The following is a 72,089-nucleotide window of genomic DNA, read 5'->3' on the forward strand; positions in this document are numbered from 1 at the left end:
AGAAGGATCTGGGTGTTCTGGTAGATCATAAGCTTAATAATAGCATGCAATGCCAAGCTGTGGTTTCCAAAGCAAGCAAAGTTCTTTCTTGTATTAACAGAGGCATGGACTCCAGAGAGAGAGATATAATTTTGCCCCTGTACAAATCATTAGTAATACCTCATCTGGAATATGCAGTTCAGTTTTGGGCACCAGTTCTCAAAAAGGATATCGGGGAACTGGAGAAAGTGCTGAAAAGGGCAACCAAACTGATAGGCATGGAGGAGCTCAGCTATGAGGAAAGATTAGAGGAACTGATTTTATTCTCTCTTGAGAAGAGGAGATAAGGGGGGATATGATCAACATGTATAAATACATAAGGGGTCCGAATAGTGAACTTGGTGTTGAGTTATTCAATTTAAGGTCAACACAGAGAGCAAGGGGGCACTCTTTATATCTAGAGGAAAAAAGATTTAGTCTCCAAATATGGAAAGGTTTCTTCACAGTAAGAGCTGTGAAAATGTGGCATAGACTCCCTCCAGAGGCGGTTCTGGCCAGCTCAGTAGATTGCTTTAAAAAAAAAAAAAAGCCTGGATTCTTTCCGAGGTGTAAATAATATAACTGGGTACAAATATTTATAGGTAAAGTTGATGCAGGGAATATCCGATTGCCTCTCGGGGGATCAGGAAGGAATTTTTTCTCCTGCTGTAGCAAATTGGATCATGGTTTGCTGGGGTTTTTCGCCTTCCTCTGGAACAACCACAATATAGTTGTGTTTTCTTTACTGTTTTTTGTTTTTTGTTGGTTGAGCCAGATGGACTTATTTATTTTTTCAACCTGACTAGCTATGTAATTACTCGCAGCATCTGAGACTTAGATGTCATCTCTTTAATTGTTTCATGTTTTCTTGAGTTGTATCCAATTTACTTCCACGTGAGTATATTCAGCTATACATTTTGTTGGACCCCACTCATTTAAACTGATGTACCGCCTAAATTAATTTGTTATTATGTTCTCCATTAACTGTTGAACACAATTTCAATTTATTTACAGACTGACATGGTTTTTCCATAGATGCACAAACTAACCAACTGCGGCGCTCTCCTGATGAAGTGGGCATTGGCCCACGGAATGCATAAAGATTACAGTGTCTGCAAATTAATTATGATTCATGAATTATCCTGGCATTTTGAATGTACAGTACATTGGTGAAACAGTGATCTCACTTGTATACAATGAATGGGAACATATACCTGTAGTTTTTTATCTAAATATCTAAATATATTTTGTATTTTTACACATTTGCTGTACTATTTTACTGAGCACCACTCTTCAAAGTCCCTTGGGCAAATAGTCTTCTTTGGTTGTTATGATGTATTGCGGACTGAGTGCTGCCTTGGTCCAAGCACCGGGGGGCCTTTATTTTTTTTCTGTCAGAATACTATAGCTCCACCAGAGATATTCCCCCATCATCACTGAATGTGTGGATGGGGGAATCAAGCAATTTTCTTTCCTTCATCCCATGGTTGAAGAAATGAAAATTGGTTGTTGTATGACCTGCCTTAGTTCTTCTATGCTATGTAATGTTTATAAAGGGGCAGGGAAGTTGTGTGTATTAAAGCACTGTCTCTCAGTCATGCCCATCCAGTCTGTCCCTTATCTCCATATTGACATATTTTCAAACAATAGAAGATTCCCACAGAGTACTATGTATACTTTTTTTCCAAAGAAAGAACAAAAAAGTTGGAAACATAAAATGAAAAAATAAATAAGTATACTACAATACATGACTGGGAACACAACAAACATTTAGTGGGGACTTCTAAATTTGACTGCAAAGGTGGAAATACATTTTAAAACTAAACTTCAGAAATTAAGCAAAATTTCAGATTAAGCAAAATTGACAGATATATTTAAAAAAACAGTTTATCCGTGTCTATAACTTTATCTATTCATTGACGCAAGTCAACCTGGTGAAAGACCCCCAACAAGCTCTTCTGGGAAAACCGATTGCGGGGGCACCTAAACATAACAAACGTCTTATAGCTTTTGTGTTTACAGCCGCTAAAATTGCGATCGCACGATCATGGCGCACCCCTGTAGTACCGTTCGAGCTGCTCAAAGCCAAACTGACCTGGATCATGATAAATGAACGGATGGTAGCATTACTGAATGATAAGATGAAATTGTTTGACAAGACCTGGGACCCTTGGATCCGATATTTGGCCGACCCCTCTTAGGGGGGTTTAGGTGCCTTGGTCCCTTCGGACCGCGAGCTCTGGGGGCTCACCCCATTGGGGGGTGCTGGACCTGGATGTCGACCCTTCCCTTTCTACCCAGCCGCTATTGCTCTCTTTCCCCGCCTCCAGTCCCCTCCTTGATACTTCTCTTTGCTTTTCTATGCTTTTTGGATCCCTCTTTTCTGTCTTGTCTCTCCTCTTCTCCTTACTTTCCTTTTTTCCGTCAGTGCACTGATAGCAGGATGTCGCCTCCCCTAGTTAAGTACACTGGATTGGGGGTGGGGGTTGGGGGCTGCCTCCCCCTGGGGGCGCAGTGTGTTCCCGTAGGGGTGCCCGGGGGGGGGGGACCCGGACCGTCCGCTCCTTAGTGTTATGGAGCGGGGGCTCTGTACCTACTTTGACTTGGTCGATTTATTATTGCTTTTATTGTCATGTTCCTCTGATTCCTGCTGTTACCGATATCTGTATATGCGTTTATCATGTTTTATGTTTACTATGTTCTATACTGCCTTCAATTTGTACGGTTGAGCCGAGTTGGCTCATTTTGAACTGTTATACCTTTTCTGAAAACTCAATAAAAATCATTGAAAATTAAAAAAACAGTTTATAGCCATAATCATGGCATTCACTGTTCAGACCAAGTGGGACTGCTTCAGACACTGAGCCTCTCATCTACTATGGACATATCTGGTAGCGACAAAGGAACCCATCCTGATACTCAGAAAATAACAGACTGTAGTCTATACACTACTTCATATATGTTTTATTTAACCCCAGACATCAGCCAGTATGTCCCTGCCTGAGAACTGCCCCTACGGATGCGTTTTATCCTAATGGCCTTAATCGTAGAGATACATTTAACCACTTCTGGACCGGAAGATTTTCCCCCCTTAATGACCAGGCCATTTTTTTGCAATTCTGCACTGCTTACTTTAACTGACAATTGCGCTGTCGTACGATGCTGTACCCAAATAAAATTGATGTCCCTTTTTCCCACAAATAGAGCTTTTTTTTGGTGGTATTTGATCACCTCTGCGTTTTTTATTTTTTGTGCTATAAACAAAAAAAGAGCGACAATGTTGAAAAAAAAAAAGAAACAATATGTTTTACTTTCTGCTATATAACATTCCCAATACAAAAAAATTTTAAATTAATTTTTTTCTTCATTTTAGGCCAATTTGTATTCTGCCACATAGTTTTGGTACAAAAAAAATACCAATAAGTGTATATTATTATTTTATTATTATATAGTATTTATATAGCGCCGACAGTTTACGCAGCGCTTTACAACTTGAGGGTAGACAGTACAAATACAATACACTTTAATACAATAGGAATCAGAGGCCCTGCTCGTTAGAGCTTACAATCTAAGAGGGACGGTCAAGGGATACAAGAGGTAATAACTGTGGGGGATGGGCTGATGGAGAAAATAAAAGTACAGTTGTTAGGTGGTTGCCAGATAGGTTTCTCTGAAGAGATGTGTTTTCAAAGATCGTCTAAAAGTAGACAAAGTAGGAGATAGTCAGACAGATGGAGGTAGAGCATTCCAGAGGATGGGAGAAGCTTGGGAGAAGTCCTGGAGGCGAGCATGGGAAGTAGTTACAAGGGAGTTAGAGAGGAGGAGGTCTTGGGAGGAACAAAGAGAACGAGTTGGTTAGTATTTTGAGACCAGATTAGTGATGTAGCTGGGCGACAAGTTATAGATGGCTTTGTAAGTTATGGTTAGTAACTTGAAATAATTTGTTGGTTGAGTGGCAGCCAATGGAGGGATTGGCAAAGAGGAGTAGCAGACACAGAGCGGCAGACATGGGAGTAAGTCACACATGTGCAAGTCACAAGCAAGTCTCAAGTCTTAACCTTCAAGTCTCAAGCAAGTCCCAAGTTACTGTAGTGAAAAGCAAGCAAGGCAAGTCAAGTCAAGTCATTTATTTTGGTCAAGTCACAAATCAGGTCAAAATACTGATCTACCCCAATTTTCACCTTTAAATCCGTTAAAAGTCAGTGGTCAGGAAAGGTTTTGTTTTATTTTCAACATTAACAAAACTGCTTAGTGCTTTTTTCTTGGCATACTAAAGAACCACTTTGAATGCCCAAACAGTACAAAATCCTTCGTCCATGTTTCAACACCACAGTCACTAAAAACATGTTAGGTATTTCCATTGTTAAACAGCCAGTGTCCTAAAAATTAGAACACACTGAGGTGTTTTAGGTGACTGTGGTGTCAGAAACATAACAGGCACATTCATTTTGCTTTAACACATCTTGAGAAAATGCAAATATTTAATAACTTAAAAAAGTCATTTCGAGTCATATGTCTCAAGTCAAAGTCAAGTCTCAAGTCATGAATACCAAGTCAAAGTCAAGTCGAGTCTTTTATTAATTTTAGTCAAGCAAGTCTCAAGTCCTCAAACTGGTGACTTAAGTCTGACTTAAGTCAAGTCATGTGACTCAAGTCCCCCACCTCTGCAGAGCGGTTTGCAAGGTGGATGAGCCTGGCAGCAGCGTTCATGATGGACTGAAGGGGGGATAGTCTTTTTAAAGGTAAGCCAATGAGAATGGAGTTGCAGTAATCGAGATGAGAGATGACCAGGGAGTGGATTAGAAGCTTTGTGGCATCATTGGTTAGGAAGGGGCGTATCTTGGAGATGTTGCGGAGGTTGAGGTGGCAAGCTTTGGACAGTGACTGGATGTGTGGCTGAAAGGATAGTTCAGAGTCCAGGATTATACCTAGGACCTTGGCATGGGTGGACGGGTTGATAGTTGTGCCGTTGATGTTGGCAGAGAAATCAGGGGAAGAGGACCGTTGGGGAGGAAATATCATGAGCTCGGTTTTGGATAGGTTGAGTTTGAAGAATAAATAATCCGTGGGGGGATCAAGTATGGCCACTTGATTTTTTTTTTTTTCACTTCCTATGACCCTCCCATCTACATACCCTTGAGTGGCCATACTTGATCCCCCCACGGAACATTGGATACAGTACCATTGGGATAGGACCCTACTACCGGACCCCAAGTTAGGATACCTGGGAAATCCCGCGGACCCCACATCACATTTCCCCCAGGAAGGGAACCACCACACAGAGCAAGGACCAGCGAGACATATCCACAGTACCCGCTCTATACCCCTGTGTGGGGTGGGTACATCTGGTGAGTAGGTTTTTTAATAGGAGCCATCCCGCAGCTCACAAGTCACCCACCTTGGGGGTCACTGTAAGATACCGCTCACCTATTTCACTGGGCACATTCACCAATTCATGGACTTATCCCAGCATATGAACTGATCGATTATCACTCATTGTTGCACTTTGTATAAAAGTTTCCCGCACATTTACTTTTTGCACATTCCCCATTCACAGACTCATTTTTTATATATGAAGTGTAAATATCACCTCTTGTTGCACTTTGTATAAAACTCTCCTGCATATTTGCACATTTATTTATTTTGTATAATAGTTTCCCGCACCTTTTTATCATTGAGAGATTGGATTCACCTGGCACCATTTGTTACCTCATTTATAGTATTTATTCACTCATTCACTTATTTATCTATTTAAGGCTGTCTATTTTGTATTTATTTTGTGGATTATTTATTCCAATTGTCATTTAATATTGTACACATATACAAAGGTATTTATTTATTGTAGCACCTTTTGCACTTTACACTACGCCATCTTGTGGCCATTTTTCATATTTTTATCATTATACATTTTTATATCTTTTTCATCTCATAATACATGTTTACATATTTATTCCTTTATCACATTTCTATATTTTAGCACCTATTTGCACTTTATAGAATAAGCAGTGCCATCACCTCCATTCTCACATACTTATATAGCCTTTCGGCTATAGTTCAAGTGAGGCTGCAGCTTATCAGTGCACATTAATTTATCCTTTGATTCCTTAGCGCGGATTTAATTATTTACTTATCCCCTAGCACTAAACCCACAGTACAGGCCCCCTAGCACTAATCCCGCAGTACAGGCCCCCTAGCACTTATCCCGCAGTACAGGCCCCCTAGCACAAACCCCACAGTACAGGCCCCCTTTCAATGCAGTGACAAGCGTACATGCCCCCTTTCAATGTAGTGACCAGCATACATGACCCCTTTCAATGTAGTGACCAGCATACATGCCCCTTTCAATGTAGTGAACAGTATACATGCCCCTTTCAATGTAGTGACCAGCGTACATGCCCCCTTCAATGCAGTGACCAGCGTACATGCCCCCTTCAATGCAGTGACCAGCGTACATGCCTCCAATGCAGTGACCAGCGTGCATGCCCCCAATGCAGTGACCAGCATACCATGCCCCCAATGCAGTGACCAGCGTACATGCCCCCAATGCAGTGACCAGCGTACATGCCCCTAATGCAGTGACCAGTGTACATGCCCCTAATGCAGTGACCAGCGTACATGTCCCCAATGTAGTGACCAGCGTGCGTGCCCCCTTCAATGCATTGAACAGTGTACATGTCCCCAATGCAGAGTTTAGCGTGCGTGCCCCCTTCAATGCATTTAACAGTGTACATGTCATGATGTCCCCAATGCAGAGTTTAGCGTGCGTGCCCCCTTCAATGCATTTAACAGTGTACATGTCATGATGTCCCCAATGCTGAGTTTAGCGTGCGTGCCCCCTTCAATGCATTTAACAGTGTACATGTCATCATGTCCCCAATGCAAAGTTTAGCGTGCATGCCCCCTTCAATGCATTTAACAGTGTACATGTCATGATGTCAGATTATCAGTGCACATTAATTTATCCTTTGATTCCTTAGCGCGGATTTAATTATTTACTTATCCCCTAGCACTAAACCCACAGTACAGGCCCCCTAGCACTAATCCCGCAGTACAGGCCCCCTAGCACTAATCCCGCAGTACAGGCCCCCTAGCACAAACCCCACAGTACAGGCCCCCTTTCAATGCAGTGACAAGCGTACATGCCCCCTTTCAATGTAGTGACCAGCATACATGACCCCTTTCAATGTAGTGACCAGCATACTTGCCCCTTTCAATGTAGTGAACAGTATACATGCCCCTTTCAATGTAGTGACCAGCGTACATGCCCCCTTCAATGCAGTGACCAGCGTACATGCCCCCTTCAATGCAGTGACCAGCGTACATGCCTCCAATGCAGTGACCAGCGTACATGCCCCCAATGCAGTGACCAGCATACCATGCCCCCAATGCAGTGACCAGCGTACATGCCCCCAATGCAGTGACCAGCGTACATGCCCCTAATGCAGTGACCAGCGTACATGCCCCTAATGCAGTGACCAGCGTACATGTCCCCAATGCAGTGACCAGCGTGCATGCCCCCTTCAATGCATTGAACAGTGTACATGTCCCCAATGCAGAGTTTAGCGTGCGTGCCCCCTTCAATGCATTTAACAGTGTACATGTCATGATGTCCCCAATGCAGAGTTTAGCGTGCGTGCCCCCTTCAATGCATTTAACAGTGTACATGTCATGAATCTGTCCCCAATGCAGAGTTTAGCGTGTTTACCCGACTGAGAGCAGTGCACTTACCTGGAGGCTGGAGCCCTGTGAGTCACGGCGGCTTCTCCTCTCTCCGACTCCGTCCTCTTCGTTCTGCGGGAACCGGCGGAAAGGCATCTTGGCCTCTCCTCTTCTTCGTTTGGCGGCGGGCGGCGGGAAGGTGAGCGGCGTTTCTCCCTCTCTGCCTCTCCTCTTCTGCGGCGGGCGGCGGGAAGGTAAGCGGTGCTTCTCCCTCTCTCGGCCTCTCCTCTTCTGCGGCGGGTGGCAGGAAGGTGAGCGGCGCCGGCTTCTTCTCGATTCCTCTTCAGTGGCGGGAAGGTGACCGGGCGGTGACGGTGAGTGACTGATGCACGCACCGGCACCGCCCCCAACGAGGTCAGCAGGGATGTCCTGAATCATGATTGGTCCAGGCTGGGGTCTGGACCAATCATGATCCAAGACATCACAAAAGGGGGGTGGTGTAGCGCAGTGCTCTGTGCCACAGTTACGCCCCAGAAGGCCGCCAATCGGCGTCTCTGCCAGGTGGAAAACCCCACCCCCCCATAGCCACCAATGAGTCCGGCGCCTCTAGTGGGCAAAAAAATTGATATTTTTTTTAACTTTTTTTTTTTTTAATCTTTTTTTTTTTTTTCTTTTTGGGGGGGGGGGCGGCGCCCCTGCGCCCCCTATTGGCCGTCCGCCACTGACCTGTGGATATGGGTTGGTAAGTGGGGGAGGTTTCCGAACATTGGAGATCTACTTGTGAATTGTATCTATCTTATTTATGAAGTGATTGGCGATCTCCTGGGCACTGAGCGAGTTAGAGGGTGGAGTTGGTGGAGGACAGAGTAGAGAGTTAAAGGTAGTGTCAGAATTATTGGGGCATATTAAATAGAAGAAAAATGGAAAATATGTCATATTCTGTTTTATATAGAAATTTTGAGCAGTGGCGTCCATGTTGTAGAAGGTCACTGAAAGTTCAAACCTCCTTTTAGGAAAAGTGTCTATTCAGGAGATGTTTAAAAGGTTTACACAGACATGCTGTTAAATAAATAGTTAGCCTGTTTGACTTTCTTTAGATAAAGTCTAGCTGACGCTATACCAAGGTAATCTTATCTGTGTGTGGGACCATAAAACACAAGTCAGTATTTTCTGTGTTTAGACCCATTTAAAAATAAGATTTACAGATATATTATAATTCTATATAAAAGAATATTAACAATGAAGTATATATATATATATATATATATATATATATATATATATATATATATGGATAACATACATAGATATGTATGTAAACATTCTATATTAAAGTTGTTTCATATTCTTACTAAAGAAAAGTTTTAACTGATGTTGATGACTCATTTCTGTATGTCAAGAAAGACTTCATGTTAATCCTTTGTAAGAAGCATCATAAAACTTTTCTGTCCTTGCCAGGAGTCTAGTCCAGAAGGTCTGGATTATAAGCTCTTTGTCAATATAAGGTTCAGAGTTTATTTGTAGGTAAATAATGCTGTTATACTGAATTAAAGAGCAACACAATACTGCCATCTTTGCTGACTGCTACTAATTGAAGTCTTAGGTTTAAAAGTCATTTTCAATATATATATATAGATATATTAATAATATTAAAAATGGTGTTACCAGATTTAATCTTTACCTAGATACATGATGGAGATTAGATGGGACATGTATATTAGATGAGAGTATGGATAAATTATTATGTTGTTTTTATGATAGTCTTAAATGGAGAAATCATCATTTAATATTCAATATACTGGTCAACCAAGAGGTGTCACCCAATGACATCACCAGTTAATGGATAAGAATGTCCCAACCAATGGGGATAATGCTCCTCCCTCTGGGTTTAATTTATGGTAATTTTAATAGTCCTTTGTTCAATACCATATAAAAAGGAGAACCCAGATATAACACAGGACATTACACAACATACATTACACATACAACACACACGCTACTACAGCCATGCATAGAATCATCTATACATACTCCATTTTGCTCCATCGTGTATCTGAAACTTTGAGAAACGCCAAACGAAACTCTTCCCTAACTGGCCACCATCATGGGAAGGCAGCCATCTTAAGGACACTGGTAACGACCATTCTAAGCTAGCAGCCATTTTAAATATCGTAAATATACCTTGCTGTGTTATTTGATATTATTTAATATCGTTTATGTACTTCCTTAAATGTTTTACATTTCATATTTAAGGGTAACGAGATTACAGTCCCAGCCGTATTAACCATATGTAGATTTTTCTCTAAGAGCTGATTTTTGTTTTTATACATTTTTATTAATATCAGATTCAGCGCATATTGGCGTATTAGTGTTTCGTTTTGCATGGCCTATTCTCATTCCATCTGCAGTGAAGTGACTATCGGCTGTGCATTGCGCAGACAATTGTGGTCTGATTATATAGAATATTCATTTATGGTTTATACTATACCTGGAGAAAATGTAATCTTGCTTTATTTTTACTTTCATTATTGAGCTACACATTCATTATTGAGCTACACATCACATTGCATTCATCGTTTAAGTTTTTATTTTATGTAAAGTTATCTTTTTGTGTCATCTCAAGTCTGATCATTTATTGTGAATACATGTCTTGTGAATAAATATTCTTATATATTCCATGCTGTAGACTGTTTTCACTAATATTGGTATATGCTTTTAAAAAGAAATTAATCGATAAAAAGAATTCGCTACATATTGATTTTTGGAAATAAGTTGAGATTCTCCTACCTCACAGATCTTTGCTTTTTGACATAAATAGACACCTTGTATAGTCAGAGCAGTATAAATATTCTGACAGTAGAGAAGAGATGACGGGGACTAGAAGAGAATGTTTGTATGAGCGTAGTAAAATAGGTTTGCTTGGCAGTGAGGAGGCAGAAATAATAATTTAGAAGGGCATATTTATATTTGTTGAAGTTTTCCAGGGACTTAGTCTTATGCCACAGGTGCTCAAGAGCGCGGCTACGTTTTCTGAGACTTCAGGTGTCATCTGTTTGCCAGGGTTGTAGCAGTCGGGGCTGAATTCTGCGTGTAGTGAGAGGAGCGAGCTTGTCTAGGGAGGATGACAGTGAGCTGTTATAGATGGAAGTGGCTAGGTTGGGGCATGACAAGGGTGATATTTTGTCATATAGATGGTCAGTAGCAGAGTAGAGCATCGAAGGGTTGAGGTGGCGAAGGTTTCTACGGGTAACTTGATTGTATCAATACGGGTATATTGATTGGTTTGTGCAAAAGTTATCACATCTACAAACTAGGGAAAAGATCGGACAGCTAACTGACATTTTTGACACTTTTGGGAGGACCAGTGACATTACTACAGTAATCAGTGCTAACAATATGCACTGTTACTGTAATAATGACACTGGCAGGGAAGGGGTTAACACCAGGGGTGATCAAAGGGTTAAATGTATGCCTAGGGGGTGTTTTCTAATTCTGAGAGGGGTGGGCTTATGGAATCAACACAGGGACCTGTGTTCCTAAATAGGAGGAACAGAGGAGCCCTGTGTTGATTGCTGACAGTAACAACGGTCTGCCATGTTTATATACCGTAGATCAGCTTCCCCTCCCGCGAAACACGGCATATGGGTACAGCGATTCATGCAGCTGTGCCACCTTTCCGCAGTATATCTGCAGCAGGTGGTCAGCAAGAGGTTAAAATCATGACATGATTACCGCAAACCAGTGAAATACTAAAAAAAAGTGAACCTTTTGCTAAATAGGTGAAAAGATGAGAAAAGACAAAAAGCAATTCTAATTTCCAATATCCCACTCTGTTTACAGGGTCCTGTTGCCTTGGTCCCAGTTCTACAATGACAGCTTCTGGGGAAGAAATCCATATCAAGGTGAAAAGCAGCAATAAATGTTTACAATGGTAAATGAAGAGGGAGTGATTTACATCCTCAGCAATTACCCATGTTTGTTGTGGGATGCTAAAAGATTTGATTCGGCGATCACCTTAATTTTTCACGTTCGTGTTTGCCAACTACAGTGCCACAAATCATAACCTCTCCTGAACAAAGAGAGGGAAGAGAGGGCAATTAACACATTTCTGTCTCTCCACATGAAATACTGCAAGTGTTTATCCCAAACAATTTGGAAATGATTATTTGTTTGTCACTGTTGCTCCGGAGATGGAGGAGGCTTCACTAATTGTAGACTGTGGAAAGTGCCTGATGCCTTGGCTTGACTTATGAAGTTTCTCGGGCTACAGCTAAATTCAGAAAAATAGGCCAGCTGCAAACTAATTAGGTGGACTCATCTGATGGTTCCCTGCTGCTTTCCTCCACCTTACATGCATAGATTTAGGACACTGGCCTGTGTGTGTGTGTATATATATATATATATATATATATTTTTTTTTTTTTTTTTTTTTAATTCTTTTTATTATTTTCAGAAGGTAGAGGGTTTAACAAAACAGAGCCTCTGTGCATTCCCCCGGCTCAAACATAACATCGAGATAGAACAAATGTCTTAAGACTACCACAAACGAAGAAAAGAAAAAACAAAACAAAAACAAAAAAAAACAAAGTCCAACTGCCAAGAGACAGGACATTGTCACTGCATATAGGCACTCTCACTCCACCACCTCCCAATTAAATAAAATTAGTACCTGAATACATTCTCTGACTCAGTAAAGATATATAAGAAGGGATTTCATTTAATAACCCTTGGGGTTTAGGATTATGTGGGTATGGGAAACCACATAGTGATAAGATCTTCTAGGTTTCATTGGTATAAAGAGATTCTGTCCAGATGTTCCACACTTTACCAAACTTGGCTGGGCAGCCCAGTGAGGAGTAGGTGGTTTTATATAATGGGATGGCATTATTTATCAGAGACTTCCAAAACTTTAACGATGGTGCCTCATTCAACTTCCATTTAATCACTATGGCTTTCCATGTAGGAGTAGGCCTATAAGTGTTTTGGTTGCCTAGGGAGCCCACTAGGCTGAAAAAGCATATTTCAATGGACAATTGGATGTGGATAGTAGTTAAGGAGGAGATAAAAATCCGTAACCTCTACCCGAAACCCTCTCACTTTGGGACACGACCAAAACATATGTTTGAAGTCAGCCGTGGTTTCCGTACATCTCCAACATTGGGATAGGTACCAGGCCAGGATATATTTTGTTTAGGCAATGCAGTATTAGGTAGGCCTTGTGAACTATTTTAAATTGGATTAGGCGATCTCTGACCGACACTATTGTTGGAAGGGGTATTCCCATATATCTTCCTAGGTCTCCGTATCCATTTTAGGAATATCCGCTCACCATTTGGAGTGTAAACCCTCCAACCCAAAATGGACCGAGGGTAATAGTGTTTTATTTATATCAGATAATGGTTTCTCTAGTCCAGTTGCCTTGAAGAAGAGTTGGTCCCTGAGTACCAAATTGAGTAGAAAAGGTGTGTCTGAGTTTTAGGTAACAGAAAAGATGGTAGTTAGGGAAAATGTACCTATTCTTTAAGTCATCGAAGGTCCTTAAAGTGTCACCTACACAAATATGGTCTGATGTTCTGTACCTATATGTTTAAAGAGAACTTATATGGCTTTGCCAAATAGTAACCAATACCCAATGGGCAGGTTTTTTAATGTATTTTTTTTTTTATCAGACTACATTTACAAAATAATAGTGGATACAAGAAAAGTCAAGATGTCATTTTAAACTGGGTAGAGGACTGTCTGATTATTTTTTATATATATATTTATTGAAAAACAGAATTGTGTACAGGATAAACATGACACAATATATATTCATGTTATGAATAGTATGTATATGAAAATTATGATATACAGCACAAGAAAATGAAAACAACAACGTTATTAAACAGGACGACTATAGTTGCGTTTATATGGGTAGGTTGTCTCGCATGGTATGGGAAGAGAGAACCACCCTATGGGTCGGATGACTCTATACTGGTCTATGTGACATCAAAATAACCAATCTAAATGTATGATAGAACTATAAGTCTTTTGAAACCATTGCTTAAGCCAAAAGCGGGGGGGGGGGGGGGGAATAATAAAGCGACAGGATAACTAGATCAAATGTTATTGCTGTCCTTCCCTTCTAGGGTTGCTGGGTTATCATGCTGTACCTCTGACTTCTGTAGTTTCTCAGTCACTGATCTAGGAAAGAGTATAAAAGTTCTGATTTCTCTCTGACTTTCCTGATCTGCAAACCTATTCAGGGTCAATGGCTCAGTATATTGGAACCAGAGAGATCAGCAATTTGGGCTAATGTTTTTTTTTTTTTTTCACTTTTAAAGTCTTTGAAAGCTAGAATTGTCCTTTTTATTTACAAAGATGATGATTGCCTCTTTATCTAAAGATTGTGTCCTCTGAAATAACAGACTACTGTATATCTAAGACCTAATGTCTACTATGTAAATCAACAAACCATGCATTAGATAGAGGAAAAGGCGGCAATCGGAGCCGTCTGCCACGTGCATCAGAGTCCCCGCTGCCGAGTGGGGGTGGGAGCGTGTCGCCGGCGGCACGTGTTCGCCCCCTAGCTGCAGGCACACGACCGACGTAGAGCTACGTCGGTTTGCGCAGGAGGGGCTGCCTGCCGCAGTAAAACTGCAGGTAGGAGCGTGAGTTTAGCTGAGAAAGCCCCTTTTCCCCTCCTAGACATAAAATAAAATAATTCCCATGAAGACTCATGGAATGCATGAGTTAATTTTGGCTTAGGCCAGAAACCAGGAAGCGTCTGAAGAAATGTAAAAAACATTTTTTAAAACAAGTAAATATAATATACCATGGGTGTCCAACCTTTTGGCTGCTCTGGGCCACATTGAGTGTAGAGAAATTTTCTCGGGCCGCATATAAAATATATACTATAATTAAGGTATATAAGTAATGAAAGCCACGGCATCCTTCCCGCGCCGCCTCCCCGCACTAATTTACCACAACTAGAGGATGATCAAATGAAAAGGAATCAGTATACAGAGGTTTACTTCTTCTGAGAGATATTAAAGAAACACTCTAACCACCATGACCACTTCAGTGATTTGAAGTGGTCATGGTGGTAGAAGTCAGAAACACTGCACATGCTGGGATATTTACAGTTATGTGCTGGGAGCTAGTTGCACCCCTAGCACATATGACTTAGGCAGCCAGAAAATGTCATGTCCTTATTCATACATGTATGAACAAGGACATGACATATTATGACAAAACACAATTAGTTATTAAAAAACATATTGCAACAATTTACACAAGCTAATGCACATACCTTTTCTACTTATTTTGCAGACTGCTGGCGGATACTGCTGGTGCGGTTACTGCTGGCGGTTACTGCTGGCGGTTACTGCTGGCGGGTACTGCTGGCGGGTACTGCTGACGTTTACTGCTGGCGGGTAATGCTGTTGGGTACTGCTGATGTGGTTACTGCTGGCGGTTACTGCTGGCGGGTACTGCTGGTCATGCGGGTACTGCTGGTCATGACGTCGGCTACTGCTGGAGGAAGCAGCGGCTGCAGTAGAAAGCAGAGACACTGCTTCCTGTATGGCTCCTGTCACAGGTGTAGTGCATTTCATATCACTCCACCTGTGACAGAGCCGGAACTATACAGGAAGCAGCGGCTCTGTCACTGATTTCAGACATCCTAAGTCTCCCGCGGCAGTCAGGAGATCACACGGCACTTGCAGCCTAGTGCGTGTCCATCCAGTGCAGCCTAAACAGTGCCCATCCAATGCAGCTTTACCAGTGCATGTCCATCCAATGCAGCCTGATTGGTGCCCATCCAATGCAGCCTCACCAGTGCATACCCACTCCAATGCAGCCTGATCAGTGCCCACCCAATGCAGCCTCACCAGTGCCCATCCAATGCAGCCTCACCAGTGCGTGCCTATCTAATTCAGTCTCACTAGTGCATGCCCATCCAATGCAGCCTCACCAGTATGTGCTCATCGATGCAGCCTGATCAGTGCCCAACCAATGCAGCCTCACAAGTGCATGCGCATCCGATGCAGCCTGATCAGTGCCCATCCAATGCAGCCTCACCAGTGCATGGCCATCCAATGAAGCCTGATCAGTGCCCATCCAATGCAGCCTCACCAGTGCCCATTCACTGCAGCCTCACCAGTGCGTGCCTATCCAATGCAGCCTCACTAGTGCATGCCCATCCAAGCAGCTTCACAAGTGCGTGCCCATCCAATGCAGCCTGATCAGTGCCCATCCAATGCAGCCTCACCAGTGCATGCCCATCCAATGCAGCCTAATCAGTGTCAATCCAATGTAGCCTCACCAGTGCCCATCCAATGCAGCCTCACCAGTGCATGCCCTTCCAATGCAGCCTCACCAGTGCGTGCCCATTCAATGCAGCTTCACCAGTGCGTGCCCATCCAATGCAGCCTGATCAGTGCCCATTGAAAGCAGCCTCACATGTGCATGCCCATCCAATGCAGCCTGATTAGTGCCAATCCAATACAGCCTCACCAGTGGCCATCCAATGCAGCCTCACCAGTGCGTTCCTATCCAATGCAGCCTCACTAGTGCATGCCCATCCAAGCAGCTTCACAAGTGCGTGCCCATCCAATGCAGCCTGATCAGTGCCCATCCAATGCAGCCTCACCAGTGCATGCCCATCCAATGCAGCCTAATCAGTGTCAATCCAATGTAGCCTCACCAGTGCCCATCCAATGCAGCCTCACCAGTGCATGCCCTTCCAATGCAGCCTCACCAGTGCGTGCCCATTCAATGCAGCTTCACCAGTGCGTGCCCATCCAATGCAGCCTGATCAGTGCCCATTGAAAGCAGCCTCACATGTGCATGCCCATCCAATGCAGCCTGATTAGTGCCAATCCAATACAGCCTCACCAGTGGCCATCCAATGCAGCCTCACCAGTGCGTGCCTATTCAATGCAGCCTCACTAGTGCATGCCCATCCAATGCAGCCTGATTAGTGCCCATCCAATGCAGCCTCACAAGTGCATGCCCATCCAATGCAGCCTGATCAGTGCTGGTCCAATGCAGCCTCACCAGTGCCCATCCAATGCAGCCTCACCAGTGCGTGCCCATCCGATGCAGCCTCACCAGTGCGTGCCCATCCAATGCAGTCTGCAATTAAGAGAGAGGAGAGCCACTGAAATACACAGAGCAGGGATCTCCCGCTTACTCGGCGACTGCTGTCTTACGAAGTCCTGCCTCCTGGACTGGCTCCTATGATAGACGTTACCAATGTGCTGTCTATCATAGGAGCCGCTCCAGGAGGTGGGGCCTCTTATGACAGTGGAGGCCGGGTAAGCAGGAGATCCCCGCTCTGTTTGTAATCCGCCGGCGCTTGTCACCCCCCCCCCCCCCGCTCCCTCCCCTCCGAGGCAGCCTCTGCCTACAGTTAGTTGTAAGCCGCTGTGGCCGTGCCCCCTGATTAGACTTCCTTCCTCCCCAGCAAAAAATAAAATAAAATAATTGTCAGGTGGCAGTGGGCCGCATTACCTGCAGTTCCGGGCCGCAGGTTGGACATGCCTTTAACATACCTTTCTATCAAGTTACTAACACTAGCAGCATAAGGATTAAAAATAGTTAATGTTGATGGAAAGAGTTTCATTTGGCTTTAAAATCTAAAGGCCCCCACCTCAATACTTTTTTCCGCAACTAGATGTCCTCAGTGTTTTGGCTGGCATCATTCAACCCCTTTGTTCTTGGGTCAGGCTGTCATTGACTCTTCACATCCTGTAACTGGTCAGTGAAAGGAGAAGTAGGAAATTGATGAGCTCATGTCTCTGTCACTCTGCTCTCTCCTCCTAGTAACACGTTTCTTGTCAACATATAAACTGATTGTCTCCTCTTCCCTTCCACACTTTGTATAGGGACTGCAAGAAATACACCGTTTGCTTTAAAAAAAAAAAAAAAAAAAAAACTTTTACGATGTATTGATGATTATGAAGCCACATTAATCTATTTCCTTTATATCTGCCTGGAGTTCATCTTTGAAACCAAAATGTACAAGAAGATGTCACATCTATATGTTATTTTGAAAGTAATAAGAATCAATAAAAGTGAAATGTAAAAACTGTCCAGTAAAATTCTCAGTAGCGGTTTCTGCCTGTGCAGAAGAAGCAGCAACCTCACTGAATGATTCTTTTTATGACATGTTTATGGCTGTACTGCTTCAGGCATTGCTGTGCAGCTGTAAAGAGTCTCAACCATTTTCACATTAAAACCATGTATAAGCAATTTCAGCTGAAGATCAGCAAAAAATAAATTAAAAAAACAAAGGGCGTTATAGTACAAAAATGGAGCAGAAGTGATTTTTTTCTGTGTTGCTGGCCTATTCAAAATGCATTTAACATGTGTTGCAGCACGTTACTGCAATAAAAAAAAATAAAATCTATTTGAGGGGAGGGGGACGAAAAGCCTTCCTTCTTTACTTGATAGATTTATTGGTACCACATCCTCTAGTGTTATGCCTTGTACACACGCATCAATTATTGGCCGGGAATTTTCGGCCAGGGTCCGATCGGCCGATTTTCGGCTTGTTAGTATGATGCTTTCGACAACCGACTCCGACTTTTCGGCCGAATAAAATCTGGTGTGCAGGCTATAAAATTTTTGTTGGCCGTCAACACAACGGCCGATTTTCCGTCAGTCAGTACAGATTTCGGCAGACAAAAATCTGATGAGCAAGACTGGGCATGCTCAGAGAAGAAAAAACACACGGAAAGTAAACCAGCACATGACATCACTTCTGAAGTAGATTTTTGTTGGCCGAGAAAATTCGTGTGCAGTCTAGAGCACATTTCAACCAACAAAACACAACTCTGGACAAAAGTCGGACGATCGGTCGGCCAATAATCGTTGCGTGTGTACGAGGCATTACATTAACTAAAAAAAAATGACAGCCCTAACCAAGAAACAGCTAAGTGTGATTTTAACGGTATCACACAATATGTATATTAAAATACAATATCTTTATTAGTATAGAAGTAAAAAGAAAACATTTTTAAAAACCAAAAAGAAAGGATAAATTGCACATTAAACATACAGTAAATCCCACACAATCTGCAGTTACACCTATAGAAAATACAAGGTGACATGACCCCAAGCTAAAGCATTCACAGGGGGTCATACATATATTTTCTTATACGCGGTTTGCAGAACATAGCCCACTTCTTCAAGAGGAGCAATACTTTTATAAGCCTGGAAGTAAAAAAAAAGGCATCAACCAACTTAGATTCAACAAACACATTGCGACATTACACAGCATGTTTATTTTTGTGTTAGGTAATATAAGACAGACTTAATTTCCAATGAGTGTGTTCCTTAGGCTGGCCATACACTATACAATTTTCTTGTTCAACTTTCCTTTAGATTTACCAAAACCATGTAATATAGGGTCAAACCTAAACACTTTCAATTTGTATGCAATCAGGCAGGCCCTTGCACTACATAGTTAAAGGTAAATCTAAAGGAAATTGAATAAGAAAATTGTATAGTGTATGGCCAGCCTTAGAGGCTGATTCATACTACCTGCACAGCAAAATTTAAACATTTACCATACAGAGTGTGTTGGTGGTACTGGCAGGTGTTTTGGCAGGCTGTTGCCTTGCAGTTTGAAAATGCAGAGCTGTGTTCACTTTTCTTTAACCACTTTACCACCGGAGGATTTTGCTGTCCTGCGTCCAGGCCACTTTTTGTGATTCGGCACTGTGCAAATTTAACTGACAATTGCGCGGTCATGCAATGCCGTACCCAAACAAAATTTACGTCCTTTTTTTCCCATAAATAGAGCTTTCTTTTGGTGTTATTTGATCAACTGTGCGATTTTCATTTTTTGCAATATTAATAAAAAAATGCGACAATTTTGAAAAAATAACAATATTTTTCTACTTTGACAGTTAAAAAATATCCAATATATTCAATTTTTGTCATATATTTAGGCCAAAATGTATTTAGCTACATGTCTTTGACAAAAAATTCTCAATGAGCGTATTCTTAACCGCTTTAATACCGGAAGATTTTACCCCATTCCTGACCAGGCCATATTTTGCAATTCGGAACTGCGTTACTTTAACGGACAATTGCGCGGTCATGCAATGCTGTACCCATATTAAATGTGAGTTCTTTTTTTCCCCACAAATAGAGCTTTCTTTTGGTGGTATTTGGTCACCTGTGCGATTTTTACTTTTTGCGCTATAAACAAAAAAAGAGCGACAATTTTTAAAAAATAATATTTTTCAAATTTTTTTATATGAAATTCCCCCCCCCCCCCCAAAAAAAATGTAAAAATCAAAATTTAACATTTTAGGCCAATTTGTTTTCTGCTACATATTTTTGGTAAAAAAATTAGCAATAAGCATATTTTGATTGGTTTGCGCAAAAGTTATCGCAGCTACTAACTACGGGAAATTTATGTCATTTTTATTGTTTTTTTTTTTTTTAACTAGTAATGGCGGCGATCTGGCGGCGATCTGCAATTTTTTTGCGGGACTGCGACATTGCGGCGGACAGATCGGACCCTTGACTGACATTTTTTGACACTTTTGGGGGTACCAGTGACATTACTACAGTAATCAGTGCTATAAATATGCACTGTTACTGTAAAAATGACACTGGCAGGGAAGGGGTAAATTTTTATTGGTTGATCAAGGGGTTAATGTATGCCTGGTGCTTACTAACGTGTGTGGGGGGAGAAGACTGTGTAACACAGGCACAGATGGCAAGTTCAGTTATACTGAATCCTGCAATCTGACCCTGCCTGTCACTTAGGAGATCCGCCTGCTTTGTTTACACAAGCGGGCGGATCTCCACACTCGATCCCCGACGATCGGGGAAGAGCGGCGGTGATCACCGCCGCTCCTCCCCTGGCCCGGCTCCCGCTGTAACTGAATACAGCGGGAGCGAGGCTCCGGCGGCGCGCGCGCGGCGCCCACAAGGGGAGGAGTAGGCCTACGTCGCTGGACGGTATCGAGCCACTTTGCCGCAGTACGGTCAACGTGACCGGTCGGCAAGTTAACTTTATTGAAATGCCCCAGTGTGGCATTTCATTCATTCATTTTTATGCATTAAGGCTCTGTTCACACTATGGCATTCCGGATCACGGGGCGGAATCGCCATGATTCTGGCCGCTATTCCAAATCTCCACATATTGCAGGACGCCCTTGCGATCTCTGTTAATTTCAATGGCACTCAAATCGTGGCGTGATTTTGTTGCCCCCACTAACTTCTTTTGGGTTTTTAGACGGGGGGTCTCACCACTTGAAACTTATTGGATTTATGAGTTGAGATCTTTCTCTCCTTACAGGATGAATGTTGAGCGGGATATCAACTCATTTATCAATAAAGCTTAATATACAATACCCAAATTTGTCAGTTTGACATGTTTGGGTGGTATCTATTGAATTTATCTTGTTGTGTTTTATATATATATATACTTAACATATTTTTTTTATTTATCAGTTTTAAGAAAAATGTTTGGACTTCTTTATTTATACAATTAAGGCATTCCATATTGTATTAGAATAATATTATGTTTTCTGCTCTCATTTAGGTTTTTACATTGGATAGGTAGGGCTGAGCTCATTTAAATGTCCCCATCTATAGTGAGGTTGATTTCGGACGAGACTGTCACTTCCCTTTCTGTGATCTGTTGGTCCGCCTAGGGAGGGTGACGATCGCGTCGAGCAAGTTTGACACATGCGCTTAGTGGTAATCCATACGGCGCATGCGTACAAGGTCACATCCAGATTACATTGTGTGTTCACATATTTGATCCAAAACGAGGCTTGGATAGCGCCACCTGAAACTCACACAGGGAAATCCAAGATGAGGTTTGGAGCGGACTCCAATAATCGGAGTGAGGCTTGGTGCATACATGAGAATCCAGAGTGAGGCTTGAAGCTCAGTTTATACTGCCATGTTCATTATCAGGAAGTAATTTTCCAGGATGGATTTGCGTGGGGGGACAGCAATAAGGGTAATTACTGTAAATGCTATATATATAAGCAATGGCCAGCAAGTCTTCAGACCCTAGATGATGTCTTTGAAGACAAAATGCATTGGGTTTACTTATTATTGAGGCCAATGCACTCTAATCTTTTATGCTGGATAATGTTACAAGTGCTTGTTATGCAGATTTGATGTATGTTTTTTACCTTCTTTAATACATATTGGGTGATACAGTTTTGCACTATGTGGAGCATTTTTCTTTATCCTATGGTTCCACATACCATTTGATACCACACTGCAAGGAGTGGATGCATCGCACTATCCTGTTTGGAACAATTTTGGAGTCATCCTCTGAACATATTCTAAACGTGGTTGACCCAGTACCTGTATGGGTAACTGAGTCCACATGTTCTGGTAAGCAGCGATTTCTACAAGTGGTGCAGGTTTCACATTGAGGATTGAAGCACAGAATGAAGGCCTCTTGATCCCTTTAGGGAAAGAGAGCCTTGATTGCTGGGGGCATGGCCAGGGGGCTTGGATTAAGCAAACTGGTTTGGACAATGGATTGGATGGAGCCTGGGTATGGGGTTGGGCCTGAGCTCAGATAAATATCTTCCCCAAAGGAATTCTGGGTCTTTTAGAAGAACGTGGCTGAAGAGCTGCCCACCCCCCAGCCCCAATTTTCAGGTGGTATGTCACAGCTGTATTGGCGGTTTTGACCTTGCCAGCAGTTACAGTTATGGCAATGGGTTATGCCCTGGTTTGTAATTTGGGGGGTACGCTGTCTGTCCCTGCACTGATGGTAACGACAGACCCCTTCCTCCCCCCCTTTTTCACCCCGTTTTGTATTTAAGTTGTTGATGACTAAGAGTGCTCGCAGTACAACTGTGACTGGCACTGGTCTAAAAGTTTTCTTGTTTGGAATTGGAAAATAAATAAAGCTGTGGCCTTGCCCTTTCCAACTCAATCGTTGTAAGAGTGGTTTTTATGGGGAGGGGGCAAGCGGAATTAGTTATCAAGCTAACATGGTTACTGACCTATGCACCTCAGTAATCAAGTGGCACAGTTTATTTCTACACTATTTCCTGCACTTAGACTCATGTTTTCAGTCCCTGGATTTTATCAATTATCGGATTGCACTGTTTTTATCATGTTTACTGTGTATTTTTGTCGTTTTTTGTACTTTGCACAGTTTTTACATTGCTATATTTGCACAAATTATTTATGTGATATTTGTTGAGCGCTAAACTTTTCATTGTATTTGTTTATAACAATGTTATGTCTATTGTAGTGTGAGCAGCTAGAGATACAAATTTTTTTGGGATTAGCGCAGTTTTTGCACATTTACACATTAACTTCTTTTGGGCGACAAGTGTCCCGCGATTCTGTTTGCACAATTGTACTGCGATTAGTCGGGCGACAATCGTGGCAAAAAGTCGCCCGGATTTGAGTGCCATTGAAAATAACCGGATTCACAAGGGCTTGCCGCAATTTGAAGTAATTCAGAATCGCAAGAAGAATTGCGGCGATTCCGCCTGTGATCTGAAATGCCATAGTGTGAACAAAGCCTAATGCTGGCCATACACTATACGTGTCTGAATGTGACATCAGTCAGAGGTATGTTCCTACAGATTTCAACGTCAAAAGTCCTCAGTAGCTTAAAGTGATTGTAAAGTCTTGTTTTGTTTTTTGTTTTTTTTAAATAACAAACATGCTATACTTTCCTCTTCTATGCAGTTGGTTTTGCACAGAGCAGAGAATCCTCCTCTTGAGTGTCCCCACAGCAAGCAGCTTGCTATGGGGCACCTGAGCCCAATCACAGCTCCCTGTGTCCATTCAGATATGGTCCTGGGACCTGACCTGCCCCCTATCTCGCCTGATTGGCTGACTGACTTTGATTGACAGCAGCAGGAGCCAATTGTGCTGCGCTTCTGTCTCAGCCAATGAGAAAAGAAGTCCCGGGCAGCTGAGATGGGCTCTGGTAAATATTAGAGGGGCTGAGTGGGGCTGCTGCAAACAAAAGGTTTTTTTTTTTTTATAAAAATGCATAAAATGCATTAAGATTAAAAAAAAAACCTTATGCCTTTACAATTCCTTTAATTTTTTTTAGAAATGTTTTATATTACACCAACAGCCCAGGTATTTGTATTAGATTTCTTTCTTTCTATGCACCGTGCACCACAACTGAGCTGCTATATGGAGAAACACAGAGGGAAACAGAGCTGTGGTGCAGGTGGAAAAACTCAGACACTTTGCAGATTTCCGTACTGCACCACAACACAGACTAAAGACTACATTTAGGTGTGAACAGTGCACATAGTCAAATGATTGTTTTCTGTGTGCCGTTATGAAGATCGGCATTTTTCTAGTATAGAAATACACAGGTCTCCATACAAGTGTGAGCGAAAAGTGTCTCTGCGTTCTCATTAGTCACCTGCATTGCAATAAACATTGTTATTCCAAATGTTATATTGAAATGAGAACAGTTACACGCCAAACAAATGCATAATCTTCCCTCCAGGTTGTGATTGTTGTTTTCGAAGACAGCAATTTCCAACACACACAACATAACAATTTAACGGTGGAAATTGTTGACGTCCAATATAATCAGCGCTGCCGTGCTGCTGTTTCGCCTTTCCAACTTAACTACGGGGACTAAATACTGCAGGTACAGAGTGATTACAGCTGCTCCACTTTAAACAGCATTTCTACGGCATCTGTAATTGGAAACGCCATGGGAAGGGAGCATTACAGCCTCTCTGAGGCGGGGGGGGGGGGGGGACGCCAAGAGGAGCCGTCATTTTTACAGGAGAATCAATAGTCGCTAGACAACGCGCCTTCAAAATTCTCTTCACACACGGATTAAAGACCCTGCCCTTTTCAAAAGCAGACTTGGAAGATGGCGTGATGTTTCAAGTGGCGCTCGAGTGTCTGCACAAAAAGATTTGTTTCATCTGCGCTGTAAGAAAACATAAAATGTCCCATCTATTACGGCAGTGAAAGGGCTGAAGAGCAGGCTGGGAATTATGGAAAGGCATGTCGGAGATTAAAAATACGGATTAGACAGATTTATTTTAGAATTCAATCGTTGCAGTTTTTCAGCGCTGAGCCAATTGTCATAAAGAAAAAATCACAAATTTATTAAAATGGCTGAATGTCAGCTCATTTGCCTTTTCTAGGTCTGACTGCATTTACCATCATCTACACCCTAGTTTATAATTATCATATTTATCGGTGTATAATACGCACCTTCATTTTAAGTGGGAAGTTTCAGGAAAAATTAATTTTGAATAATTAAAAATAACAGCACACAGCCCCTTTCATTATACAGCCCACCTTTACATTGCACAGCCCCTTTCATTATACAGCCCCCCTTTACAGCACGCAGCCCCTTTCATTATACAGCCCCCCTTTACATTGCACAGCCCCTTTCATTATACAGCCCCCCTTTACAGCACGCAGCCCCTTTCATTATACAGCCCCCCTTTACATTGCACAGCCCCTTTCATTATACAGCCCCCCTTTACAGCACGCAGCCCCTTTCATTATACAGCCCCCCTTTACATTGCACAGCCCATCTTATTATACAGCCCCACTTTAAATTACACAGCCCCTTTCATTATACAGCCCCCTCCCCCTGCACAGTACAGAGCCCCTTTCATTATACAGCCCCCCTTTACATTTCACAGCCCCCTTTACATTACACAGTTCCCCCCATGCACAGTACACACCCCCTTTTATTGTAAAGCCCCCCCCCTTTACATTGCACAGCCCCCCTGCACACCAACAGTCTCCTGGGACAGCCCTGCCAGCTTATTTTAAATTGAAAAAAAAAATCACTGCCAGCCCCTTTTCATAGATAGATGCTTCCTACATTGTGTCACTGTCATTGTAAACCAATGCCTCTAAATACCTTGTTAGCTCCGTTCTTTCATGGCCGATCACGTGACTGCTCTCCTATGACGTTTAATGGCCGGTCATGTGATCGCTCTCCTCCACCAATCTAAAGCTACACTCAGAGGAGGAGGAGGAGGAGCAGGAGAAGAAGAGTGGCCAGAAAGAAAGAAGCTAACAAGGTATTTAGAGGCACCATGTTTCAATGACAGTGATATAATGTAGGAAGGATCTATAAAAAAAGGGGCTGGTGGTTATTTTTTTCTTAACTCCAGAGTAAGCTAGCAGGGCTGTCCCAGGGCCAGGAGAGGTGGGGCCGCCCGGCCTGACATCCCACATGTGTGGCACCTGGGGCGGACCGCCCGATCCCCGCCTCCCCATTGGTGGTAAAAAAAAAACATATTGGCGTTATACATTATTGTTTGCATTAACTTTTCAGGGGAAAAAAGTGCCTGGTATATGCCGATAAATACGGTAACTGTAGGGGGAATCTGCTGTGAATGCAGGAGGTTAATGCAATTAACAAACGCATCAGGATAGACTCCTAATTTGCATGGTATCATATGGGCAGAAATTGTAAACTAAGGAGACCGAGCAGAATCAAACAAATTAGGTCTATATATAGAATCAATAACAAACATGAGGCCCCCTAACTGAGCATCAATTAAATGCCATTTGTAAAGTGTTTTTGTCTAAATACACTTACAGGGCTGGCCCAAGACATTGTGCTGCCTGGGTTCAAGAATAAAATAAACAAAAAAACACGCCCACCAAAGGGCCCCATCCATTTTTTTATATCATGTTAATCAAAATTAAAATAAAATGTATCAGGAAGTGAGACTTACATGCAACAGCACCTTGTCTAAATGCAAAATTATATGACATATCTCCATGTTACTGCTCCCCATCTTGTCGCCCTAGGGCAGTGATGGCAAACCTTGGCACCCCAGATGTTTTGGAACTACATTTCCCATGATGCTCATGCACACTGCATTGTAGATGAGCATCATGGGAAATGTAGTTCCAAAACATCTGGGGTGCCAAGGTTCGCCATCACTGCCCTAGGGCATCCATGGGTGCAGTGTGTGTCAGCACAGAGGGCCCCACCCCTCAGGGCCTGTGTGCAGTGAACATGTTGCACCCATGAGTGATATGCCACAGTGGTAGGGCTAAGATAGTATAGGGGTGGGCTAGGGCAGTATAGGGGCAGGCTAGTGTAGTATATAGGCAAGCTAGGGTAGTTTATAGACAGACTAGGGCAGTATAGGGGCAGGTAAGGGTAGTATAGGGGCGGTATAGAGAGGTAATTTATATTACCTATCTGTTGCTCTCTCCCAGTGCTTCCACAGCCTTCAGCGACTATCCTCATGCATGCACCGTAAGCAGGCCAGCTGCACCTTCTCCTTCAGTTCCACCCAATAGAAATGCAAGCCCCGCAAGCTGTGCTTGAACATAGGCTGCTGGTGGAGCCGGTGGGGAAGGGATCTTTCATTGCTCTCTGTCTCCTGTGGATACCCAGCTCCCGACAGCACACACGTGTGCTCAGGCGTTTAACAGCCGGTGTTAGACTGTGTGCGAGCACTCTCGCCTGTCAACTATGAGTATGCGTTTTAAGGGCAGCAGGGCGGCCTTTTTTACAGGGCAGTGGAGCAGCCCAGGGGGCAGTTGTCACACAAAAAACTACTGGAAAAAAATCCTTGGCTTCAATTTGCTGCCCCTCTCAAAGTTCTGCCTGGGTCCAATGGACCCAACGGACTCATGGTAGGGCCGGCCCTGTACACTTGGGTCAGTTTGAGTTAGCAGAACTAGAGGTGGGAGGAGATCCTCCTCTGAATAATGTAGCTGTAAATGTGCATTGATATTAGATCTAATTAGTAGGAGATCAAATTACACAGGCTATTCACAGCATAGTAATGTAGCAGGTTTTCCAGGACAGTGGCCTGATGTGGGTCTGCCATTGTTACCGGTTACCTCTCCAGCCCATGTGAGCTGCGGCCCTGGATGTAGAGACTGAGACATGGATAACTCCGGCATCTTGGTTTTGTTGTTTTTTTGTAGATAAAGGGGATGGGAGAAGGATATGAGTGGGATACTCCTTTAGGCTTCAACTATGTACACTTGGGACTTGGCTCCTGAAAAATGCCCAATGGCAGGGCCATCTTACCGAATGGGCACGCTGGGCAGTTGCCCGGGGGCCCCACTTGCCCGGGGGGCCCCACCTGCCAACCGACCCAGCCAAGCATTAGTCCCTGTCGGCCCTGCTTTGCTGTCAGGCCACTTGTGCCATGGAGGGGGAGCCCACAACTGCAGGAATGCCTGTCCGCCTCTATGGGAACAGGCACACACAGGACAGTCGAGTCTGACTCCCGTCTGTGTGTGTGTTCACCAGACCCAGCAGCCGAACTTGGAAGCTGTCATTAGCCTGGCACTGCTGTACCAATAAATATCGCCTTATCGATAATTTTCATTTTTATTCTCGTGGGTGATTGTGTAGGCAGGGCCACAGTGCACAGCATTGCCCGGGGACCTTTAATGCTCTTAAGATGGCACTGCCCGTTGGCGCTTCTGTGACGCCAGCCGGCACCAGCCGACGCTCACCAACTCTGAGAATACTCTGTAGCTAAATAGAAGTGCTGAATCCTTGACTCAAAGTCCAAAAGATCCAGGACTGTGAAATTGTAGAACCACCGATACTGTTACACTGCAACAAGTCACTGAATACTTCCCTTCTGCCTTGCTCTGGCTTGGGGTAGTATAATGTAGAACTGTAAATCCCAACTGGCACTCTCTCTGTACAATTTAGGGCCCAATAGTAGGTGCCCCCTTTAACTTGAATCCTCCGAGGTTCACTGTCTATATACCCCCCCTGTAACTTCAGGGTCCTAAGCCTAGGTACCCCCTTTTCCGCTAGCTGGCACTGGATCCTAGAACCTCTCCCGGAGTTGTCCCCTTTAACTCTGGCAGACCCCCAGGGGCAATCCTCAGTCAGTGGCGGCTGGTGCTCAAATTTTTTTTGGGGGGGGCGCAAAAAGAAAAATGTAATAGGCATTGCTTCGTGGCAAAAAATGCGGTCAAGTGTGAAAGTAAATAGTATGCAGTGGGCAGTATATGGGGGCAGTATACAGTGGGGGAGCAGTTAGCAGTTTACGGGGGGCAGCGAGCAGTATACAGGAGGGAGCAGTTATCAGTGTAAGGGGGGTACAGTACAGACTCCCCCTTCAGCAGGCACACCTGGAAACCATGACACCCTGACTAAATAAATCACAGCCCTGCTGTTAGGCAGACAAGGCCCACTATACCTTTACCTAGCACCTACCTGTAGAGTGCTACAGTAATAAATATGCAGAAATGGAGAAGAACCACTCTAAATATGTCAACTGTTTATTTCAAGTAATGAATATCAACTATTTATATGCAATATTTCATATTTATCTGAAATGTACAATATATAAAATATAAATAAAACTTAAATATATGCAAAAATACTATGCATTGGTTTAGTGTTTAAAGGGGAACTGCACCCGAAAGGAAAGTTCAACTCAATGCCTCCTTTACCCTTCCTCTTCTGTTTTTGGCACTTTTTTGGGGGGTGGGGCAAGTACCTGGTTTTGACAGGTGTCCATTCCCAATTTCAACTTCCGGTCAGATCTCCAGGGCAATCCCTCGGAAGTCGCCCCCCGCCCGCAACCATTTGAGACACTACACAGACTATTCACAAAGAGAAGAGCAATCACAGCTGACTGCCCACAGTAGACTTCCAGGGGCAGGAATACGAAAACTGGCAAAGAATCGGTTCAGGTGAGCATGTCACTGGACCCCTGGACAGATCAGTGTCCTTTTATTGAATGTCAGCAGCTACAGTATTTTGTAAGCTGCTAACTTTACATGTTTGTTTAAATAGGGTGAAGAACCACTTTAAATACCCAAGACCTCCCTTGTTCTGTTTAGGCCTCCTGCTGTCCAGGTCTTCACATGCTAGCTAGGGTGTCTTCTAGAAAAAACTGTAGGGTAGTGGAGATCCCTCTGTCCAGCTTCTCGCCTTCCTCACCTCCAGTCTGGAGGCAGAGCCAGGTCTCACGACATCCAGCCTTAGCACTCCATCTTCCACCCGATGACAACCCCCACTGGCCAGGCTCTTCAATATTTATGGGCCAGTCTTGCCACCCTACCAGGCCTCCTTCCTGGGAATTGGTCAAAACTCCCATCAATATTCAAACCCTGCCTCCTTATCTCCGCCCACTAGTTTCTAGAAGTTTTCATGGACCTCCAGACCTAGGGGTAGGCGATGGGAGAGGCTTGGTCTGCAAAGCCTTCCAGTCTGACCTTAAGCTGAATCCACAGCAAATTCAGACTCACACAAACTACTATGAGTTAACAATAACTTACCTCACTATCATGGCCAGATCTAGGGGGGTGATAGGGTAGGCTGTGCCCCCCCAAATCTCAGTTGTGCTCCCCCCCCAAGCCACCTGACTACCCCCTGCACCCTGGATGCTATGCCCGGCTGCTGAACTCCTTTCCCATTACAGCACAGCATGCAGCTCCTCCTCCCCACAGTAAAAAGCTGAAATTACAATCCTTTACACACAGCCAGTCAGCCACGATCTTCACAGGGTGTATCTGGCTACTGCAGCTACACTGCCATTCAGGCCGGGAAATTTGACAGGTCAGAATGGCCAGAGATGTATAGTAACTAAGTAGAACTACTTCACTACTGTACTTAAGTACCGAAAGGCGGTATCTGTACTTTCCTAGAGTAGAATTTTTTTCTCCTACTTCCACTTTTACTTCACTACATTTTTTCAATGATTTCAATACTTCTACTCTGATATTTTTTTTTTTGTGCTGCATAGTTACTCGTTACTATTATAAAAATTACCACTGCCAGAACAGTAGATGGCAGGTTTCATGAAGCTCAAAATATGTGTATTATCAGCACATACGAAAATAAATGCTACTGTATGTATAAATAAAAGCTGCATTTGAAATAATTTAAAACAATATGATGTTCAAACTTTTTTTGAATTCTTTCTTTAATAACTACATAACACAGTACTTTTTTTTTTTTTTTTTCAAAACTACTGGTACTTTTACTTTCAGTACTTGAGTAGCAAAATTTTTTAAAAAACTACTTGCAATACTTAAGTACAAAAAATGTTGAATACTTCAGTACTTCTACTCAAGTCACTTTTTGATTGAGCACTTCCACTTCTACTCAAGTCACTTTTTGATCGAGCACTTTTACTTTTACTCAAGTATGGATTTCGAGTACTTTATACAACTCTGAGAATGGCATAAAAGCAGCCAGCTACACCCTGTGAAGATTGTGGCTGACTGGCTGTGTGCAAAGAAATGTGATTTCAGCTCTGTGTAGTGTGGGGAGGAGGAGCTGTGTACAGCGCTGTGATGGGAAAGGAGCTCTGCCAAGTCCCGGTCCTCTGACTCTCCAGGGGTGATCCCTGTCCTCTCTCTCTCTCTCTAGTGGTGATCCCTGTCTTTCCTCTCTTCAGTGGTGATCCCTCCCCTTTGCCCCTCCAGCGGTGATCCCTGTCATCTGCCTCACCAGTGGTGATCCCCATCCTCTGCCTCTCCAATGGTGATCCCTGTCCTCTGCCTCTCCCGCAGTAATCCCTGTCCTCTGTCCTGCCAGCAGTGACCGCCATCCTCCACCCTGCTTACCCCTGTCTTCAGCTCGCCCCCTGCTGACCTTCCATCCTTTACTTTCTGACTCCCTGTACACTGGCCTGCTCCCTCCTGTCCTCTGCCCTACTGAACCCTGTTCACTGCCCTAAATACCAATAGCCTCTGTACACTGACCTACAAACTGCTGATCCTATTCTCTGCCCCCTGACATTTTTTAATGTACCCTCACTCCAGACAGGCTAGATCTGGCCCTGCTCACTGCACTGTACACTAGACGGGTGTAGCGGACTGCCATTTATCTGATAATGCAGACTTACTTTCTGCTCCTTTAGACTGTCTCTGCATCCTTCCAGTGTTGGTTTCAGGTTTCATGCATCACACTGCTGAGGCGGAAAGAAAGGCATTATGGGAACTGTAGTCTTTTTCAATGTGATGATCATGTGGCCGGATTACTCAAGAAACTGCCTTTCCCAGAAAGCAAGGAGACAGTGGAGCATTTTGGGAGGAGCTATAAAACTATCTGCCAAACAGACTTGAACTCTCTTGCCTCCTGGGATCCATCATATGCACATCTCTCTGCTGAACAGAGAGAGAGAGAGAGATAGCAGGCTGTGGCCTGCTGCACACCTTCTATCTGCCTGCAGACTCAGCCCTGGTGGGACGGATCGCTGCAGCATTGCTGATCATGTGAGGTCGGTGGGACTCCCAGAGACAGCAGAGCGCAGCCATCCTGAGGCCACAGAGCTTTGAGGATTGCCATTGCCTGTTATTCCAGGACCCTCATTGATGGACACCAGGATTTGGTGAGAGAACACCTGCTCAGAGCGCAGACACTACAGTTCTTGTTACACTGAACAAAGACATTTTGCAATTGAATCAGCCACCAGATCTTTCAGGATAATCAACTGTTCTGCATTGCTTGGTATACACATATTCATATTGGGGACTGTTCATTTAATGAGCTCCAACTGCCGGTGAAGATCTTAGCAAGGCCTTGCAAGTAGGACATTGCTGCATTGTTGCTCTTAAAGGGGACACCTTACTGATATCTAGATTATCTCATCTCTCATTAGGATACAGTAATTATAGGCCGGCCCGGGGTTCCCCTCTAGCCTGAGTGCATCACAGTAGTAATATATAGTTTTCTGAGAGATTCACATGTATATTTCAAGAGATTGTGTCTATTAGTATCATTTGGTGTTATTAAAACCTGTCTTTTTGATGTAAGTTCAAATGAACCCTGGCGGTTTATCCAGGTTCTAATTTACTAATATAATTTTGCAAGTTCTTCTTTAGAGTAAAGTTAAAGCTCATTCATATTGTGTCAGTGTGTTATTTAAAGTTGTACATTCTTAAATTACCAGGTGTGCCAGTGGGTCGGAACTTGTTTTTGGGGTTGAAAGGCAGAGTGCGGGACCTGTTTTACTTAAGCGGCTCCTGCGGGGGTAGCGCTACACGGGGATACAATTGCATTTTTGTCTTTAGGTGTAATTATCCTAAAGGTGAAGAGCACTAATCAATGAGTCGCCATACTAAGCAATTTCCCATCTAAAACATTTTTTTCAAATGATCTATTTTGTTATTTTTTCCAAGTTTTATTTTGAATATTATGAAGTGAAGGAAATAACATTTATTTTTACAATTTTAGTAAACATTTGATAATTTTACATAGTTTATGGTCTTCTGAGATATCATTGTACATGATTATCTGAGGTAACCTGGACAGGTAGTAAAGTGTCCCTGACAAACAAATTGGTAACAATGCCAGCCCTGGCTTATGCCACTGTACATGCAATGCACCAATAGCAGAATGCACCTTGCCTGCTAAAGATGGCGTATGTGTGTCTTTTAAATACACTGCCATACATATGCAAGTTGTCATAAAGTACACCACCTGCAGAATCCAATATACAAGTGACAGCTTCTGGTACAGATGATGATTAGGTTCTAGGATTTATTACAGTTGGGATGACAGGCTTATTAAACACTGGTATTGTCCAGGTGTGTCGGCAAAGCCTGTTCTCCATATTAATGTCTAAACAAGGAACAGACAGTGAGAACATTAATATATCAATCACCAAGACGTTAGGAACTTCTGACAAGGCTTCATTCACACCCGAGTGGAAACCCAACACTGTTTTTGAGGTGCGACCATCTGTGTTGAAAGGTGAGGGAAGAAATTCAATTATCGTGGATTCATGTCTAACAGCATTTTACTATATCTATTGTATTATGAAAAAAGTAAGGAGGTTGGCATAAACACATTTTTTTCTTTAGGTATTTAATATGCGAACTATGAAAATAATTTCTGTAAAATGACACCAAGTTGGAAATTTAGGTCACAATTTTTTTAAGGTTCTTCCTATCAGTCCAGTGATGTCACAATTTCCTTCTCTTTTCTTTTAGTGGCAACTGTTGCCTGCCCTTATTCCTGATAATGCATTAGAACTATAAGCCTGGGCTGGCAAGATGGCATTCCCCAGGGGGCAAATCCATAGCAGCCTAAGTTTAGAGAAAGTGGGTTGAATGGCACTGGCCGTCATTAAGACTTGCTTCAGACCTATGCTTTGCGTGCGCACATCATATGTAGAGCAATCCATTAATTTCAGTGGACTGCCTTACTGGTAAGAAATGCAGAGAAAGAAGTCCTTGACCCTTTTTTTTTTTTATCTCACTGCACCAAACGGCATGGTGCTGCTTTTAACATGCAAAAACATGTACATTTGTTGATGTTTGAGGGAGCAAGCAGAGAACACACATAGGCGGATGTGAATGAGAACAGTGTATTAAGAAAGTCCCAACAATGCACAATTAGGCTAGGAGGGTAGGCACAGCCAACCGATACCACTTACGAACTGCAGAAGGAAAGCATTTGCTTGAAATGAAGCCTGACAGCTTCTGCAATAAGGAGTGGAAATGTGGCATGGCTAGTCCACACCCAATTGGGAGGCTTCTTAAAACTGAGGAAATATATAGTCACTGCACTGTCCCTACTGCTCTGGAACCTTTCCCTACCTGTGAACACTCCCTGACAGATGAGGAACCTGTCCCTACACTAACCACTTGCAATTGCGCTCCAAACCGCGGGAGCAGTGTCTTAAATAGACACTGCCCTGACCGAAGATGGCTGCCGAGGCCATGAGGGGCAGTAGCATCCAATCAGACAGCTGTTCCCCTGATGACCGCAGGAATTCTTTCCCCAACTGGTGTCCGTGAGCGTTCCTTGCTGGGTCCGCCGCACCGCTGCTGACTTTTTTTTACTCGAGTCTCACTTTCTCTGAGACTCACAAGTCACGACCAATCCCCGACTCGATGCGATGGCTCAGGGGCAGAGCCTTGCAGCCTCTGCCCTCCCTCAGCTCGGCCTGAGTCCCGCCTCCCGCTGGGCTCTCAAGTGAAGTGGTGGTGGCGAGAGAAGAGAGAGACACCTGCCTGTGGAGTGATCTCTTGAAGTCAAGTCACTTACTAAGAGGGTCGGATCTATTCAATGGGGGGAGGGACCTGCCCTGGCCTGCCCTACTCTAAGGGGGATCTTTAATGGGAGGGGGACCCTGGACTGCTCTGAGGGGGATCTTTAATGGAAGGAGGACCCTGGCCTGCTCTAAGGGGGAACTTTAATGGGAGGGGGACCCTGGCCTGCTCTAATGGGAATCTATAATGGGAGGAGGACCCTGGCCTGCTCTAAGTGGAATATTTAATGGGAGGGGGACCCTGGCCTGCTCTAAGGGGGATCTTTAATGGGAGGGGGACCCTGGCCTGCTCTAAGGGGGATCTAGAATGGGAGGGGGACCCTGGCCTGCTCTAAGGGGGATCTTTAATGGGAGGGGGACCATTGCCTGCTCTAGGGGGATCTATAATGGGAGGGGGACCCTTGCATGCTCTAAGGGGGATCTATAATGGGAGATGAACCCTGGCCAGCTCTAAGGGGGATTTATAATGGGAGGGGGACCCTGGTCTGCTCTAAGGAGGATCTATAATGGGAGGGGGACCCTGGCCTGCTCTAAGAGGGATCTATAATGGGAGGGGGGCCCTGGCATGCTCTAAGGGGGATCTATAATGGGAGGGGGGCCCTGGCCTGCTCTAAGGGGGATTTATAATGGGAGGGGGGCCCTGATCTGCTATAAGGGGGATTTATAATGAGAGGTGGACCCTGGCCTGCTCTAAGGGGGATCTACAGTGTATGGGAGGGGGACCCTGCCTAGCCTGCTCTAAGGGGGATCTATATGGGGTCCGTCACCCTGGCCTGCTCTTAGGGGATCTATGGGGGACCTGCCTGCCCTTGCCCTTTGCTAAAGGGGGATCTATGGGAGATGGGGGACCTGCCTGCCCCTGCCAGCTCTAAAGGGGATGTATAAATATGCCTGCCTGCGCTAAAGGGGATCTATGGGGGACCTGCCTGCGCTAAAGCGCTAAAGAGGGATCTATGGGGGACCTGCCTGTCCTTGCCTGCTCTAAAGGGGGATCTATATAGGGAACCCTAACCCTGGCCTGGCCTGCTCTAAAGGGGGATCTGAGGGGGACCTGCCCTGGCCAAAAAATGTAAAGTAAGAATTTTGAAAATCTTTTAAACCGTTTATAACAGTATACCACAAGTAGTCTATATATATGTTATTTTGAAATGTATTTGTAATTGTAGAACTAGGCCATAGAGTAGACAGTGTTTTTTGATGGGTTTAATTTGAAATGTACCTCGGTGTCCTTCACTAAGGTCTGTATTTTGGAAAATGTCCACCACAGCCTTGGTCCGTGCCTATCCTTGGTGGGGAGTATAGACTGCACTCGCCTACGAGCACTACAGCTAAAGCTGTTTTTTTTTGTTTTTAATACAACTGGCCTCTAGATTTTCGAAACTTTTACTGCCGTCTGTTTCAATGACTCCATCAGGTGTGATGTGAATGGCATTTAAGGCCAGCTGGAAAGGCATGTATGTGCTGTCCAAAGCTGGCACAATGGGATGCCATAAAACTGGGCAGAAGTGTTTAGGTCCAGTAAGATTCCCAGAAGTGTTTTTTTTTTTTTTAGAGAACAGCTGGATGTGAGCTGAAGGCTGCTGGAAACCTCCTAAATAAGAGGTTCTCCCAGATGAATACTGGCCAACATTCCTGGGAAAAATTGTCCTGTAACGAAAAGAAAAAAGATTGTGAGCTGTGCATGTCACCAGCCACAGCAACTTGTGTGCTGCCCTTATTCCAGATATCACATTCTGTGGGGAATGAGGTCAGGACAGTATTTAAAATGGGCATTGACCTGCAAAAAGACATTTAGAGGTTGATTTACAGTGGAGGCTGGTGATAACATTTTTGAAGAGGCTTAAACAAACCTCTCCAGATCCTTACCTGCAAACGGAGCTTCCAGCCTGGGCTGTCATGGCTCCCCTGATACTCAGCAGCTACTGTGTTCCAAATCTTCAGCCTCCTGATTAGTCGGGACCAGAAGCCGGAAACAGGAAGTGACGTAATGGCAAATTTTAATTCGCTAAAATGAAAAGTGGGAGGGTTTTAAAGCGCAATGCTCTGCTCCCTGAGGACAACGTAAAACAAGACAACTCTGGTTCTAGGCTCTAATTAGGTGGTTGTTAAAAATTGGTGGACCTAATGGACACCTATTGGTCCAGCACCCTGCACTGCACACACATAGAATGATTTATTTTAAATAAATGATAACATGACTAACATTTTTTTTAACTTTAAGATGTTAAAAAAATGTCAGTCGTTTAATCATTTATTTAAAATAAATTGTTCTATGAACTTTGGGAGAGAGGCACCCCTGTGCCCCTTATGGACTGGCGGCCACTGTTGATTTATAATTTACATTTGTTCTGTGCGAATGGGGCAAAAAAGAAAATGTTTGGCTATAGCTTGCACTATAGCTGATTTTTACCTGATAGATGCTCATGACCAGTGCTGCCTACCCCCCTGAAGTGAAATTTACTGACAGGACACCTAAACTTACAAACGGCACCAATTTTTTACTGGCAACAGAGCCACATTTTTTACTTTACTATTTTTTAGGGCGGAGTCTGTACGTCACAACGTCACTTCCGGTTAAGGGCCGTGGAACGCGGAAGCATCCCGGCGCGAACGCTTTATCTGATCCTGATCATTCCAACGAGTGAGTGCACATCGTATTTCCACTTTCTGTATTTACTCTTCATTCACAATGGGGTTTTTTCTCTGTTGGAGCATCTAGAGCAAGAATATCGGCTCGCTGCTCCCCCTGGAACGGAGGAAAGATTCCCTTAAAGCGGAGTTCCACCCAAAAGTGGAACTTCCGCTTTAAGGAGTCCTGACCCCCCGACATGCCACATTTGGCATGTCATTTTTTGGGGGGGGGAGCGGGTACCTAGTTTTGACAGGTACCCGCTCCCACTTCCGCTCGGAGCGCCGCGGCGCCCTGAGCGGAAGTTCTCCTCTCCCCCTCCCTCCCTGCAATCTTCTGGGACACGTCAGAGGTCCCAGAAGATTGCCGGCCAATCACGGCGCGCAGCGCGACTCGCGCATGCGCAGTGGGTACCCGGCTGTGAAGCCGCAAACTGTAACAGCCGGGTGCCCACAGCAGTGATGCCGGCGCCGAGGGAGAGGATCGAGGCTTCCGGCGGCCGCATCGCTGGACCGTTGGACAGGTGAGTAAATGGCTGGAACTCCGCTTTAACCACACAGTCAGTGTGGACAGTGCACAGGTCGTATGATTGACACGCCACCCAGTGGCGGTTTTGGATTTTGCACATTTAGTAATTTCACCTTTTACTTTATGATGTTCACCATTGGTTAATCACACATCCTTTGGCACATATATCAGGCAATTTTTGTCCTGGTTAACATCTTACAATTTCCCCTTGTTAGTGGGAATGAATATTATCTTTTAACAATAATTCACAGTGTATATGTCGTTTGGTTTTTATTCACTATCACATTCCTTTGGTTGTGAGTTTAGATAACTTTGTATTGCTTGAATAAACAACCTTATTTTATTTCACCACTCATTAATTTCTCACTGAGTCTTTATCCACGAAAGTTTGGGGCACATTGAAATTTTATTTATTTTTTATATGTTTAATCACATTAAGGTAGCGCCGATACCAATCGTCACTTATTAATTCTCTCACATTTTTTACTGCCACTGCAAAAAAGTACCTAAAATGTATTAAACTATAAACCTGTAACTATTACTATTAGCAAAGTTTTAAAGTTAAATAAAAGTCACATACCATATTTCCGATGAAGGTCAGGTTAATATAACGCAGCTAGCACAGGGTTCCCCCATACATCAGAGTCTGCAGGATTCACCCTTACAGTGCAAGGGAATGCAAAGGGCAATGCTGCAGATCATGATCTAAGGGGGAATTCTGATGTAAGGGGGGGGGGGGGGGCACTGGTGACCACAGACCATCTTACTGTATATCAGAGTTCACTGCGTTCCCCTTTACATCAGAGTTCCCAAATACATCAGAGTCTGCAGCATTGCCCTTTACATCAGAGTTCCCCTTTATATCAGGGCTCGCAGAGTCCTCCTTGCACTGTAACCCCCTTACATCCTGTAGACTCTGATGTAAAGGGGAATTCCGGGAACTCTGATGTCGAGGGACTCTAGTGACCAGAGACCACCTTCCGCATAGTGAATACACTAAGGTAAGGGGGGGTAATGATATAAGGAGGAACCTTTATATCAGTGCCCCATTACATTATTGTATTCACTCTGCATGAGTGACCTCTCCCCCCCCCCCCCTCAGACTGGCCTGGCCATGCTGTTACTGACCTCCTCTCAGGTGCACCGTGCAGGGCCTATCCATCTCACTTTTGACTCCAATCTAGGCTTCCCCTCAGAGACTGCAGACATGATACAAGACAAGAGATGGTCAGAGATAGCTGACATGACACAGAAGTTGGTTAGAGGATGCAGACAGGATACAGGGTGATACAGGTGATAGCCAGAGATTGTGAAACTTTTGTCATTACTGTATGTAAAATCTCACCACTGTCGTTCTCGTCTGGTAACTGCTGTGCCTTCTAACTGTCCTCAAGTGTGGATATCACATACATAGCAGCCAAGCCATGAATGAATTGATGAATGTTGCAGGGGCCCAGTAGTGGGAGTCTCCAGCAGCCATGGATGGATGGTGCAGGGGTACAGTGCTGCCGTGGTAGTGGTGGGAATCCCCAGAGGCTCCTCCAGCCATGATGCAAGCTGGAGTCGGGTCTTGTGTCCGCTGATGTGTTCCCAAAGCGCCACCACTGAGACCGAGTGCCGACTGCAGTGATGTCCATTCAAAAATGGCACAAGGCGGTGCCATTACCTCACTGACTCACCGTACATGCGCCCGCCTGGTCGAAAAATGGGTGAGCATATACGAGCTTGCCCGAACTCAGCAGGCTTTGGAAAGGCACATGTGCAGTTTCACTGTTGGCCCACAGCCATATTTTTTACGGGCACCGCTGCTTGTAACAGACATTTATGAGCAGCCTGAAAACGGGTTGAAATTTATGGGCTGCCTGTGCATTTACAGGCGATTGGCAACACTGGCCAGTGCATTTAACAGTACCTGTAAATGGAACTGTCATAAATGATTGCAAACTGGCACAGATAGATAGACCTGTCGCAGATCATTGGAACTGTCCTGAATAAATGGAGCTTTTACAAGTAAGTAAAAGTATCATGAATACGTTGACCTGTCAATATACAGTAAGTGGAATTGTAACAGGTTAGTGGACCTGAAATAAAACTGTCACAGGTAAGTGTCACATAACATTGGAAATGTCACAAATATGGAACTATCACAGGTACAGTAAGTTGTCATGGTCATGGAAAAGTGGAACTGTAACAGGTAAGTAGAACTGTCATGGGTAAATTGATCTTTCACAGATAAGTGGATCTTTAACAGGCAGGTGGAACCTGTTGATCTGTCACAAAAAAGTGGATCTGTCTTATATAAGTGTCACAGAAAAATGTAACTGTCATGAATAAGTGAAGCTGTCACAGGAAGTGAAACTGTTACAGATAACAATAACTATCACAAGTAATGGAATTTGTCACAGATAAGTGGAACCACACAAGTGGACCTGCCACAGGTTAACTTTAACAAGCAAGTGAAACAATCACAGGCAAGTTGATCTGTCACAGATAGGTTGACCTGTCATAAGTAAACAGAACTGTCACTAATAAGTAATCTACCACTGGTAAGTTGACATGTTAGAGATAAGTGGAACTATCACAGGTAAGTAGGTCTGTCACAGGCAAGTGGACTTGTCATATAGCACTACCCCCCACAATGGTTGCAGATGATTGGGTTCCCCACTCCTGCACAGCCAGACAACAAGCATTTGGAACAGTCTTTTTGAAGGAACAGTCTTTGAGCTTGGTTTTTATTAGGGGTAACAATTCGGATGGGGAATGGGAATTATGGGATGCCCAGCTTGATTGCAATAAAACCAGGGGAAAATTCCTCCCTATGTTCACCATCCTGAACTGACCAAAAAGATGCAAAAGCCCCTTAAAGACTAGGAACTCTCAATCCCTTAGAAAGTTGCACAAACTGTTGTAGGCTGCCTAGCGGAGTATCTTCAACTCCACTGTACAGCCGTGGCCAAAATTTTGGAGAATGACACAAATATTCGTTTTCACAAAGTCTGCTGCTTCGGTGTTTTTTAGATATTTTTGTCAGATGTTACTATAGTATACTTAAATATAATTACAAACATTTCATAAGTGTCAAAAGCTTTTATTGACAATGACAATAATTTAATGCAAAGAGTCAATATTTGCAGTGTTGACCCTTCTTTTTCAAGACCTCTGCAATTCGCCCTGGCATGCTGTCAATCAACTTCTGGGCCCCATCCTGGCTGATAGCAGCCCATTCTTGCATAATCAATGCTTGGAGTTTGTCAAAATTTGTGGGGGGGGGGGGGGTTCACTCGCCTTGAAGATTGACCACAAGATCTCTAAGGGATTAAGGTCTGGGGAGTTTCCTGGCCATGGACACAACATTTTAATGTTTTGTTATCCACTTAGCCACTAAGCCACTTAATTATCACTTTTCCCTTATGGCAAGGCACTCCATCATGCTGGAAAAGGCATCGGTCATCACCAAACTGTTCTTGGATGGTTCGGAGAAGTTTCTCTCGGAGGATGTTTTTGTACCATTCATTATTCATGGCTGTGTTTTGTTCTTAGGCAAAATTGTGAGTGGGCCCACTCCCGTGGCTGAAAAGCAACCCCACACATGAATGTTCTCAGGATGCTTTACTGTTGGCATGACACAGGACTGATGGTAGCGATCACCCTTTCTTCTCCAGACAAGGTTTTTCCCGTATGCCCCAAACAATTGAAAAGGGGATTCATCAGAGAAAATGACTTTACCCCAGTCCTCAGCAGACCTTTTGCAGAATATCAATCTGTCCCTGATGTTTTTCCTGGAGAAAAGTCATTTCCTTGTTGCCCTTCTTGACACCAGGCCATCCTTCAAAAGTCTTCGCCTCACTGTGCTAGCAGATGCACTCGCACCTACCTGCTGGCATTCCTGATCAAGAACTGCACTGGTGGTGCTCGATCCCAAAGCTGAATTAAGTGTAGGAGACAGTCCTGGCACTTGCTTGGTTTTCTTGGGCACCCTGAAACCTTCTTTACAATTGAACCTCTCTCCTTGAAGTTATTGATGATATGATACATGGTTGATTTAGGTGCAATATTAGTAGCAGCAATATCCTAGCCTGGTTATCCCTTTTGTGCAATGCAATAATAACTGCACGTGTTTCCTTGCAGGTAACCATGATTTAAAGAGGAAGAATGATGATTTCAAGCACCACCCTACTTTTAAAGATTCCAGTCTGTTATTTTAACTCAATCAGCATTACAGAGGGATTTCCAGCCTTGTCCTCATCAACAGTGACACGCGATGTCATCTGGTCCTTTTGTGGTACGGCTGAAATGCAGTGGAAATTATTTTTTTTTGTGATTATGTTAATTTTAATGGCAAAGAGGAATTTTTTAATTAATTGCAATTCATCTAATCACTCTTCATAACATTGTGGAGTTGCCATCATAAAAACTGAGGCAACAGACTTTGTGAAAATTATTATTTGTGTCATTCTCAAAACTTTTGTCCACGGCTGTAGACACTGATTGTAGCTCTACTACCTGCAGGAACTACCAGCCCACCTGGCTGCTTTTTCACCAGCCCCCCCTGGCTGCTCCTAAGATCTCCCAGGGCAAGGGAAAGGAAAGATTGAAACACAACGCTGTCTTCCAGAAAGGCTTTCTACATGTGGCAGTCTCTCCCCTTGTAAGTCCCTGATTGTGCTGATGTACTCACACTGTCCTCCTTGCTCCCACTGTTCCTTAGGCAAGATTCCTTTCAAACCGCACTGCTGTCAGGATCCTCCCAAGCCAGCCTGCGCAACAGCCCGAGGAAAAGCTCCCCCCCCCCCCAGACCAGGAGTTACCCTCTAGGGCCACAGACAGTCTCCCTAGCACTCCATCTTTTACCTAGCTCCCCTTCCAGCATAACTCATCCATATTTAGGGGCTGGCTCAACCACCATGCCAGGCCCACTGCCTGAGGATTGGCCAAGTTTCCCTAAGTATGCAGATCAACCTTCCTGGCCTCCGCCCACTAATTTCTAAAAGTTTCTCCTAACTTCCAGAATCGGGGGAAGGCACCAGAGACCTGCCGGTGTAACGTTAAAAAACCATACCCCGTGAAGAAACCATACCCCTCGTCACTTCCGGTCTGAAACAGCAGAGCAGCGCAGCAGAGCAGCGCAGCAGAGCAGCGCAGCAGAGCGCATGCTCAGAGCCCCGGAGACGTAATTGAAGAAGAAAGAAGTTCACAAGTGCGCATGCTCGGAGGGTATGATATGTTAATGGCACTAATACTTGCGGCGGTAAAATTAAAACAGTTCTGCTGCAACATCAATCATCTCCTCTCCTCTCCCTGTCACTTCCCTGATCTCCCCTAAAAAATATAAAAGCGGCGGCGGGTGTATAAAATGTAAGTGACGGCGATCTGTGCTCCGTGATCCGCTTTTATATTTATTAACCGAGATCAGGGAAGTGACAGGGGAAGGAGCGGACATGAGGCATGATGCAGAGGAGCTGTTATAATGTAACCGCCGCAAGTTAAACTACCGTGAGAAATCCATACCCTCCGGAAGTGACGAGGGTATGGTTTTCTCACGGGTATGGTTTTTTCACGGAACACCGGTACATCCAGCCTTACCCAGAAAAAAGACTAATTTTATCATGAGTCAATAAATTTGCCTGCACTATTCTAGCAGCACACTACAGCATACTACACATGGATAAGTGGAAGGGTCACAAATACGTTACACGCAGAGCTCTCAGAACTGTCACCCCACGCTGGAACGGAGACTAGATCTGTCACAACTGTAGCTGCCCCACAGGGGACTGCAGCTGCTGTCTAACATGTCCAATAGAACAGTGTGTCACTGATTGAACCTTCCACCATATTTATACATTATATCTTATTTAAGTAGGTTCACTCTGTATATATGAAAGAATATCATATTGATAATTTATACCTTTTTTCCCCACTGCTACTGACTGTTCATAATGTTTCTACACGTCGTTTTTATACACAAAACTGTACAGCAGGATAAGAGCATGGAGGGGTTAGTAGTGGGTTAATATTTCCTGTATATGTTCTGACCACGGGCAACAACCCAGTGTGTGAACCTGTATCTTATGTCATCTCTAAAGATATCAACTTTTTTGTTGTTGTTCGCCACCAAACCTCATGGGATTGAGGCTTCCCAGGAATCTTGTAACCGAGAACTTGCTAAAATGTTCAGTGTTATAAATGCGTAGGTGGCATGTGACGTGGGGCTCCTGGTAATGGAAAATTACCTTGCTGCAATAATAGGGAAAACTACTTTATAGCCCCAAATATTATTATGTTGCCAAAGCATCAAGTCTGAGAAAAGATATGTTAGTTCTAATGGTTTTTCTATGGCAGTTTAAATATATTTTTGATATATATATATATATATATATATATATATATATATATATATATATATATGTGTGTGTGTGTGTTTGACCTGTTTTACTTTGTGATTCTTTGAACATATCAGGTCCTGCTGAGATATGTTCTTGTTGGAAGCAAAAGTGGGCCAAACACTGCTCCAGCATCTAACAGCAAATGTTTGAGTAGCTCTGCACTCAGATGCAAAACACATTGTTCATAGATAGAGCCCATCCACAAGAAACCCTTAAAGTGTTACCTAACCCAAAATAGAGAAAAAAAAGAGAAACAGACTTTCCTGATACCAGGGATCACACATTTATCCAAAAATGACAAAATTTCTTTATTACATAATAAAAAATACAAATGCTAAAAACAAGAGGGGAACAGAATCCCAATATATAGTGTAGCATTGCCCCCTTGAGGACTGCTGAACTGTTCACCTTGGGATCCCCCATGGTTACTGTTAGCAACTGCAGCATGCACAATTTAACTCTTTACTCTTTGGCTCAGTCAATGAACAGTTCTATGGGAGAAGGGAAGAGTGGGATACTCCAACTTGAACTATTCACAATAGATGAGGACTTCTATCTGAAGATGCAGCCAGGCTGCTGATTCACCTTGCCACTTAGATGAATTTAAGGTTAAGTCTCTTTGCAGATGACTTGTTAGCAGTTATCTTCGGGATACACTCCTAGTACCCCCCTTCACTCCAACTTCTGACAACCGTCCTCTGACTATCCTACACCAGGGTGGCCCCTCCTGATCCCCAGGCCGACTGCCTGTGACCGTGTGCTACTGCTACAGAGGAGGAGCCAACCGCCACCCTCCCTCCGGGACTCTGCTCACCAGCAAAAGACCCCGCAGCACACGTGCTCCTGGATTCAGTCTGTGCCAATCACTGGGGCTGTATCAAAGCCTGTGTACCCATTGGTCAGATTTCCTCCACTGTCCAATATGCCTCCCTATTGGACCAGTGTGAAACACTCCCTAGACCGGATGAATCACACACTGAGCACCATGAGCAGACCTAACTCACAGATCCTGCTCTCTTGTAGGCAGAAAGCAATATTGAGTTGCCTGCTGCTCCTCTGATAGGCAGACAGAGCCAAAAACTATACTCTCTCACTAGCACCTACCTAGGAAGGTGCTACAATAGTAATATCTCTTATGGTCATTCTCATTCAAGTGTACAATTCAGGAGGTTATACATAACTCCATGGTCATAGAATTCAAAAGGTCTATGCGTTTTGCATAAATGCTTCCTCAGGGCCTTTTATCAAAATCAGATGAGAATGACCTGTCTAAAAAAATGTGTTACATATAGTGTTTGCCTGAAAATAAGCCCTGGTCTTATATTCATTTTGGCACCAAAAGACACAGTGGGGCTTATTTTCGGGGTAGGTTTTATCTACCTCCCTGCCTGTCAGGATACTCCTATGTGAACCTAGTTTAGTGTTTGTAAAATCCTAGAATCCATTTTATGACTGTTTTATAAAATGTCTAATGTGTGTTTCTGTAATCTAATAGTGTGAAATACCTTCAGTACAGCGCCGCTCAGCTAATCTCCGCTCTGCTCTCCTCTCCTTCTCTTCTCATAGCTATCAATAGGAGATCTCAGCCCCTCCCCTCACAGCGGGTCACAGAAGCGCTGAGCATTATATTATAATTGTGTGAAATACCTTCGGTACAGTGCCGCTCGGCGCTCAGCTGATTTCCCGCTGCTCTTCCTTCTCTACTCCCCCCGCTGACAGCTGGGGGTCACAGAAGCGCCGAGGTATCTCACACTATTATAATATAATGCTCGGCGCTTCTGTGAACCGCTCTGAACACTGCAGAGGGGAGGGCTGAGATCCCCCACTGACAGCTATGAGAAAAGGAAAAGAGCAGAGCGGGGAATCAGCTGAGCGCGGTGCAGCGGTGTACCGAAGGTATTTCACACTATTAGATTACAGAAACACACACTGGACATTATATATATATAAGAGTAATAAAGTGGATTCTAGGATTTTACAGACACTAAGCTAGGGCTTATTTTCGGGGTAGGGCTTACATTGCAGCCCTGCCCGAAAATAACAGTAGGTCTTATTTTCAGGGTAGGTCTTATTTTCATGGGAAACACGGTATATGTAAATTACAAAATAATAATAATACATCCAATATAATGCCTAATAATCAGTACACACTCACATGTCACACTAGAGCAGCTAAAGAAGACAATAATGGATGGCGGCCAGTAGCAACCTATAGCCTAGTTTTATATAATGCCTTGATTGCCCGATTTAAGCCATGCTGTCATCTGATTATTTAATTGGGTTCTCATTCCCTCCCTTTTTCTTGGAAAAGACTCATCTGTTGAACCGCTCTTGGTTCCTTCCTACATATCTCTGTTGTATACAACAGATGTTATATACAACTGGGCTATAAGTTGCAACTAGACGCTATCCATCATTGCCTCCTTTAGCTGCTCTAGTCTAGAGTGACATGTTAGTGTACACTGATTATTAGGCATTATATAAGTGTCCCTTGTGCTGATTAAAATAAAAATAAATAAACTAAACTAAGTTCATAGGCATTTTTTTTATTTTATTTTTTTATTTTGAATAGAGTAAGGAAGTATTATAACCCTTGTCATGTTTTTTTGCCATCTGTGTCCCATTGGGGAGATTTCCCTTCACATCCTGTGCTAAGCCAAAACCGGAAGTGAGAAGAAATCACCTCAATCCCTCAAATAAAGGGAATGTCTTGGGGACTCCCAGGTCTTCAGAACTAGTGTCCTCATTGGAAGGTTTCCCCTCAATTACTGTTCTGGGGACAACCCAAAATTTTGAATTTTCTTTTACTTTCAATGATAATGGTAAACAGGACAATAGAGAGGGTGAATCTCCCTTACAAGGGTGGACATAGCAAAAAAAAAAAAAAGACAGATATTTTAAATTATCTGCTGTCTGTCCAAAACTAAAAAACATAACTTTAGTTATACTTTAAGCTTTCATTTTTAGTAATAAAGATAAAGAGATCTACAAAACCACTAAATGTTCCCTTTAAAGTGGTTGTAAACCCTTACATTTACCCAGTGAAGTGACTGGCCACAGGTGATACATATAGATGAAACAAAACCTTCCTACATAAGTTGTATCTGTTTATCTGCAGCCTTTTTTTTTTTTTTTTTTTCTCCACATCCGTTCTGAAATAAGGGGGCAGAGAGCTGGAAAGACACACTGCAGAGCTCAGTGAGAAGAATTCTGAAAGCTGATTGGGGGCAAGGGACACACTCTCCTTTCCACAACACACAGGGACAGAGCTGAGGCTGTCAATCAGCTGAAGTTACCTCCCTATCACTTTTTTTTTTTTTCTCTTGGTTTCACGAAAACTTGTCAGAAGTGACTCATACTAATAGCAGAGGAACAGAGACGAAACTTAGTGCTATTATTTGAGACAAGTACACACTAGAGGGATATGCTTTGTTCAATTTTTATGTCTGTGGTTTACAACCACTTTAAGATGCCTGTGAATATTAAATGACAGCCTCTTGATTGATAATGGCATTTTCTGTTTGATCAAGAGACAAACGCCTGTGGGGCACCCCGTAGGCAATGCCAACCATGGCTTGGTGGGGATGAGGGTGGGGGGAGAGATGGGCTTGGACATGTTGGAAAGGCTTTTTTGATTGAGTTTGTTTCTTCAAATAATACCTCAATTTTTACACAACACCTTTTCCACCCCTCTTCACAGGCTAAACAAAATAGCTGCAGAATGATCCCGGTTAGTTAGGGACCCAGTGACCAACATCAATCCCTGAAGACTTGCAAATTTTCCAAATGTGGCTATTCTCTGATGTCTATGACATTTAGAATCAGAGGTTGGCTCTATCCAAAAAAGCAAAGACCAGTCAGCACTGGTAGGACCTCCCATGATGAAAGACACCAGAAGCATAAATGACAGCGCCTTGCCCAGAACAGAATATCAGATCCAAGGTCAGATAGCAGAACAACCTCCTATGCAATCAGACCGACCTGAAAGACACAAAGAAGTGCAATTACTGATGCCTGCTTGCATCACTTGTAGGCATAACTGGTAATATAATTAATTGCCATTAATTAAGATATGAGGTTCTTTTTTTAAACACAAAATTTGGAGCAAAGTCAGCACTTTGGTAATTATAGAAGAATAATGAGGATAATTAGCATTCAAAAATTGTGAAGCAATCTCCCCAGTGTCAGAAATTCTATATGACTAATCTGTACAGATGTATCATATATTTATGTTGTTTTACACAAGACGGTGGATTATCTTTCCAAGCATTTTTTTAACTCAATTACTTTTTCTATTAAAAAGTTGTATTTGAGAATGGAAAAGGCATAGGCATGCAGATTATAAAGAATACATAATCTGTTGTATACATTTATTGTTGGGCTCATACAGCACGTGCAGCAACATAACTAAAGGGTTATTCAGGCCCTTTGTGTTTTTATTATTTTAGGGCTGTGAAATAAATGTGGGGTGGTTTTTGATCTTACCTATTTATTATAAATATGTATTATCTTCTCTATTCCTATAGTTAGCTAATCTATCAAAGCTCTGATAAGGTTACTGGTGAGGATATAATAACAATGATAGCTTTAAAAACAAATACACTGCTTAACCAGTTGCCGGCCACCAGCCTCAGCTCCACGAACCGACATAACTACATTGCACGCGCCCGCTGTCCTCACGATGTTCTGATTCAGTTCAGAACCGATCAGTCATCAGGTCCAGGCCAATGATTTTTGGCCTGCACCTGATGTAATGTAATGTAAACACAGGCACAGGAAAAAATGCAATATTCTCTCCTGCAGCCCTTTTCGGTTCTAGCGTGAGAGAAAAGAGAATCAGACGATGAATACACATAGGCACTCATTTACCCCCTGATCACCCCCCCCCCAGTTAACCCTTTTACTCCCTGTCACAGTGTAAACTATATACAGTATACAGATAATTTACTGATCACTGTATTAGTGTCACTTGTGACTTCAGTTAGTGTGAGAGGCAGTTATTGGCAGTTAAAGGCAGTCCCAGATAGGGGATATATGGCAGGTACCCTAAACCTAATAAAGATTTAATCCCCCTGATCACCCCCAGTTAACCCCTTTATTGCCCTGTCACTGTGTCACTATTACAGTTAGCGTTAACGTTAGCATCAATACAGGATAGCGTCAGATTGCCCGCCGCTTATTTAGTAATACATTTTAACCCTTTGATTGGTAGTGACACACACACACACACTAAACATCTCCATTACTAGTACAGTGTCGGAACAGATCAATATCGTTGATCTGATCAGAACTATACTAACGTACCCAATAGTTTAGTATAGTGTTCCCAAAAAGCAGCGTTAGCAGGATCAGCCCGACACCTGCCAGCACCTGCGTTTAGCGCCCCCCCCCCCCCCCCCCAATAAGTGCAAAATCACCATATTACTGTCACTTCCAATACACAGCACACTAAACCCCAGCATTAGCAGAGTCAGGCCTGATCTAGCAGTTACATTTTTTGGTAGCGAATCAAACAGTCCTTGACACTAGGTACCTTTAAATTTATTGTCCAAAATGTCCAAACATAGGTACACCAGTGAAGATGCTTACACAATGCTGAGCATTACAGATGAGAGCGATGCGGAAGCCTCACTGTCAGAATCAGGCTAAGTATTCAAACCTGTAGAGAGCAGCGGCACTCTGACAGATAGCTCTGACGATGGAGTAGTGGTCCCTGTTAAGGTCAGGCATACCCGACCCCGTTCTTCTGTTGCTTAGGTGCAACAATCGCAGGGTTCTTGTATGCAGCAGAGTGTCGGTACTAGTGCCGCTCAACCTTCTGGTGAACTGGCAAGCAGCAGCGGCCTAGTACATCCTGGTCATAGTCAAACCAGCACTGCAGTAACACTTGGTGACATGGCAAGTCCCATAAGTGCAGTTCAAGCTGGTGAAGTGGCTAGCACAATTAGTGTCCTGCAGCCCCCAATAATTCGAAGACAGGCCTGTAGAGCTCTTCCTGATGTGCTTGCACATACTGATTGGGAGCCCATCACTTCTGCAGCGCCCCCATTCACTGGCCAACCTGGAATTCAGGTGGAAACAGACGATTTTACTCCCCTTGAGCTGTTTTTCACTGAAGATCTGTACAGATATATTGTGGACCAAAGCAATTTATATGCCGATCAATTCCTCAACGCAAATCCAAATTTGACCCTTGCCAGAGAATTTGCATGGAAACGTATCACTGTTTCCAAATTTAAAACCTTTCTGGGCCTATCCCTACTCATGAGCATTACGAAAAAGAGTGATTTGCGGTCATATTGGTCCACTGACCTAATTCATCATATACCCGTGTTCTCCACTGCCATGGCTAGGACTAGGTATGAGCAAATCTTGTGGTTCATGCACTTCAGTGACAATGAACTCTGTTGTCCTCGGGGTGACTGGCTTCACAAAATTTGGCCCATCATAAATCACTTCAACCAGTTGGTTGCAGCCTTGTATATGCCCCAACAAGCTGTCTGTTGATGAGTCCCTGATTACATTTTCTGGCCACCTTGCTTTCAAACAGTTTCTCCCCAGCAAGCGTGGCAGATACGTGGTCAAGATGTATAAGCTCTGTGATAAGACAACAGGTTTTACATGTAGTTTTCGGATTAACGGGGAAAAATATAGCAATGAGGAGCCCCCCAACTGCCCAGACTACATGGGGAGCAGTGGCAAGATTTTTTGGGACTTGGTGTCATCCTTATTCAGAAAGGGGTACCATTTATACGTGGACAATTATTACACAAGCGTGCCACTTTTTAGTCACCTTTTTGATTTTGGAATTGGCGCATGTGGCACCGAGCGACCTAATCGCTGGGGCTTCCCCCAGCTGCTTTTAGATTCCCAACTTAGACGGGAGAGAGAGCTTGCTTGAAGTGTAATAAATTGCTTGCAGTGAAGTGGAGGGACACACAGAATGTTTTCGTTCTGTCCTCCATTCACGAAGATATGACAGTACAAATTGCAAAGGCGACTGGTGTTGTTGAGAAGCCCCTCTGTGTCCACAAAAACAACCTTAACATGGGAGGAGTGGACTTCAATGACCAGATGATGGTGCCATACTTAATTCCCCGTAAGGTCAGACTCTGGTACAAGAAAGTGTCTGCATAGTTATTCCAATTGGCTCTGCTGAATGTTTATGTGCTATACAAGGCGTCAGGACGAAGTGGATCCTTCCTAAAATTCAAGGAAGATATCATCACAGCCCTTCTCTATCCAGAGGATGCTGTGGCCCAGATATAAACAGCGCCATTGGGAAATTGGGAAAGCATCTCATCACACCAATCTTGGTGTGGACAGATGCTTTAAGGGCAGAGGAGAGATCTAGAGTTCAATAGACCCCAATTTTTTTTTTTAAAAAGTATACCTGTCACTACTTGTTGCTATAAAAGGGGATATTGAAATTCCATGTGATAACAATAAAAATGATAAAAAAAAACAAAAAAAAAAAAAAAAAAACAAAACAAAAGGGAAGGTGTCAAAATAAAATAAAAAAGCAAAATAAATAATAAAAAAAAAACTTCTAGCATCGGTCTGGTGTCATATGTAAACAGCAATGGCAGCATGCATGTGAGGTATCGCTGCGAACGTCAGATCGAGGGCAGTAAATTTTGCAGTAGACCTTCTCTGTAAATCTAAAGTTGTAACCTGTAAAGGTTTTTAAATATGTACGTAGTTTGTTGCCACTGCACGGGAGTGCGCAATTTTAAAGCATTTCATGTTTGGTATCTATGTACTTATCTTTTATACTTTCCCAAGCAATTGGGCAATATATAGTGTATTTGTGCATTAAATTTTAAAAAAGTGTATTTTTTTCAAAAAAATTGTGTTTGGAAAATCTCTGCGCAATTACTGTGTGACAAAAAAAATTGCAACACTCACCATTTTCTTCTGTAGGGCCTCTGCTTTAAAAAATATATATATTGTTTGGGGGTTCAAAGTAATTTTCTAGTAAAAAAAAAAAAAAAAAAGGTTTTCATGTAAACAAAAAGTGTCAGAAAAGGCTTGGTCTTCAAGTGGTTAGAAGAGTGGGTGATGTGTGGCATAAGCTTCTAATATGGGTACAGTTCAAACGCCCCCCAAATTACCCATTTTTGGAAAGTAGACACCCCAAGCTATTTGCTGAGAGGCATATTGAGTCCATGGAATATTTTATATTTTGCCACAAGTTTTGGCAGTATGACATTTTTTTATTTATTTATTTTTACACAAAGTTGTCACTAAATTAAATATGGCTCACACATGTCATGGATATACAGTATGTGGAATGACACCCTAAAATACATTTCGCTGCTTCCCCTGAGTACAAAGATACCACCAGTGCTAGGACAAGGTCATGAGGTGCCCAGGGCGAAGATGGCAAACTGCGCCCCCCCCCCCCCCCCCCCCCCGTTCAGCTGCTTGATCATTCTTACAGGCTTCTACTGGCTTGCTCATGTGATAGGGGATGGTCCCCGGCAGTCTCTATGGCTTTTGGAGGCCGGCGCGAGATTTTATCGTCATTATGTCGTCACGTCCAGCCCGGCAGTTGTAAATACTGCCGTGATCTCGGATAGAAAGGCCGTGATCTTTTTTTTTTATCTCAGTCTTTCCTGCCTAGAGGAGAGATGTAGGGATTTATAAACCTCAGATCTCTTTGTAAAGAGGACCTATCATGCCCTGTTCTTATTACAAGGGATGTTTAACATTACTTGTATTAGGAAAAAAAGGGTTAAAAAAATATATATTTAAAAGGAAAGTGTAAAAATATAAAAATAAAATAAACAATAAAAAAAAAATGTTTTAAAGCGCTCCCGCGTGCTTGCATCCAGAAGCGAACGCATATGTTCATTGCGCCCACATATGTAAACGGCGTTCAAACCACACATGAGGTATCGTCGCACATGTTAGAGCGACAGCAAAAATTCTAGCCCAAGACCTCCTCTGTAACTCTTACATCAGAGTACTCACTGGGAGGCAGAGGAGAGAAGGGAGGGAGTGGATGGGATGGGATGCATGGGATGGATCAGGCTCCATCTTTCCTCTTCTGGTTGCTAGTGTTCAATCTTCCCACCCACACATCATCTTCTCTGAGGCAGAAAACTGTCGGGGAGTGTTGGCCGGGGCAAGCACAGAAGGAGAGGGCGGAAGGAGGAGGAGCAGAAGCATCTCTCTCTCCTCTCCTCTCCTCTCCTCTCCTCTCCTCTCCTCTCTGTGGGGGATGGGGAAGTGTCAGTGCAGCGGCTCTATCTGGCTGTGATCCAAAAAAAAAGGCTGGTCTGCTGTAGGCTTGTTCCGGGTGCAGGAGCGCACTCGGCACATCGTTGCAGGAGGTGCAGCTACAGCTACTAGCGGCCAGATCAATTACACACACACAGTTGTCCAGCCACTTTTTAGAAGTACACTTCACTGCGCCCTCCCCTCCAATAAATTGTACCGCCCAGGGTATCCACCCCTTCCACCCCCACCCCCCACACTCCTGTACCGGCTCTGGATACGACATATGTGAGACTTTTCGGGAGCCTAGCTGTGTACGGAACCCCAAAAACTTATCACTGCCTTCAGGTTTTCTAAGGGCAGAAATTGCTTATTTTACTTCCTCACTACCTATCACAGTTTTGGAGGCCTTGCTGAAATGTCAAGATAGCACAAACAACCCCCCCCCAAATGACCCTATTTTGGAAAGTAGACACTCCCAGCCATTTGCTTAGAGGCATGTTGAGTTCATGGAATATATTTTATTTTGCAACAATTTTCGGGAAAATGAAAAAAATTGGGGGTTTTTTTTTACACAAAGTTGTTACTTAAATGAAATATTGCTCGAACATGCCATTGCTGTATGTGGAATGACACCCCAAAATACATTCTGCTGCGTCTGCTGAGTACGGGGATACCACATGTGTGAGACTTTTTCGCAGTCTAGTCGCATCATTTGGGGGGGGGGTTTGTGCTGTCTTGGCAGTTCATGGCCTCCATAAGTCTATAACAGGGGTCTCCAAACTTTCTAAACAAAGGTTCAGTCTACTGTCACTTAGACTCTAGGGGGGCCAGACTGTGGACATTGGGAATAAAAAAATGTCCCAATGTCAGTGGAAGAAAACAATGCCCCATCGTTGGTGTCAGTGGGAGGAATTGTGTCCCTTCAATTGTGTCATTGTTAAGAATTGCATCTGGCCCCATTGTCTGTGCCATTGGGAGAAATTGTGTTTCATCATTGGTGTCATTTGGCCTCACTGTTGGTGTCATTGGGAGGAATTGTGCCCCATCGTTGGTGTTATTGGGAGAAATTGTGCCCCATCATTAGTGTCATTGGAAGGAATTATGCATTATTGTTGGTATCAGGGGATGAAATAGTGCCCCAAGGGCCGGATAAAAGCAACCAAAGGGGCGCATCTGGCCCCCAGGCCGCAGTTTGAAAGCCACTGGTCTATAGTGTCTGCAGCTACATCAGCTAGGTTATTATTAGCTACTGCTTGTTAATAATATGTAAATCCGATGTTTGAATGGACAAGTCTTTTCGCATAGGAGATGTCAAGGGGTAAAACTTCTCAGATTGTTATTGCTTTGTTTCTGCTAGACAGATTTCCTCTTATTTCCTGTCCTGATGACGATGTTGTCACTGCAACAGGAAGTGAACAGAATCTCACTATACTAAACCAATGGCAATGAAAAAGAAATGTTAACCTTCCGTGCTCTGCCCAACTAAAAGCAGAAATATATACTTGACCACAGGTCGCATTTAATTTCTCAAGTTCTCCTCTGAAACAGACTGTTGTGCTATTATTTCAAAAATTAAGTTTACAACACCTTGGAAAGCAGAGCCAGGTAATTACCCTCCAACTGAAACACTGTTATATTCAATTTTAAACTAAAACATAGCAAATTCCTCAGCACATAAAAAATAATTCTATTTCCATTCACAACACACAACTTTAAAGGCATTCAGTTCAGTAAATGTCACATCTGCCGTAATGTGCGTTCTACTGAATCGTTTTCCTGCTGTCGACATTGTGTACGCATAATAAATTATTCAAAGCATAACGATGGCCCAGGTGCTACCTACTTTCAACTCCAGTTTCTTTACTCAATTATTCATAAATACAGCCCGCACCTGACAATACACAAAAAGTATCATTAGTCACTTCTCATGCTGCTGATAAATGATAATGACCTGACCCAATTTATGTGGTGCCACCATGTTGTTCTTCGAGAAAGGCATACAGCCTAAATTCCAGGTGCCGCTGACCACTTCATACATCTACATGAATTTTAGAAGGTTTAAAGAGAACCAGTCACAACAGACTGTGTGCAAAAACCTTAACCGTGTGCCTAATGGGCACTTTTACCCCCGTTCCTGCCAAGGCCAATTTTCAGCTTTCAGCACTGTTGCAATTTGAATGACAATTGCGTGGTCATGCCACACTGTACCCATATTAATTTTATATAATTTGTTTCACACAAATTGAGCTTTCTGGTGGTATTTAATCACCACTGGGTTTTTTATTTTTTGCTCTACAAGCAAACAAAAAAAAAAGGCCAAAGACTTTTTTTTATTTATTATTTAAACATTTTTCTATATTTCTGTTATCAAATTTTGCAAATAAATAATTTTTCTTCATAAGTTTAGGCCAAATTGTATTCTGCTACATTTCTCTGGTAAAAATAACCCAAGTTAGTGTTTATTACTTAGTCTGGAGGAAAGTTATAGCGTCTACAAACTATAGTATATATATTAAAAATGATCAATCCTGATGTACTGGCAGCCTAATTTGAGCAATACAGTGTTACCATAGTAATTAATACTAGTTTTGGTTATAGCAGTAAATTTTAAGCTCTTTGGCATTAACTCGACTCGCCATGTTTGGAGTAAGAAAAATGCTGACTATGACCCTAAGAACACCTCCCTACAGTCAAGCATGGAGGTGGAAACATGATGCTTTGGGGCTGTTTCTCTGCTAAAGGTACAGGCCGACTTTGCCACATTGAGGGGACAATGGACGGGGCCATGTATTGTAAAATCTTGAATGAGAACCTTCCCTCACTCAGAACAATGAAGATGGGATATGGATGGGTCTTTCAGCATTACAATGACCCAAAACATACCGCCAAGGCAACAAAGGAGTAGCTCAAGAAAAAGCACATTGGGCTCATAGAGTGGCTAAGCCAGTCTCCAGACCTTATCCCATTAGAAAATGTATGGAGGGAGCTGGAATTTTGAGTTGCCATGCGACAGCCAAGAAACCTTAAGGATTTCGATAAGATCTGTAAAGAAGAAAAAATCCCTCCTGAGCTGTGTGTGCAAATCTGGTCACTAACTACAAGAAACCTCTTATCTCTGTGCTTGCCAACAAGGGTTTCTCTGTCAAGTACTAAGTCCTGTTTTGCTTGAGAATCAAATACTTATTTTACTCACTGACCTGCAACTCAGTTTACAACATTTGTTTTATGTGTTTTTTTCTGGATTTTTGGTTGATATTCTGTCTCTATCATTTAAACATATTGGACTAGGTGGGACTTTATATTAGACCCAAGCTGTTGTTGTCCGGCGTCTCCATCCCTATAACAAAACACAAAATGAGGTTGAAGGATTGTAAGAGGTGCATGAAAGTCAGCCAGCCCCCAGTCTGATGTACTTACCCTCCAGTCTGTCACCAACCAAATAAAACCTGTCTCTTGGTACAAAGAACAGGGGTTTAGTTGACACACATTTGCAAACGCATTTGAAAGCTGCAGAGCCACTTCACGGTACCCTGTTATATCTGCAGTCCTACACTCTTAATTTAGTGTCCTCACACTGGAGGCACATGGCCGCTAATGGGTGGATGGGGGAACAGGTGAGAGGGAGACAGCCCAACCTCCCCCAACCCATCCTCATCCACGACTGGCTGTTGTCTCAAAGACTCAAATAATTAGGTTTATAACCATGGTGCAAACTGGAAAAGACCAGCTGAAAAGCATTACACCTCCATCCCCTTGGTGGATGCAGCATATAGATAGGAAGGGACCTGCTTGTCTCACATAAAGTCCCAAAAGGAAATTAGGGATTTCAAAGGCAGTGAGCTTTACAGGCCATGCCCCATACATAAAATCCCTTCCTATCTATATGCTGCATCCACCAAGGGGATGGAGGTGTAATGCTTTTCAGCTGGTCTTTTCCAGTTTGCACCATGGTTATAAACCTAATTATTTGAGTCTTTGAGACAACAGCCAGTCGTGGATGAGGATGGGTTGGGGGAGGTTGTGCTGTCTCCCTCTCACCTGTTCCCCTATTCACCCATTAGCGGCCATGTGCCTCCAGTGTGAGGACACTAAATTAAGAGTGTAGGACTGCAGATATAACAGGGTGCCGTGAAGTGGCTCTGCAGCTTTCACATGCGTTTGCAAATGTGTGTCAACTAAACCCCTGTTCTTTGTACCAAGAGACAGGTTTTATTTGGTTGGTGACAGACTGGAGGGTGAGTACATCAGACTGGGGGCTGGCTGACTTTCATGCACCTCTTACAATCCTTCAACCTCATTTTCTGTCTCTATCATTTAAAATACACCTATGATAAAAATCATAGACCTTTCATTTCTTTGAAAGTGGGCAAACTTTGAAAATCTGCAGGGGATCAAATAATTGTTTTCCCCACTGTATAACATAAAAATTCATAAAGTCAGTCCATGTGTTTATAGCCACACTATGCACAAGCAATACCAAGTGTCAAAATAAGATAAATCCTTAAAGCAAAATCGTGCGTGACTTCTTGTTAAAAAGCGCTTTGTCCCATACTAAGGACTGAATGTGCTTCCTAGGGAGGGGGGGGGGGGGTGATCTCATATGCTGGATTCCGGTTCTCCTGTCTCAAGTATTGACGTTCCCATCCATGGGGACATGAAAAGAAGAATCGCTGGACATGGTGCTTAATCCTTAAAATTTATTTCAAATAAAACAGTTCTTACAGATTTGCACTCACTATATTCTGGTGCTTCCAGCGCACCACATTGTACAAACTTTTATGACACATCCAGTGTAAGCGAGATACAATCAGAAATCCTCACACTGTTATAGTTACCACTTAGGGTAGCTTGGAGAACATAGTGATTTGTCAAATCCCCCTGAGGAAGCCAAGTGACCCTGTAGCGTAAACCATAGGAGAGGGGCACTGATGACGTCACAATTCTCTCAAAGCTAGCCCCCAGGGAGCACATTTAGTCCTTAGTATAAAACAAAGAGCATGTAACAGTATTTGTTCAGATAATAAGGTGAGAGTACACTTGGCGTAGGAAGCACAGAAGCACAAATTTTATTTAAATGTGAGCACAGCACTGTGGGATTTAACGAGAAGTCATGCACAAATTTGTTTTATGGTTTTATCTTATTTGGACACTTGGTAGTGCATGTGCATAGTGTGGCTCCCTGATGTTTGCCTTTCTAAAGCTACACCACCCCACTATTTGTATTTTTCAAGAGACATAATCTTACTGGGAGCAGCGTTCTCAGCTTTAAAAGGCCCTGGGTAGGTCACTATTAACATACCACCTATTCCTCCTCTTCTAGGGGGGTCAGTATTTTAGTCCATAAAGTTCTGCCCTCTACACTCTTAGACCTTTACCTGGATCCAGAGGGGAAATATATTTTTATTCATCCTCTGATAGTGATAGAATAAAATTGATTCTTGTGAGGTGTCAGATTTCAATGGTAGTGAGCCCTTGTTGATTGCCAACTTAGGGTTCCTGAGGCTGTGGAGTCTAAGCCCCAGCCTGCTTCTATATCAGGGCCCCTAATGGTGGAGAAGAACTTGCAGCAAGCTGGAACCAGGTCGCAGCCCCCAGGTACACCCAGTTGAGAATGAAGAGACCACTCATGTGCAGAGTACAAATGGCAGGAGATAGAAGAGAATCAAGACACAAGCTGAGGTCAGGGCGGGCGGCAAACAAACACAAACGGTCAGGGGCATATTTACCACGAGGCAAACAAGGCAGTTGCCTAAGGCAGAATTTTTCAGGGGGGTAATTTCTGTACTGGAGAGATGCCTGCAGCTGCAGTCATCACCCCAGTATCATTTTTTAGAGCTGGCGGTCGGCTCTCTTGTAATAGCAATAGAGTGGCTTACTAGCCGCTCTATTGCTATTACAAGCAGTTGTAACAAACAGCTCTGCTGTTCGTAACAGTAAACCGGAAGCATTGACATGACATCACTTAGGGTTTACTTGGAAACCATCGGCACTATTTTTTTTATTTCAAATTTTTTTTATTAGAATTTTAAATACAGTACAGAAAAAAAAGATGCTTAAATACGATGCATACTAAAATTCCAAACATCAACAACAAAGGAAAAATGCCCATTCTCATATATTCAAGATGGATAGCATCAAACACAACCATATATAGCATCAGTATAAGAGGTCACTGTTAATTTAGTAAGTTATAAAAGAAAAGAAAAGAAAAGAGAAAGAAGGTGAAGGCATTAGACCCTGCGGGCATTCATTTTGTATGTCAGCCAAGGTTCCCAACGCTGGTTTAATGTATTTTGGGTCCCATCTCTGTATGCCCCTATGGTTTCAAACTGGAAAATGATGTCCAACTGACATTTAAGTTCAGAAATACTGGGGATCATCGAGGATTTCCACTTTCTAAGGATCAGAAGCCTTGCTACTGCAAGTATATTGACCACAATGGGTCTCACTTGAAGAGGGTATTTGTCAAGATTAAGGGATATAATTGCTTGTTCCAAGTTTTCTGTAACCCACACTCTAGACACTTCAGCAAGAAGCTTGAATACTGAGTTCAAGAAACTTCTAATATGCAGACAGGCCCATAGCATGTGGGGCAAAGTTCCCACTCTGACGTAGCCCCTCCAACAGGAACTATCCCCATCTCTAGCAAATGTCGCCACAGTATAAGTAGTGAGGTACCATCTCAGGAGGATTTTTTGACCCGTTTCCCAGTAATTTGCGCATCTTGTGAATTTCTGATTACAATCAATTGCCTTTTGCCACTGCTCCTCCGAATAAGACGTTTGCAGGTCTATTTCCCATTTAATCAAGGGGGGGCTCTTCGAGAAACTGTTTTTTGCTTTAAGATCAGGATAAAACATTGAAATACCTCTTACTCCCTTAGATTTAGAGTTCCAAAAGGACAACACCAACGCAGGAATAGATATGGTTGTTACAAGGTGCTGGGAGAGGTACACTGCTATACTAGCATATGTCAGAAAGTCGCTAGAGGAAATCCCAAATCTGTGTTGCAAGGTTTAAAATGGGAGTAATTTACCATTGGAAAGTAAATCTTCCATACTGCGTATCCCATGGGATAACCAATGTTTAAGGAACAAATGTGGCAATATAATTTGAAGGGGCTCTATAGGGAAGGGAATTTGAGTGATTTGGGATGTTTTGTTGTGGAGTTTTAGATAAGATGCTAATGCAGTCATTGCTGCTTCTATAATTGGGTTAGTCTGATGGGTGACTTTGAGCTTAGTCAGGGCTGTGATAAGAAAGTTCCTTAGATTGCCAGATGGGACAGAATCCTGCTCTAGTCCACACCATAGTTTGATATTGGTTGGGACACCCAAAATTTTAGTTGATCTAGAATAACCACTGTATGATAGTCCTTGAAATTAGGGATCCCCATACCACCCACTTTCTTATGTTTCATAAGCATAGAAGGTGCACATCTCGGCCTTTTGCCCAACCATACAAACCTAGATAGAGCAGCCTGCTATACGAAAACAATTTGTCGGGGATGCATATACGAAGGGTTCTAAAGTAGTATAAAATACGTGGAAGTATGGACATTTAAAAGCGGCAAGTCTGCCCATCCAGGAAAGATAACATTTCTTCAATCTTTCCAACTCTGTGTGGATCAAGTTCAAAAGAGGTACAAAATTAGCTTCATATAAGTTGGATAGGGGTGACACCATCTTAACACCTAAGTATGTAAGTGCGCCTTGGGCCCAAGAGTATGGAAGGGTTTTCTACCCCAGCAATTTAGTTTGTTCAGATATATTAATTCCTAAAATGATGGATTCACTTTGTAATACGAAACCTTGTGGAATAAGTCAAGAATTGCATGCGCTCTAGGCAGGGAAAGAGCTGGATTGGATAGGGTCAAGATAATGTCGTCTGCAAATAATGAGACGGTATAAGTTTTGTCCCGAACCGACCTGCCCGCAATCAGAGGATCCATGTGGAGCTTTTCAGCTAGCGGTTCTATGAGAAGGGCAAATATTAAAGGTGAGAGAGGACACCCCTGCCTCTTAGAGCAGCGTGGGTCCGCAGGTAGAAGGGCCATGATGTCACTTCCTGGAGACACTGTGTAATAGAAAGGCGACGCGTTGCGGAGCATGCGCTCCTTCTTCAGGCCTGCTCTACCACCGCCGAGTGATCAGCACGTCCCCTGCCATTCCACAGGAGATTGCAGCTCATCCTCCACAGCACCAGCTCCGTCGGGATTCCGGAAGGACCCCTCCCCTGGATGAACACTGCCCAGATCCTCCACTACATTGAGATGCCTGTTTTTATCGTACTCTTGTGAGTAATATTCTTTTAATTGTTATTAAAATTTTGCATTGCTACACTTAGATCGGCGCCCGTTTTTCTCTTCACTAAAGGCATCTGCAATGTCCTTAGGGTTCGTAAGGTTGGTCCCGGAGGACAGGTTGTGAAGATAGGCTATTTTGTGTTTTAAAATTTTCTCTTTAACTTGACCAACTTAGCCAACAATTTACCTGTCTCGTTACCATTACAGTAACGGTTGGATTTTAAAGTCCTAAGATGCCTATCATGCTGTGAGATGAGCTGACCATGGGGGAGGCCTGATTCTTGTTAACTTTCTCCAGGTTTCTTATGTTGGTTAACAGATCATCAAGTCGCTGCGTCCTGGACTTTTCTGCCTCGGAACTCATCTGAAGGAGTACGCCTCTCACATATGCCTTGTGAGAGTTCCACATAGTGAAGGGATCAGACACCGAATTTTCGTTCAGGGCAAAAAACTCCCTAATACACTTCCCGACTCTTTTCCTATTTGCCGGGATTGACATTAGGTGGACATCATTCATTACGCCAACGATTAGCTCTAGTAGTCACACAATCACCTCTCACAGTGATGGATACAGGCGCATGATCTGACCACGTAATATCATGAATTTTAGATTCACAAATATTCTCCAAGAGAAATTTATCCACTAAAAACAGATCAATGCGAGAATATGACAGGTGAGCCAAAGAAAAGAAGTTAAAATCCTTCTCAGATGCGTGCTGACAGCGCCAGACATCATAAAAATCAGAAGAAAAAATATAGTCCTGAAGAATCGAGGTGACAGACCAATGTCTTGAGGGATCAGACATGTCAAGAGATTTGGACCGGACTGCATTGAAATCTCCGCAGATGATCGCATTCCCATGGGGCTGTTACTGGATTTTTGTACATATTTTTCCTCAAGAGAGTTGATATTAGGCAAGTGGACATTCACCAAAGTGTATGATTTATTGTTGATCTTGCATTTCAAGATTATTAACTGTCCCCAGTCATCTGTTTCCTCAGAGATCAGTTTAAACGCCACAGTGTCTCGAACTGCAATGAGCACCCCTCTTTTCTTAGTTGCAAAACGGGATTGAAAAATGTGTGGAAAACTTTTGTGAGTGATGTTTGGAGGATTGGTTTTCTTGAGATGGGTCTCCTGGAGGCACAAAACATCACCATGTAGGCGTTTGGCTTCCGCCCACATCATACTATGCTTTGCTGGGCTGTTGAGGCCCTTCACATGGAAGGAAAGTACTTTAAACTGCATGTTGGTAGGCTAGACCTCCAGCGATGGCAATCTGAGTTCGACAAATGTGTATCCTTGGTCCCTGAAATATCACCGCTGTATAGCCAAGGTAATGGTCAACAGTCACAGTCAACTGAGCACCTGAGATGGGCAGGCAATAAAGAATCCGGAAGACACAAAAGGGGGAACGAAAAGAAAAAGAAAAATAAGTCCTGATTTACGCTCCAAGGAAACGAAATCCGGGCTGAAACCTGAACAGATAAAAAAAAGGTGATTCACTTTTGAATCTGAGCAGATAAATATCCGCTAGTATTGGGGTACAATAGGGTAACAGGTGTTAACAAGAACCAGAATAAGCCCTTAAAGGCCACCGGAGCCGATATGACAATAGATTAGAATAAATAATGAAGAGCATTCTTGTTGATGATACAGAGGTCTTCTGTTTATCAACTTGGCACTAATACATCCTCTCATTATTTCACTATATAGTTTTGGGCTATGGATGGACCAGGACATCTAATGCTTTCCATCATAAGTTGATGTTCTATGATATTCAAGTATATATATTTTTTTGCAGAGCGATTCTCTTTAGAGCTCTGCGGCCCATTTTCACTCCATTTCCTGACCTTGGACGCTGCACCTGACCGCTGGGCTTTCCATTCATTCCTTTAACATCTATTTTGAGATCCCCAGGTTAGGAATTATAATATAGGTTTGTTTTAAAAATAATCAATCCCCTATGCCACCACAGATATTTAAATCTATTTCCTTACCCTAGGAATCAAAATCGCTAATATGGCTAAATTGGAAATGGATGTTGATTTTATCAAGCAATTATGAGTATCAGTTAAATTACTGACCTTGAGATATATCTCACCTACTTAATTCACTTCCAATTGTATTTATTTATACCTACCTATTTATCAACTCCTTGTCGTTTTTCTTTTCCCTTTCCCCCTATCTGCTTTACATGATTCCTTGGCGGTTCTTTTCTTGGGGCGACACCACATCCACCTGGGGGGCCACATGATGTGGCTGGGCTCAATATCATCTGGTGGTGGTGGCACTGCGTGGGGTGAGCACGATCGGCAACAAATCTGGAACTGACGCTAAAGTGCTTAAATATCTTTATATTTTTATATTTTGATATTGATGTTTTATTTGTTTATCCATTACAGTTTATGTTTATAATAGAAACTTCTGAAGAAGCGGCTGAGAGCCGTGAAACATGTCAAGTCTCTGGGTGGACATGGACCAATTTCCTATCTACTAACAAGGAGTATTTGGTCTGATACCAACCCTTGGACTACCATCTATCAGTCCATGGTCCACCGTAATATATCTGTATTATTGTTGATGTCTTTTTTTTTCCAATCAATAATTTTTATTAAATTTCAAAAAAAAAAACAGGTGAAAAGAAAACAGAGAATCACATCAAGCAAAGTGTGATATCAGAAAATAACAACAACAAGGTAGAACATTTTCCAATAAAGAACATACTGGTATTCAAACAGTAGTTATAATCTTCATACTAAATTGCGTTACACAACACAAATAAAGTGTAACACTGTATAATTTAACGACGGGACTAGAGGAGAGGTGTCTGACCACCCCCTATGGGAACAATGTCACTAAGCCGTAGGTCGCCGACTTCTCCCCTCATCTCCTAGACAAGGATAAGTAGGAGTCAATTAACAATGAGCTAAGTTATAAGCTTCTAGTATCATGTGTTAAATAGGGCCATGCCAACCAATTTTTTTGCAATTTGTGGTATGTTAAATTGTTAAAAGATAAGGCTTCTTCTAACTTGTAGTTTTCGTTAACAAGTGTTATTACTTCAGAAAGATTAAGAATATCAGTGGATTTCCACTTTTGCAGAATTAATGTTCTGGCTGCTGAGAGGAGATGTATAAATATTTGTCTGTAGATTATTGGGTATAATTCAATGTTTAGATTCAACAGTGCCAATTTTGGTTTTGGAGGGGCTAGGAATCCAGGGATTGATGCTATACATTTGAAAATTGATTTTCAAAAGCTTGTAAGGGACTGACACTCCCAGAGGATATGCTGTAAGGTGCCCACTCTACCACATTCTCTCCAGCATAGTGGCGAAAGGGAAGGATTCATTTTCGACAACCTATAGGGAGTGAAATACCATCTATTTACAATTTTTGTCAACATTTCCCAATGGTTAGTGCAGTGAGATAGTTTATGATTTGAGCTGATAGCTATTTGGGGTAAAGGAGTTATTTAGCGTCTTTTCCCATTTTAGCATATGTGGAGATTTGGTTTCTAGGGAGTCTGATGTTAGGCAGGAGTATAAAAGAGATATGCCTTTAGTTAGGGGTGGTATTGTGGAGATAAAATTCCATGTTTGGGAATTAGATGTCAATTCTGAAATTGGATGTTTGGCTAAAGCGAAAACAATTTTTGATATGGTAATTGACAAGTCTTGAGGGAGGGAAAATTCCTGGATAATTTCTTCTGAATCCTTAAGCCTACAATTTTCAAAGAATTGTGATGAGTGACAGACCATAATCCCCTAATTTGGTGACATTGAGTTTGTTAATTTTAGCTTCCAATATCTTAATAGGGATGTCACAGGTTTGGAAGAGGTTTACTTTGGTTGATATTTTTGAAACTTCTCTCCAAGCCTGCAAAGATGCTTTAACTGTAATTGGTATGGTGGGCCATTTCCATGGTATCCACAAGTCGCTCTGAACCAATATTGTTAGATTTTTAGTAGGCACTAGGTGCTCCTCAATTAATGCCCATAGTGGTGTTTCATTACTAGTAGTCCAATGTTTTAATTGGTCCAGTCTTGAAGCCCACCAGTATGCTTGTAAATTGGGTAGTCCTGCCCCTCCCATTGATTTGTGTGTGGTAAGTATATTAAAGGCTATACAAGCTTTCTTCCCTGACCATATAAATTTTCTTATAATGCTAGTAAGGGCATTTAATTGTGTTTTGGGCATAGGGACGGTTAATGCTCTAAATAGGTATAATATTTGGGGAAGGATAGTAATTTTAATCACTGCCATTCTTGCTCCCCAAGATAGGTCTATGTTAGAGAAGTTTTTAAGGTCTTCAGAGATTTTTTTGCTTCAAGGATTTTAGATTCGAATGGATAAGGTCAGAGGTTCGGGGAGTGATGGTAATACCAAGATAAGATATTTTCTCATCAGTCCAAGGGAAGGGGCAATTTTCTAGTAATCTTTTTTTTTGTATCTGGACTAACAGTCAAATTCAGTACTAATGATTTGGAGTTATTTATTTTATAATAAGAGATCTTGCTATAATGGGTGAGGATATTATGGGTTGCAGGTAGGGACGATTCTGGGGATGTTAACATCAGGATGAGGTCATCCGCGAATAGAGTAATCTTGTGTTCTGTATCGCCAATAGTGAAGCCTTTTATGGTAGGTGAAGTTCTTATTGCTTCGGCCAGTGGTTCGATGGATAAATTGAAAATTGTAGGGGAAAGGGGGCAACCCTGTCTGGTGCCGATTGAAATTTTGATAGGTTTCGAAAGTGTTCCAGACGCAAAAACTCTGGCTGTAGGTTGGGAGTAAAGTGACATAATTGCTGAGTAAATATTACCCTCTAGACCAAATTACATAAGGCAGATGACATGTATTCCCAATTGATCCTATCGAACGCCTTCTCTGCGTCTAATGTAAGCAGCAGAGAAGGCGTCCGACATTTTTCTGCAATATTTAGGACATTAACAATTCTTCTGGTTGCATCCGATGTTTGTCTTCCTGGGATGAATCCCAACTGATCTTTCTGGACCAGAGAGGGAAGCACTTTTTGCAGACGTTTGGCGAGCAGTTTGGTGAATATTTTGAGGTCTTTATTTAACAGCGAGATCGGTCTGTAATTTTCTGGTAGTGAAGCGTCTTTCCCCTGTTTTGGGATTGTGGTAATATATGCTCCCAGCATTTCTTTTGGGAATGATGATGTGTCTACTGCTTTTTGGAATACATCAAGTAAAAACGGCGTGAGGGTGTGTTGAAATAATTTGTAGTACTCACTTGGGAAGCCATCTGGGCCTGGTGATTTGCCTTGAGGAAGAGATATTATTGTCTTTCTAATTTCGTTGACGGTTATAGGTGCATTGAGCATTTGGAGTTGTGTTTCAGAGAGACAGGGCAGATTGAGATTTTCTAGGAAGTCTGAAATATCTTTATTTATGGGTTTTTGGGTTGTGGGGTCTGATTCTAAATTATAAAGTGAACAATAGTAGTCAGCGAATTCATCCGCTATTTCTCGGGGGTGAATCAGGTTGCGATTTGTTTGTTGGTGTGTAAGGTGGGAGATCCTAGATTTGACGGGATTTAAGTCTATTTGATAAAGTTTTACCTATTTTGTTGGATTGTGCATAGCACATTAATTTAAGTTTCCTAAATTGAATGTCGTTTTTTTCTATTAGGATAGAACGAAGTTCTAATCTTAGGTTGGCCAAGATTTTTGTAATTTTGGCGTCTGGGAGACTTTTGTTTTTGGATTCTAGATCATGAATTTGGGATAGGATGTCTGAAAGTTTTTGATTATATTTTTTCTTAAGTTTTGAGCTCTGTTGAATGCAGATTCCCCTCATGAAGGCCTTATGTGCTCCCCAGAGGCTCCAAGGGTCTGATACCGAATTTGCGTTTAGTTGGAAGAATTCAGTGAGATGTTGAGAAATATGTTTCCTACAAACATCGGACTGAAGATTTCTAATGTTGCAACGCCATACAGGGTTGGCTCCCCTGGGGATTCCCTCATCCACGGTCACCTCCACCACCGCATGGTCAGACCACATGATGTCTTTGATGGCCGCGGACGAGATCATTCCCAGAAGCTGCAAATCAGACACAAACATATCCAATCTTGAGTATGTACGATGCCTGGAGGAGTAAAAAGTATAGTCTTTTTCCGATGCGTGAAGACACCTCCAAACATCGTACAAGTTTTCCTTATGAAACAAACCCTGCAAAGAGATTTTTCTGTATCTTGGAGAAGAGGATGTGTCCAGGTCTGGGTTGGTTGTTAGATTGAAGTCCCCGCAGATCATAAGATTACCATATTTAACTTTGGAGATGGCTTTGAGAGTTCTTTTGAGAAATCTCAGTTGATGCGTATTAGGAGCATAGATTGATGCAAGAGTCATAGGTAGTCCGTTAAATGATCCTGTCATAATAATATAGCGACCATCTGGGTCAGTTACTAGATCCTTAAGTTGCCAGTTAATCGTATGCTTAATCGCTAAGAGGATTCCTTTTTTCTTCACTGATGATGTAGCTAAATAGATGTTGGGAAAGTGCTTATTAGAACATTTAGGGTGGTTGGACGTCTGGAAATGTGTTTCTTGTACTGAAATGATATCTGCATTTGAAGACTTGGCTTCTTTCCAAAGAGCGTATCTCTTGGCTGGATGGTTTAGTCCGTTTGCATTTATTGAGATTATTTTAAATGGCATGTTCACATACAAAAAGAATTTGCTGGAAGAGTTTCGGGGTGTAGTTACCAATCAATGGTAGTGTACTTTGCTTATATCTTGGGTCTCGTGAGTGTTGTTTTGAAAACGAAGGTGATACCTTGTCATTGGAAAACAAAACAAAACCGGAAAAGGAAAAAGTAAAGTATAAAAATAGAACAATGTAAAAAAAGGACCATAAGGGTGGTCCGAGATCGACAAAAAAGGTTGATATCCTGTGTGGATATGGGGCCATGGTGGATTTTTTATTCCATAGGCCTAGAACCGGTATGGTGCTGGATTGAAGTGCTGGGAGATCCATCCTGCATCTTATTTTTCTTTTTTTCAGATCTTCCTAGAGACTACTTGCCAGTCTCCACTGGTGGATAGAGGAGTAGGAGCTCTGTAATGGGAGTCATCGGTAGGAGGAACGATGCCCCATCTTTGAAGTAATGAAATTCCTTCTTCCAGAGTTGAGATTGAGGTGGTGGTTCCATTGCGGGTTATAGAGAGGGTTGCCAGATGCTTCCACTTGTGTAGAATTTTGTGATTTCTTATCGCCTTTGTGATCGTTGCCAAGTTCCTTCTTCTCTGAAGGGTGTGCCTAGATAGGTCAGGCAATATTTGGATCGTTGAAAACTCAGCTGGTAGATCAGAGGATTGGCGGAACGAGGACATGATTTTCTCCTTGGAATGGAAAAAATGTACTCGCAGGAGTACATCCCTCGGTACTTCTGGCGCTAAGAAGGCTGGTTTGGGCAACCTATGAATTCTGTCAATCATCCGGTCTGTATCGGATAGTGTAGGGACAAGCGTAGAAAAAAGTCGGTTGGCATATTGTTCCAGTTGCTGCGGTTGTACAGATTCCGGAACTCCTCTCAGTTTCAGGTTGTTCCTCCGTGATCTGTCTTCTAAATCCGCAACCTTGTCTTTAAGCCACAAAATTTCCTCAGAGTGTTGATTATGGGCTTCAACCATTGTGTTAAAAGACAAAGTTTGTTTGCTTATAGAGGATTCAACTGTGTTCACTCTGTCACCCAAGTTGTGGACTTCTTGTCTGTATTGCTGCATCAAGCCCATTATGTCTGCCTGAAGCGAGGATCTAAAAGAGTGCAGCATTTCTTTTAGCATGATATCAGAGACAGGGCGTCCCTCGGTAGGGAAAGATGCGAACTGATCTTGTTGGTGCGGCACAGAGCTTGAGGCATATGGTTGTGGTAGATCCATCCCCTGAAAGTGACCCTGACTCTGTTTGGCTGGGGATATGATACAGGGTTTATTTTTAGCTGGGCTTCTTGAGGAGGGGGATTCAGGGGATGATGTTCCTGAGGAATATTCACTATCTGGATTTGCTATTTGACGCACTGGCTTTGAGTTGTCCTTTCTTTTACTCCCACATGCTGCATGTATATTAAATTGTAAGTCTCCACTGCTGCTGTGGTCTATTTGTTGTAGCATAGGTGCATGAGAGGTATGGACGTGGTCAATTTTAGTCAGTTTTTGTGTTTCTTTGCACCTGCGGGTCATCCCCCCTAAATGTGTAGGGTGGGTGGGGATTAAAGCGAATATTCTATATTGCAGGGATGGATGGATGGATGTCCGGTTCACTTGGCCACACTTAATAATCAATTCATGCCGTCAATTGCTACTAAATCACCACTACCATTCCCAGAGATATCATGTAGTCTGGGTAGGCAGTGTTAGAGTTTGTGACTATATTAAGTTAATGCAGGTAGTATGGTACTGTATATCCACTTGGGGGAAAGGTGGGAACAGTGCTGTATAAAGGAGCTTAGGAGATATATTGTGAGTGCTTCGGCCGAGTGGGATGTTTGAGGCAGTAAGAGGCAGATCTGGTATTAGAACAAGTGTCCTGAATGAGAGCGGCCTTACCGGATCCCCGCCGCAGCGTTCGGTTCCCACCGCAGGAAAGTCCGCGTTGTTCGATCGGCTATTTTCTCCTCAATTTTTGTCAAAAAAGTGTCCCAAGGTGTAGTAAGGGAAGCTTGGGTGTTCGTTGAGAGGTTATTTGCAAGAGATTGAGAGGATTGCAATGGATTGTGAATATCCAAAACGGAGCTCCTCTCCTCAGCGTCTTGCTCCCTTGGTTTCCGGACACGCCCCCCTATTGTTGGTGTTTTTGATGCACATGTTATATGTGATATATGTATTAAGTATGATACTCATAGAATCTTTTATCAATTGAATGTTCTTTCTTTTTTTTTGTGGATAAAATATATTATATTTTAATCTATTGTCATATGTCCTTGTTGTAATTTTATTCTTATGGCACCATTAAAATCCTTTGCCCCCCCCCCCCCTTCCTTTTCTCTCCATATAATTTGGTGATGCAGTCATGATGGCCTAACTGGCCGGGGTGTTATTTTGGCATCTTTCACCCTTGACCCATTGGCCCTCTCATGTCTGCCCCACCATATTTTCGTGGAATATTTTGAATTTAATTTGGATGAAGGTGCCTTTAATACCCCTTTTTAATATACAGCCTTGTGCATTAGATTTTTCCATATCTTTAAGGGTGGTATCGAGAACTGGCTGGTTAGTGGTGGGGAATGCCAGAATAGATTCATGCAGTTCTTTGGTATCATCTAGAGCAGGGATCCTCAAACTACGGCCCTCCAGCTGTTGCGGAACTACACATCCCATGAAGCATTGTAAAACCCTGACATTCACAGACATGACTAAGCATGATGGGAATTGTAGTTCTGAAGGCTTCATTGCAGTAGTGAGGACATATCCAAGTGTGTCTATGCAAAGAATGTGCATTACAAGAATTGTGTCTATTGGAAGAATTTGTCCTCATGCACACGAAGGTCATCATACATTGTCCAGAACTGGCCACGCTGGCGCCGATTAGCGATCACAGGATGGACCCAGTATTGTCGATCCCTCGCTTCCTCCTCTTCCTCCAGCATCAGAAGTGCAACTGATGCACAAAACATAAATCTGTATTTGTCGGCCATTTTAAAGACAAAAGCAGGAGAGCACACAGTAATACACAACCTCACACAGACACCAAACACCATCACAAAGTCCTGAGGAGGAGGTCCCCTTTTTTTTGCAAATGTTGTAAAAAAGCACGCTGCTTTTCATTGGTCACCTAAACCCGTATAAATACACAAAAACGCCTGTAAAAAACACCTATAAAAACGCCTGTAAAACGCATGTAAAAACACCTATAAAAACCCCTGGAAAACGCTTGAAAAACGCCTATAAAATAGCAATGCCTAGATGTGAACGTAGCCTTAGTCTTACCTAGGGCAGCACAAAACCACAAAACCAAAATTCACCACTGCAAACGGTAGACAAGCCAGGGTCGGGACACAGGCAAGCAGACCCAGAATACTCATTAAAGCGGAGTTCCACCCTAAAATGAAAGTTCGGTCCATCTTCTTGCTCCGGGTCACCTGAAAAACAGGTAAATACTTACCTTGTTTAGAAGATAATATACTTACCTTACTTCCTCTTCCTCCCCTCGGCGGCCACGGCGATTCGTCACTTCCTGGCTTTGCAATGATTCCTGGGAGCTGAACGTCATCGCTCCCAGGAATCAATGTGCCTGCACCGGCCCCGACGTCAGTTCCGGTGCAGGCGCCGTCATACCTTGCTAAACAGCTTCTGGGCAAGCCCAGAAGCTGTGCAGGGATGACGCTGCAGCCCCCCGGAAGTGACGGAGGGGCCGGC

Source organism: Pelophylax lessonae, assembly GCF_965119305.1.
Source record: "Pelophylax lessonae genome assembly, chromosome: 7".
Classification (NCBI taxonomy): Eukaryota; Metazoa; Chordata; class Amphibia; order Anura; family Ranidae; genus Pelophylax; species Pelophylax lessonae.